The sequence below is a fragment of the Ictidomys tridecemlineatus genome, chromosome 2 (assembly GCF_052094955.1).
Source record: "Ictidomys tridecemlineatus isolate mIctTri1 chromosome 2, mIctTri1.hap1, whole genome shotgun sequence".
In the NCBI taxonomy this organism is placed as follows: domain Eukaryota; kingdom Metazoa; phylum Chordata; class Mammalia; order Rodentia; family Sciuridae; genus Ictidomys; species Ictidomys tridecemlineatus.
In genome coordinates this window covers 219,649,615-219,721,703 of record NC_135478.1, presented here as the reverse complement: position 1 = coordinate 219,721,703, position 72,089 = coordinate 219,649,615, and the positions used below count along the sequence as shown (strand labels likewise).

Below are 72,089 nucleotides of genomic sequence, written 5' to 3'. Positions count from 1 at the left end.
ATGAAATCCCGACTAAGACACCATCCTTTATCTCATCCCCTGCCCCCATCTTCTAATTGCCTAGAAAGAGCTCTTCTAATAAGAGGGTAAATTACTAATTTTACATGGGCAAGGAGGGCTTCGCTGTAGTAAGAGAGACTTTCCCTCATGGCAACTTTGTTCCATATTATTTATGAGAATTAACTGTTGGCCTTGGGAATTATGCTTTTCTGATTGACTGTGACCTATTGAATAGTAGAAGAAAAAAGAGACATGTTTATGACACCTTGGTTGCATGACAAAGAAGGAGAATGGATTTAGTGACATCCTGTATTACTCTTTGGGAGACCCCTGAGGAAGGTAAATAACTCAGAATCTCCCCCAAAGGAGATTTAAATGCCAGATTAATTTAACACATTATGTGTAGGGGAATGGAAAAATGAGATAGCATCAAGATTGCATTCTTAGTCATCCATAAAGGAATTCAATACTGACTGTTGTTCAAATCAGTCTTTCTCCTCAGAGAGTTTTTTTTCCTTGTCTTTTGTCAATTACTTAGTTCTTGTTCATCCTTAAAATATCAGCTTACAGCCCAGAAATAAACCCTTACATCTATGGTCATTGATTTTTAACCAGAGTGCCAAAGCTATTTCACGGGGAAAGAACAATCTTTTCAACAAAGAGTATGCCACAGATTGAAGTTGAGCCCTTACCCTACACCATATGCAAATTCAACTTAAAAGGGATCAAAGATCTAAACTTAGGAGCTAAAATTGTAAACTCTTAGAAGAGCACACTTGGGGAAATCTTCATGACATTGCATTTAACAACAATTTCATAGAAATGCAGTAAAACTATAGGCAACAAAAGAAAAAAATAGATGATGTTGGACTTCATCAAAATTAAAAAATTTTTGCACCAAATGATACTATCAAGAAAGCAAAAAATACAATCTATACAATGAGATAAAATATTTGGAAATTATATATTTGCTAAGGGATTGATTTCCAGAGGCATAAAGGACTAATAAAAGTCAACAACGAGAGAGAGAGAGAGAGAGAGAGAGAGAGAGAGAGAGAGAGAGAGAGAGAGAGATGAGCAACCCAAGTCAAGTCAAAAGTGGATGAAAGATTTAAATAACCATTTTTCTAAAACAGATCTACAAATGTCCAATAAACATGTGAAAAGAGGCTCAGCATCATTAGGAATTAGGAAAATGCAAATTAAAACCATGGGGAGATTCTACCTCACATTTACTAGGATAGTTATTTAAAAACAGAAAGTAGCAAGCATTGGTGAAGAAGTGGAGAAATTGGAACTTTTATGCACAGTTGGAGGGAATGTAAGATTGTGAAGCCCACTGTGAAAACATTGTAACTCTGCCTCAAAAAGCTACACATAGAATTGCCAGATTATCCAGCAATTCCACGCGTTAGTAATCTCCCCAAAATTCAAGTCAAGGATGAGAACGATTTTTGTATACCAATATTCATAACGCATTATTCACAATAATATCTCACAGGTGGAAAAATAAAAATGTTCATCAACATATGAATGGATTAACAAAACCTGGAATAAACAGGCAATAGAATATTATTCACAGAAAGGAATGAAATTGTGATCTATGTTACAACATGATGGACCTCAAACACATTATGCTTAACAAAACAAACCAGAGACAGAAGGACAAACATGACATGATTCCAGTTATATGAGCATCTTAGTCTATATGGGACTGTTTCACAAAATACTGTAAACTGGTGACTTATGAACAACAGTAGTATGTTTCCCACAGTCCCAGAGGCTGGAAGTTCGAGATCAAGTCAGCAGTGGATTGGGGTCTAGTAGAGTTGTGCTTCCTCTTTCACACATGGTCATCTCTTCCCTGGGTTCTGACATGGCAGAAAGGGTTAGGGTCTCACAAAAGCCTCTCTCCTTTATATCATCAACTTGGGTAAGGATTTCAGCATATGAAATATGGGGGAACCCAAACATTCAGATATGAGGTGCCAAAAATAAGCAAATTGGTAGATTCAGAAAACAGAGTAGAGGCTTCCAGGGGATGGAGACAGGAGGAGGAATTATTGTTTAATAAGTAAGGATTTTTTTTTCTTAGTGGTGATGGTTACATAACATTGTGGATGTATTTAATGTCACTGTATTACAGTTAAAATGATATATATTGTTATGACTATTTTACCATACAATACAACTAAAAAATTCTCAGTTCATATGTTTCTCTTTCAAAGAAAACTTCTGAATCATATATTCACAGGAGATTGCGCCTTGTCTTTTATTGTATTTATCCTAGATTGTGAAGATGTATTTATTTGTGTGGCTTTTAAGGAATATTTTTCTCCTCCCACGACTTATATTCCATTATGATTTCCTTGTCATATTTGCTTACTTGTCTCTAAACAGTGTCTGCTCACTGAAATAATTTGATATAAATTTTTATTGAATTTACTTTTCCATTATTAAGGAAGGAAAATCAGATGCAATCTCTAGTACCACATACATTGCAATTATCTAAATCTCTTCTATCCAGGACATTTATGGAGTTGACCAATTTTAATAGGTCATTTGAAAATATAATTTAGCAAATGTGACATGAGGAGGCCACACAAACACAGACAGAGAAACAAGTCTAATTACTCCATTGTTACATCACATAATTATCCGTGATCAAATTACAGATTGTAGAAGGGATAATTATTCCTAATGGTCTCCAAGAGCTATCATTTTCTTTCATTTGAATTTGGTAGGAACAGAGTAAGGTAGCCGATTACAAAGGGACATAGCAATGCGTCTGATTTTAGGTAATTCATTCTAAAGACTATTAACGATGGCAAGGTAACTATGTTTCCTGTGATAATCTACATATCCTGAAATGGGGTTCAAATAAATTAGCAAAGTAGGAAGTATTAAGAACTTCTCTTAGAATTTGGAGTAACATATCAATCAACCACTCTCAGCTTAAGACCTGAACAAAAAAAAAAGAAAAGAAAAAGTGAGATTTGTTCTTATATTTTTAAAAATTTTCTCATTTTAGATGAGAAAATTTAAGATATTAGAATAGCTTCTTCCATCAATACTTTTTAAATTCCAAACACTCAGAAGAATATTGACAGTACTTTATTCTATAAACATTTTATAGAACAATTCTCTTTCAGTTAAATGCTTTCCTTTTCTCAGGGATGGTGGTGGTAATAGAGATGAAGGGATTCAGAGCTTCTGATAATAGGAAATTTCTGTAATTTAAATTAATTATATCAAAGTTATTTTATTATGTGTCAAGTGTCTATTCCTGCTTAATCTGCTTTTCTAGAGATAAGTACATCTCCAGTTATGTCATTTAGTCTCTTTTTCCAGATGGAAACAATTTTGTCTTTGTAAATAAGTGATTAGGGCCTTTGAGACTGTTTTTGTTGGGACTCAAATAAGTTTGTGTGTCATCGTGCTGTTTGCCTTTTTCTATGATCCAGGGATTTTTCCTCTGCTAAGTGCCACTGAATAATTAAAAAAAAAAAAAAAGCGCTGCTAAAAAGTTGGTTGGCAGAGACACAAGCCAATTTGTGAAATATTCAAGCAGAAGTTAGTATAATGTGATAGAGAATGATTTTTTTTTTTTCCTTAGCAGCTGGTTTGAAGCTCTCCTTGGGGATAGTTGTTGTGATGTTTTGTTTCGTTTCCTGGTTTGAAGCTGTCCTTTGGAGGCGATGTGTTGGTAAGATATTTGGGGCAAGTGAGGCTGTAATGTGGTTGTGTAAGTCCTACAAGGTTCTCTCAAGATCCCCTGTAAAAGTCCAGTGGTTAAGTCAGGTTGGCTGTCACCTTTTGAATTTTTTATTTTTTGGCTAAATATAGTGTGAATGTGTAAATCGGGCTACAGGATTTTAGGCAGAGCTGAACTGTTCTACATAATAAAGGGGTGAATGTTTAAGGCTTTGTTTATTTTTAAAATAGTAATTAGATGGAAACTTCAGCATACAAACAAAAAACAAAAGAAGAGCAAAGACAGACCATCAAAAAGGCTCCTACTTTCTTTTCAATCACATACAGTGATCAAAAGAGACCCAGCAGCCAGCCACTCTGCCTCACATCTCCAGGACTCATTAGTGACTCTGGAGCAGGTGGGATGAGGACCACACAGGAGTCTGTGCTGGTCTGAGAACGGGATCACCATAAACTCTTATTTCACCAATGAAGAGATGGGGTGTGCCATGGTCATCCTGGGGCAGAACCTAGTGCCTCCCAGGACTCTTGTGGGAAAATGTATTAACAATTATTTTTGCCTTATTTGCGGTGTTAGAGGACAACTTCCTTTGTAGTCTGTGAATGAAGCAAAAATGTAAGTTTAGTAAACAAGAGTCCTGAACTGGTTGATTTTGAATACTGGTGGACCTGACTCATTTCCCCCCAAGGTGGATGAGCATGTATCTTTAAGCCAGTGATCCTGGCTGGCTGTCTTTAGGTTAGGGTCATCATTAGTCATAATTCTTCACAATTACACACCTCTGTTCTTTTTTTCCTAAGAAGGAGACCAGGAGACTGAACATGTGATTGATTGAATCTACCTTGAACCTAAAGTATTCATCATTATCCAAGTGTCTTCCCATAACAGGTATATTGCAAATTATAAGGCCGGGTAGAAAAAGAAAGCATTAAAAAAAAATGGCTGTCTCAGTCCTTGCTCTTTTTGCTGGTCATGAGATCATAAGAGTCATAGCCGCCTTCTTCCACCTCCCTCTTTCCTGCCAGCATCTTAGATGGACAGAGTGGCTTTTTTTTTCTTGGTAGAATGAATCACACCTTCATTTTCAGAGGATCTAAGTCTTTGGTCCTTGGGGTCCTGACTTCTCTGGGTTGCTGTCATTTTCATTATGTAGGGATATTGGACAAGCTAACGCGGGAGGCACCCCAGGGAATGCTCTGCTTGTCACCGTTATGTAACTGCCACACAATTTCCCCTGAACAGCCATGGGGATCATTCATTCAAGCCAGTGACCACCTTTGCTGCCTGTTATTTCAGTAGCACGGAAAACTGCAGATGCAATGGGCGGTGTGTTTTCCCTGTATTCTCAAAAGGGTAACAGAATGGTTTTACAAATGTCCAGAGTGGTATTTGCCCTCAGCTTTTCAAACATCGAATGCCTGATGATACTCAGTTGTCCAACATGTTTATGCATGAAAGGTAAGTTGGTTTCTGATGACCATTCCCTGACTGAGCGTGGGTGCGGTGTGGTGTGTGCACTGGCAGGCTGGCCTCCTCGACAAGCACTCTGGACCCTGGGAGCCGCTGCCCCTCTCCCGCTGCCAGTCTAATTCACCCTTGCTATGCAGCCCTTTGCTTCAGCAGCTCACACGTGGTGCGTAGAGGACCTGGTCAGCAGCTGTCAAGAACATACTGGGAGCACAGTGCGGTCCTGCCCTGCCCCTGCCTGGCTCTGAGGGCAGGGGGCTCCTCTCCTAGACATGCTCTTGAAGGGAAACCAGTCGTAGTACTGGCCACTGTTAGCATCCACCGCCATCACCAACCGCCATTGGATTGCAGAGGCTATCAAAGGGAGCCCCCCACCCTAGACTCGTTTTCTAGGAGAGACATGGGAGGAAGGGAGTTTATTTGGGGATGCTTTAAGTCATCTCGTGCCCTAGCTTTAAAGAAGTCTTGTACCCCAGGGGCTTCTTCCCATCAGCAGGGCAGACAGGATGTACGATGAGTTCTTCAAATTTGTGTGGGACAGTCTAGGGCATGAGGGAGGTTTAAAGCCAGGCACAAAGTTAGTTTTTAATACTAGATAATAAATCTATTTTTCTTTATTTTCTTTTTTTGCACAGAAGCCGGTAATCTAGGACCTACGTGTGAACAACTTTATATGAATATTTTTTGTACTTGGTTTACTTGGGTTGGTATGAAACATTATATTTTTAAAGTTCCTTAAACACTGTGGACACCCTAATGACTGAGGCTTTGTAAATTAAGGAATTTTTGTGTGAATAAAGTTATTTGATGCGGTCAAAAAAAAGAACATAATGTTCCTCAATCTAGTGGTGCTCTGAGACCTTTCTCATGCTCTGACAACATCTCAAAGGACACAGGGAACACAAAGGGTCCTGCTTCACCTGCTGTTTCCTCCCCTGCCTGTGTTATTTGTGGCTCTTTCCTCGATGATTTATATAACACTTTGGCCATAGTCATTCTAATTGCTTAGCCAATATCCTCCTTCTAACATTTGCAATTGTATTTTTTTTAAATTTCATAACCAGATTTCAATAGTTTATAGTTTTTGTGGAGTGAGTAGACATAAATTATTTTTTCTACCATCTTGAACTAAAAATTATTTTTTTCACTTATTCATGTATCAGTTGCCAACCAATACAACTCTTTTCTACATCATTAAATAGTATCATAAAACAAGTTTGAAATTTGAAAAATATTCTATTTTATAATATATCATAAATTACCTGTTAATTTTCTGTTAATCTACCTGTTAATATGTAGTAAATCTTATTTAAAAATTATAAGTTACTTTTAAAAAATGAACCAGTGACTATTCTCAGTGAGAAATAGTCACTGGTTCATTGATGTGAAGATTAAGTGAGACAATATATGGAAAAATACAGAGAAGCGTTATCTTAGCCATACATGGGTGTGAAATTTTATCATTCTCTCTCCTTCAAATCCGGGTCTCTTGAGTGCATGAGTAACTTAAATCCCAAGGCCCTAGCAAGAACACAGGGACAGCAAACTGATAAGGTGCCAGCATCCAGCTTCAGGCAGGTAACTATTATGGGGAGGATCCAAGAGACCAACAGAAAGTTGACCTTGAGACTGACTTCCCTAGGGCCACGCATTAGTTCTTTTGCCTTCAGATGCTTTCTGAGCATCTCCATGTGAGCATCGATCCCTTCAGCAGTCTTCTTCCTGTCCGTACCCTGTGTCTGGGCGATCTCTGTCCCTAGAGCACCTTTCCCACTCTCTCTGTAAGTGAATGTGACCAAGGACCATAGAAGACACCTTCTGGTTTTCAAGAGTTATGGGAGTTTTGATAAAGCTGATGAAAAGCAAGGTACAGAGTTTTGAAAAGAATAAATTGAAAAGAACAAGGATAGTGAATCTTGTGAGTAGCTAAAGGAATAATTTAGGATGTGGCAAAGTTAATATAACTGTTGGGGACTAGAAGGACATTCTCCTTCAAAGATTAGCCTGACAGCCCCCTGGGAGACATCCTGCCCGGAAGGCATCCTGCAGCTACCTATCTCCCTGGAACATCCTGCGGTTATCAGGATCATCAGACATCTTGCAGCTGGCAGTTTTACCAACCACATCCAGCAATTGCTGATTGGAGACCTTCCCCATCCCTAGCATATGAATACCCACCCACATCCAGCAATTGCGGTGAGCTTCCCCATCCCCAGCATGTAAATACCCCTGTGTGAACAATAAAAGTTTGCAGCTTGATCAGAACTTTTGTCTTGCTGTCACCTTTTGTGTCTCTTGTCCCTTCATTCCTCCCCATCTAGGTTTATTGCCCACGTTGATGTGTCCTGCCGGACGGGACATATAACATGATTGAAAAGTTAGGTCCTGACATTGTAGCGCAAAGGAGAGTTGAGTTAAATGGGTAGACTGATTTTCCAGATGAAACTCTGCCTTGGCATTTCTGTGACCTTAGGACCTCTGTGATGATACAGTGGCTACATGGACATCAAAGCCTATGTTCTTCCTTTTCTTTTCCTTTTTGCTCTGATTTTCACATCCTGTAGTATACCCCTGTCAGTTAAACACAGTCATTGTTTTACTTTAATCTTTGATTCTAAAATACATTTGATTAGAAATAAGTGTCACTAGCCCACTCAAGTGGTCCTTGTGTCCTACTTTTTTATTCTTACATCTGTGCCCTGAAATTAACTCTGAGCATCCTCCATGTTTCCCTTTTTGAAGTAAATGAGCCTCTAAAGTGTTCCAAACAATCATATCCTTTCTGGGTTTGTATCAGTTAGGTAGTGCATTTTTCTATTGGTAAGAGATGTCAAATCATCACTGCTTAAACAACCAAAGGACAAAAAGGGTTTGGGGTTTTTTTTGTTTGTTTGTTTGTTTAATTGGTGGGAAAAAAAATCCAGAGTGAGGCAGTCTTGAGCTAGTAAGAAGGATATGGATGAAAGTTTCTCTTTCACACAGAAGCCTGAAAGTAAGTAGTTCAGAGCAATTGTATCAGCTAAACAATGTCCTAGGACCTGGGACAATTTTCTGCTTTGCTCTTCCTACAATGGGAGGATTGAGAACAAACCATCCCATGTGGGTACCAAGAAGTAGACCAGAGGATGGGGGGAAAAAAGGAACATGCAGACTTCTTTTTAGTCAAAGAGTCAAAGTTGCACACAACACTGGACCTCACATCCCACGAGCAGAACTAAGTCATACAGCTATTATCTGACTGTAATCAAAATCTGGAGAAAGTGTTTTTATTTTTGCTGGAAATGTCCAGGTGCCCACATAAATTTAAGTTTGGCTTGTTCTAGTAGAAAAAGGGAGAGAACAAATATTGGGGAATAGCTCACAATTTCTGCTACAAGAGCATATTTTACTTTGAAAAGAGCATGAAAAATTGAGAATACAGTCAACCAAAATAAGGAAAACAAAATATTTTTATGTTAATTCATCTGTATTCATTTTTAACTTAATTTTGATTATGCATGACAATGGGATTCATTGTGAGTTGTTTGAGGATGGTTTTATTTTTACCCTCAATGAAGCTGGAATTGGTTGAAGTTGCCTTCTTTCAATGCAACTAACCTTCTTTCTGTGCTCTTTGGACATTTTGTGACAAACCCCCACCCTGAGGATGATTCTTTGTGCCCAAAGTTTTCTTTCAAAAATGAATGTATTTCTTCCCCATCATCTGCTCTTGCTCAAACTCCTCCTTACCCCAGGCTCTCCGATCTCATTCTCTTATTCTATGAATACTGGGGTTCAAATCCTGGTTCTACCACTACCAGGCTAGTTTAATACCCATTATTTTCATCCATATACGCAATGGATGAACTGTGAGGACCTTCCATTGTGGAAGACCATGATTCCTTGAGCTCACAGTGAAGTGGGAGGATTTACCTAGATCAATAGTTTCCAACATAATCAGCTAAAGAGCTGATTTTATTTTTAACATAAATATAATTCAAAAGCTCCAAAATGATAACATGGCTTTGTTTATTTAGTCTGGAAACAATTCTTACTGCTTTGCAGTGATTTCTTTTGTTGACAGCCAAATGCCCTCCCTCCTTTGGCATTATTGAACAATGCCACACCTTTACCAAATCCTCCTGGACGCCACCCCTCCTGTGTCTGCTGCTGCTTGCAGTGGGAACCTGTTCCTGAGGTCTGCCTTTCTGCCCTCGCCTGATGTAGTCAGTCGGATTTGCAAAGGTGCTTCTAATTTTTTCCACCCCTTTCTGTCTTTGTTTGGCACGGTCTGCATTTTGTGCAATCGTATGTGTTCCAGAGGTTACCAACTGATTCATCTGTACTTTGCATATCTTATGAATTCTGTTCATGTCTTAAAATCTTGCCTCCGCACTGAATTTCTCCACCCTCTTTATTTGCTTCCTTGTCTCTATAATTGATCTAACAGTCTCAAATAATATATCTGTAACCTTAGTTAACGATAAGTATCTTTGGATCCTCTCTCCCCAGTTTTTCATGACATTGATTGTTTCAAGAGTCTAGATCAGTTATGGACCAGCTCCTATCCACCAGTCTGTATCTCTGATCCTGTGCTTTCCTCAGACCTGGGTCTTGTTAGGAAGAAAAATGAGACTTCATCTGATATGAAAGAGTTTGTAATTCTTTCAGCCAAGCCTCTGCTATAAGGGAAAATACTTCCTCTTTATGTCTTTTACTTTCCTAATTATGGTTTCATTAAGTCTAGAAATAATGGCCCCTCCCAGGACTTTTATGAAATGTGCCGGATCACAGGCTCTGCCTCTCTCCTGCCCTGCAGGACACTTCCTTCTGCTGCACAGCCTGCTTTAGCTGGTGCACCACCCACTGGAGGGGAGGTTGGTTTAGAGGAGAATCCCAAGGGGACCTGATCACATCGATTGATTACTTCATTCACCCAGAGCGTCTTTCCCCTCCTCCGCCTTGCCTATCTGACAAACTCCATGAGAAACGGTGGTGGTTCCTCCTCTCAAGCCCATGCCCAGCTGTGCAGAAGCGGCTGGGTTACTTCCCGTTTTCTTCATTTTGCTTCCATCAAGCCTCAGATCATATAAAGGAAATATTTAGGCTTTTTATGAGTAGAGAGATATTGCACTTAAATATACTTCAGATGTAAGTAGATATTTAAAATTAAGGCCTGATATACTTGGACACTACAATTTTTTTTATTACTACTATGATCAAATGAAGGAATGGGATCTTTGGGAAATATCTAGCTTAAAAAATAGAGACAGATTTTTTTTTCAGTTTCTTTATTAAAAGTACTTTTTCCTGCACTTTATTTGGACTGAGTATGTCTTTTATTGATTTTAGTTTCATCTTTTTTTTTTTTTCAATACTGGGGATTGAACCAGAGGCTTGCATATGCTAGGCAAGTGCTCTACCACGGAGCTACCTCTCCCAGGCTCTAGTTGGATCTTATTTTTCACTAAATCTGATGTTATTCCTTGAACAATGTTCCTAAAAATTCTGTTTTCCCTCCTTTATATATTCCTGATAGTCTCCTTTTTCCTGGCTCCTAAATTCCTTTTGAACACATCATGGATACTATTTACCTTCATCTAGATCCTGCTCACCGCCCCCATTTCTTTGCTTGTTATATGATTAGAATCAGATATTTAAGCAATTTGTTTCTTTGTCTATAACCTTAGAAAGCCAGGCTTATTTCTAGAATCATAGACTCCCATAGTTCAACGAATAGATCCTTCTTTACTTAATAACATTTTAAAATAAAGTGCATCTGATGAGATTCTATTTGCCAACCAATCCAATCTTCTGTTTGCTGTTGCTAGGGAAAGGCTCTGAGTGTCTAACACAGAGGGGAAAGTCACTGAGTGACCTGACACAGGACAGAATCTTCTGTCTATAATAGTGTCTGATGAATATTAAGTGTTCAATAAATGCTTATTATTATCATTATTATTCATTTGTACCTTGATTGTACTTACTTTCTGTGTTCTCTTGTTCTCTTATTCCCTGATGTCTTCACAAATTTTCCTTTAGCATTATTTGGTGTAGCATAGAGGCCCTTAGTTCTAGGAATCATTAAATGAGAGTCCTGAAATTCTCAATTCTGTGGCATGCCCATTGCCTTCCAGATATTTGGAATTGTTAAGACTGCAAAAACAAAATCCACCTTTGTTTTTCTTTTGTCTGCTTAACATTTTTGTGAGAGGAAAATTAAAAGAAATATTTTATCTCCTCTCTCGGATCCCAGTCTTTTCTGCTTCTCCCTCTATGGCGGAGCAAAGATAAATAACTACTCTGGTACAGTGCAGCCCAACAGTGAGCACTTTGGAGTAGGACCCCATGTTTGGTATCTTGGCTCAACTGCTTGCCGATCTTGTGACCGTGGGCAGAATCCTCTAGCCTATCTGTGCCTCAGCTTTCTTATCCTTGGAGTGGGGGTGACAAGCAAAGCACTTTCAGCACAGGGCCCCTGTAGGGATCAAGTTATTAAGAACCAGGCCTGGGGAACAATAAGCTCTAATGGAGGTGGGGGAAACTGCACTGCTTCTGCACAGAAGCAACATGAATCCCTGCCGTTCTCTCCGTGAGGAGAAATAATACAGCGTGCAGATGAAACACTTGAGCTTTGTGCTCAGTCAGCAGCAGATTGGACCCAGATGCTGCCTGCATGGTGGGACACGGGGTGCAAATAATTCAGTCTCTCCAAGCTTCAGTGCCCTCGTTCATTAAAGGGGGCGAATAACACCTACTTCTCAGGATGATGGAGCTTAACTTTAAGGGGAATAATGTTCCAAAACAACTGGATTGTACCTTGACACACCAAGTATTCACGTTCCCTGTTAGAAAAAAAAAAAAAAAAGAAAGAATCTCTTTAGGCCATAACTTTTAAAACTTCCTTTGGGAATTTGTCACTTTATTTTCAATTTGCATATGAAGTTTATTGTTTGTTCCTGGACACTTCCTTTGGTAACTGTTTCCTGAAGTTTTTCCACTTGGCTTCTGACTCCACTTCTTTATTGAGAGACAATTCAATTAAAATCTGACGCGTAACTTTGAACAGAGCACAGCAGAATTTTAAATGGCGACAGAAAAGTGGGGCTTTCTCACATCTTCACTTGTCCTTAATGAAGAATAAACATACCTGTCAGGTCAAGTAATTGTCGCTGTTGGTGTGACTCATTCTGTGCCTTACGTTTGGAATCTTAGGGCGTGTGTCTGAGAGAAAGTGTGCGTGTGGACTTGGACATGGCCGCTTGTCTCTGGAACTTGATTTTCCTGCTTTGACTTACCAGGCCTAACAGCAACTAGACACCTCAGTTCTCACTCTGACTTTCCTTTGAATGGCTCCCCATTTTCCTGCCTGCCTAAATGTTTCCATTATCCCAATTAGCCACACCCCGAGTTCATGGACCAGTCCTCCACTTGGGCTGTTTCGACATGGCTCTTATTAGCCATTCTGTTGGTAGCACCTGCTCATCCTCACGGTCGATTGCACTATGCAGCTAGTGTCAGTTCTATTGTTCTCTTTTCCTCAACTTTTCTCTAGATTCACAAACTTACCCTATTTCAAATACGCTCCTCCTCTTTCGATACTATACCTCCTTCTTTTCTCTTTCATGGAGAGGTCTCCCAAACCCACCGTGGTTGGTGGTGGGACTGAACACACCTTTGGCCATCTCTGTTCCCTTCTATATGCTCGCCATTCTTTTAAGTCTTTGCCTTTTATGCTCACAGCCCTCTGGAGATCCATGGCTTAGCAGCCTCTGCTGACCCATTTTCACACTCAAAGGTGATTCAGGAGCTGATTCATGTTCTTTTCTCTATTTTTCCCCTCTGGACTTCATTTATGAGGACAGTCTATCTATCAAGTAACTCTTCACGATCTCAGACCTTATATCACTCAAAAATAAACACTGCAAATCAAATAAAGCTTTCTTGACCATTCCCTTTCCTGCTGTTTTCCAGAAATTACCATCGTTATCAATCCAATGTGCATTCTCCTAACCCTTTTCCTTTATGTGTTTTTGTATTCTATACTAAAATAAGCTTCATGGAAATGTACAGCTGACACCCAATTACTATTGCTTGAATGAAAGTGTATGTGTGTGTATGTGTGTGTATACGTACCTACACACACACACACACACACACACACACACACACATATACTGTTTTGTGTATGTATTTGGGAATGTCATTTAATAGAAATCATATTGCTTTACACAAATTATCTGACAATTTGCCTTTTCATGTGAACATATCTTGGAAATTTTTTCATGTTACCACATATGGTTCTATTCCATTCACTTTAATTGCTTCGTAGTATTGTGTATGTCATGGATATTTATTTTTATATTGATTTACTGATAGACATTTACATATTTCATGTCTTTTGTCATTTGTAAATAATGCTATGCCATAAATCCAGGCATAATTAATTGCACAGGTATACATGGATTTTCATGGAATTGTTTCCTTGAATCATGGAGTAAAATATTATGTGCATTTTTGGTCAACATTACTGAGCTGCCCTCCACAAGGGCTGCTGTAGTTGACTTTCCTGCTGTGTATGAGAGTATCCTCCTACGGGCTCACCAACATCAGATGTTATTGATTCTTTTAATTTTGCCGACTTTGGTATCTGTTGTTTTAAATTCACATTTTGCTGGTCGTTAGATTTCTATGTGCTTCTTGGTTTCTTCACTGCAGCTCTATCCTTCACAGTTTTTTCTTCTTTACCTATTTCAGAGGGGGAAATTCCCCCTGGGAATTAAAGAATATCCTCATGCTTCTTTTGTTTCCCAATTACCTTTTTTCATTAGCATCTTCTTTTACACTTACCAGTTTCTTTCTCTTGACCTTCATCTATAACCCGTTGGCAATTATCTTAGCATAAATGGCAGCATTCAGCTCTACCTTTGCTTCCTTGCTCTCTGCATCCCTAGCTTGTCAAGAGTGCTCCTGGACTACTGAGCCCACCTCTTCTGATCAATGAGATTGGTGATTAGACTCAGTCCAAATTTGGCTGATCTTGGCCTGTCTCTTTAAAACTTGCTCCCAACTCTTTTTCCTCTTAACTTCCAAGGCAACAGCTGTTTCTCTTCTTGCCTCTAGGAGTACCTTCTTCATTTCTCAAACTTTTTCCCCATCTTTTGACTACAAGCATGGATATTCAGCAACTCCTATTTTGGATCTTTGTTCTTTTGCCTTCACTTATTCCTTTGGAATCTCATCCATTGCAAACATTTCAACTATTATCTCTATGTAAATGACTACAAAATATTTGTCACTAGTCTTGAAGTTGCATTAAAAATATAAAATATAGTGTTGTTGTTTTTTTTCTAGAACCACCATTTGTACCAGTCATCCCACTCCTAGGTTTATACCCAAAGGACTTAAAATCACACCACAGTGACACAGCCATGTCAATGTTTATAGCAGCTCAATTCACAATAGCTAAACTATGGAACCAATCTAGGTTTCCTTCAACAGATGAATGGATAAAGAGAATATGGTATATATACACATGTAATAGTCTCAGCCTTAAAGAAGAATGAAATTATGGCATTTGCTGGTAAATGGATGGATGTGGAGAATATTATGCTAAGTGGCATAATCCAATCCCAAAGAACCAAAGGCTGAATGCTTTCTCTGATATGCAGATGCTAATTCACAATAGGGGGTTGGGGTACTAAGGAAGAATAGAGGTACTTTGGACTAGGCAGAGGGGAATGAAGGGAGGGGAAGGGGTATGGGGGTAGGAATAATAGTAGAATGAATTAGACATTATTACCCTATTTGCATATATGACTACACAACCAGTGTAATTCTACATCATGTATAACCAGATAAATGAGAAGTTGTACTCCATTTATGTCTGATGTATCAAAATGCATTCTACTGTCATGTATAACTAATTATAACAAAAAAATCTAGTTTTTAACTGTTTTTCCCATTAGAAAAAACTTATAACTTCAAGTTCAGAACACTGAATGACACTTAACTATTCTCTTCTCTTCCAAACCAACACTATGATTTTATCAATTGTGTGTGTGTGTGTGTGTGTGTGTGTGTGTGTGTGTGTGTGGAGAGAGAGAGAGAGAGAGAGAGAGAGAGAGAGAGAGAGAGAGAGAGAGAGAGAGAGAGAGAGAGAGAGAGAGAGAAATAAAACATTGTGTTGTCTAAGTCATAATTTTTCCCCTGGATAGAGACTAACTTTGTCTACTAAGTTCTTGGAGGATTCACTTATGGTAAATGGGGATGGGGGAGAGGTCACATCAGTAAGGACGAAACTTGCATTAAAAAAAAAAAAAGCTGGTCATGCAACTGTTTCCCATGTGTGACTGATACACTATCAACTCTTGTTGGATATATATTTAAGAGCTGAAATTTGAGTGACTATAATGAGAATGGGAATATTCATGGAAAAAGAGAGGAAGAAAAAGGTATCTGGCATCCAGAGTGGAAATTTGCAAAAGATAGGCATGTTTCAGAGGGAATCTATGAAGCTCCTCCAAGTGATATGTGCTACAAATGCTCTTACTTGACATTCTAGAAAAGGAACCCTCTTTCTTGCTAATTGATTGTGATTGACTGTGATTAATTAATTAAATGCTTTATTAATCATGGCACTCTCCTGCCAAATGTTCCCAGTGATTTTCTATTGTTCAGATCCTGAATTAAAAACCATTATTTCCATTATGGCTTTATTAAAGGTGTGTTTGACAAACAGCAAACATATTTAAAATGTAAAATTGGATAAGTTTTGACCATTAAATATCTGGGAAGTCATCAACAAAATAAAGAGAATGAACTTACATATCACTTCCAAAGTCTCCTGTGTTTCTTGATAATGTCATCCACTCCTCTGCACTGTCCTCAAGCAAACACTGATATGTTGTTTTCGTTTGCTATAGATTCCTGTGTACTTGCTAGGATTTTATGTAATGAAATCATAAAATATGAACTCTTTTTTGTCTATTTTTTATTAATCATAATTGTTTTTAATCTATTTTTATTAATCATAATTGTTTGAGGATGCATTCATGTTGTTACAAATATTAATGATCCATTCTTTTGTGTTGAATAACATTCTGCAGTATGGATATATTGAAATTATTTCATCCATTTATCCATCGATAGATGATTCAATTGTTTCCAATTTTTGGCAATTACAAATACAATTTTTATGATTATTTGTGACTTTGTGGGGGAATGGTGCTTTTATTCATTTGGTTTATATGCATAAGAGTTGAATTGTGTGGTTATGTGTGTGTATACATTAAATACTCTTTTAATAAAAACAACTTGTTTTATAAATGGGTTATACAGTTTACATTTCCACAAATAGTGTATAAGAATTTCAGTTGTTCTACCTTTCAAAAAAAAAAAAAAAGAAAGAAAGAAAAACTCAAAACACAAGGTGGTTAGTGTTTTGTACCTCATTGTGACTTTAATCTGAATATCCCCAGTGACTTCTGATATATTTCACATGCTTATTTGCTGTCTATAAATCTTCTAGGTGAAGTATTTGTTCCAATTTCTCCTGTGTGTGAAATTTTCATTAAGTTGTTTGTCTCCCTATTGTTGAATTTAAGAATATTGTTTATGTTCTGGATACAAGTATTTTTATTGGATATTTTGCTTACAAATATATATATATTTTTAACTGTTGCCTGTTGTTTTCATTTCCTTAATGGTGCCTTTCAACAAGATTCAAATACTGATGAAATTTACTTTAGTAATTTTTGTCTTCTTCTTCATGCTTTTGAGTTCTGTTCAAGAATCATAAAGACCGTGGTCACTTTGATTTTCTCTCATGTTTTCTTCTAGGAGATTTTTAGTTTTAGTATATCCATTTGGACGTGTGATCTATTTTGAGTGAATCTGTGTAGGTGGTGGGAGAAGAGGTTGAGATGTATTATTGTCATTATTTTGCATACGGCTAAGCATTTGCTCCAAAATCACTTAATAAAAAAATTATCCTTCCTCCAGTGAACTGTCTTTCCAGCATTATTGAAAACTGGTTGCCAAATATGTGGGGGTCTATTTTTGGATTTACAATTCTATTTCAATTGACTATAAACTTGTTCATAATATTCCTTCAATACCCTTTTTGTACACCTGTAGAATTTATAGAAATTCTAAAAATTGTTTCTCATTCTTTTTGTTGTTGTTGTTTAATTATTTGGTGGTGCTGGGGATCAAACCCAGGGCCTTGTGTATGCAAGGCAAGCCCTCTACCAACTGAGCTATATCTACAGCCCTTGTCTCTCATTGTTGGTATGGATAATCTGTGCTTTCTTGTATTTTACCTTAATAAACTGCCATATCAATTTCACATAGCTTTTTGGTTTCTTCATTTTTTCTGATTTCTATCTTTCTGGTTTCTGTTGTGTTTTTGTTTTTTTTTATTTCTTCCTATTAATTAATTTATGTTTAGTTTGCTCTTTTTTCTTGATTTGCAAGGTAACATCTAAATTCACTGAACTCAAAACGACTCTCTAGTTGCAAGTTCAGGATGTTCCCAGGACCAATCTCAAGCACAATGATTCACTAGAAAGACTCACAGGTTTCTTTAAAAATTATTATACCCATAATCACAGTTTATGACAATGAAATAATTCACAGTAAGTAATCAAAGGGAAGAGGCAAATAGACTCAGGTACTGGAGAGAGCAGGCATGCAGCTTCCAGTGGCTCTCTCCCAGGACACCTTTGCAGACATCCTATATTTTCCCAGCAAGGATGTGTGGTGGTATGCATGACATCTTGGCACCCAGAAAAGCTCACCTGAGCCTGGGGTCCAGAGTTTTTACTGACATACTGTATGATCCAAGGCCCTTACCATAATGGGTGTTAACATAGACTATCTGGCACAGTACAGTTCTTCCAGCTAAACAAAATTATTCTCATGAGGCAGGACAGTCTTAGAGTGTTAGAAGTTACTTCCCAGAAGCTTGGGAGACACGGATGACCAAAACATTATTTGGGAAATGTTACATACTTAGTGTACAATAATAAGCAGATTTTAGTGCTATAAATTTCGCTCTAGGCCTGAATTATCTGCATCTGACAATTTTTTTTGTTCCTTAATTCTCATTTAAATCAAAATACTTTGTACTTTATAGATGGTTTATAAGTGTGTATATAGTTTCCAAATATTTGAAGCTTTTGCAGATTTTTAAACTATTATTTATAATCAAATTCTATTATGTAATAGACTATAACTTGTACTACTTGAATCTTTTAAAATAAAATCAGAAATGAAAGGGAATGTATAATAACTGGTACCATAGAAAAACAAAGAATTGTTAAGAGACTACCATGAACAATCATATTCCAACAAATTGGATACACTTGAGGAAATAGATAAATTTTTAGAAACATACAATCTATCAAGATTGAATCATGAAGTAATTGAAAATTTGAACAGACTAATACTAAGAAAGGAGATTGAATTAATAATAAAAAATATTCCTTTGAAGAAAAGATAATGCCCTCTCTATTGAATTGTATCAAATACTTAAAGATTTTATATTAGTCCTTCTTAAATTCTTCCAAGGAACTGAAGAAGAAGGAGTACTTCCAAACTTCTTTTATGAGGACTGCATTACCCTGATACTAAAACCAGGCAAAATACTACAAGAAACTGAAATTAGTAGTCATTATTCCTATTGCACATAGATGTGCAATCCTCAAAAAAATTACTAGCAAACCGAATTTAACAGCATATTAAAAGGATCATTGACCATGATCCTTTTAATTCATTCCTGAGATGCAAGATCAGATCCTTTTAATTTATTCCTGAGATGCAAGATCAATAAACGATATACCTCATTAGCAAAACAAAGGACAGAGACACGATCATCTCTGTTAGATGCAGAAAACATTTAACAAATTCAACATCCTTTCATGATAAAAACTCTCTAAGATTTCAGAATAGAAGAAATGTACCTCAACACAATACATATGAAATAAGTGCACAGTCAACCTTCTACCTACCGTGAAAACCTGAGAGCTCTTCCTCTATGTTCAGGACCATGACAAGGACGGTCACTCTTGCTACTACCATTACACAACAATATCGGAAGTCCAAGCCAGAGCAATTAGGCAAGAAAAACAAATAAGAGGCCTTCTGGTCAGAAAGGAAGAAGTTACACTGTCTCTGTTTGCAAGTGACCTAATCTTAGATGCAGAAAACCATGAAGACTCCACTAAAAAACTAAAACCAATAAACAAATTCAGAAAAGTTGCAGGACACAAAAATCAATATGTAAAAACCAATTGCACTTTTAAACACTAATGAACTATCAAAAAAAATCCAATAAAACAATCCCCTTTACAATAGTTACAAAAAATAAAATACCTAGGTTAAATTTAATCAAGGAAGTGAATATGAACTAAATATTTCTTGTACATCAAAGGTAACATCAACAAAATAAATAAAGGACCAACAGAATAGGAGAATATATTTGAAAACCATATATCCAATCAGGGGTTAATATCCAAAAGTTTATAAAGAATTCATCCAACTTCATAGCAAAAACAAAAACAAAAATAAATAACCCAATTAAAAAATGGTAAAAGACCTTTTCCCCCAAAATAGACAGTTTTCCATTTTTTTCCTAGGAAAATGACCAACAGATGAGTGTTCAACATTCCTAATCATCTTTTTTGATGATCAGCAATTTTTCCAAAGACAAATTATTAAAACTGTATGAAAAAATGTTCAACATCACTAATCATTAGGGGAATGCAAATCATGATGCTAATAAGATGTCACCCCAAACATGCCAGAATGGCTGTTAGAACAAATAGTATTTTTCTTTCGTACCTTAAAGATGATACTCGACTTGTTCTCATTGGCCTTGTTTTCAACAATAAATCTGCCTTCCTTGTCTTGTTGCACTATATATAAAACAACAACAACAACAACAACAACAACAAAAACTTCATTATCTGGCCACTTTTAATATTTTCTTTTTAATATAAGTTTTGAGAGATTTTTGACATTTTTGTGTGTGCTTGCTTGGGTTTCTTGGTTCGACATGTTTAGAGGTTTGTTTGTTTTTTTCCATTTAGAAACTTTTAGTCATGATTGTTCTAATCTATTTTTCTTTCTTGCCATCTCTTTCCTTGTGTCTGGGGACTGCCATTACAAGTATTATACTAAACCACACAGTTTTCCTATAACATACTGATTATCTGTTTGCTCTAAAAAACCATTTTCTCCCTGCATTCCATTTTGGTTTGTTATGGATATTTGTCATTGGTATTTTCTTCTACTTTTCTAATCTACTATTAATTTTATCCAATAAATTTTTCATCTCTGACATTTTAGTTCCTATCTCCAGAAGTTTGGTTTTTTTAAATGCTCCTGTGTCTATAATCCAGGCATTCAATCCTTCTTTGTCCTCCTGGAACATATGGTATGCGGTTACAATAACTGTCATAATGTCTTTGTCTTCTAATTCTAACATCTGTGTCAGTTCTGGGTCAGTTTGATTAATTCGTTTTTCTCCTCATTATTAATTTTATTTTCCTACTTCCTGGCATGCCTGATAATATTTTATTGCATGCAACACTTTGACTTTTTCTTTTGTGTTGAAATATTTATTTCTCTGTACATATTTTTTTTTCCTATAAATATTCTGAAGTTCTGTTTCACAACACAGTTAACTTTCTTGGTAACAATCTGATTCTTTTGTGTCTGGCTTTAAAGATTCGTTAGGTGGGGGCAGAGCAGCATTTAGGCTCGGGGTAATTATTCTCTTCATTTAAAATACTTCCACGTTCTCTAGCCAAAGCCCATAAACTTTAATGTTTTCCAGTTTGGCTGGTAAACATATTCACTATTCCTAGCCAGACATGAAATCCCATTCCTGTTCTTTTTAATCCTTTCATGTGGCTGTTTTCCCAGTCCCAGGCATTTTCTCATATCTGTGCCCTGACCAATGTCTGAAAATTGTTGGTTTGTATATTTTGTCCCTTACTTCACTTTAGCTGAAAGTAGAAGACCGGTTATTTTTTTTCAGAGATTTAAAAATTAATATTAAATGTTGTTTTTACATATTACATCTTTGTGATTTATTATTTATTTTACCAGTAATACTCTGTAACTAGTTTGTACTAGTTCATGAGACCCAATTGTTAAGGGATTTTGTGAGCTACTTTTTAAATTGTTGAGAGCATGAATTTGGCTGTAATTTCAGTATTTCTCCTCATGAAATTTGCCAAAGTTATGAATCTAGGCATTCCCCCTGCCTCCCAGAGCTGGTTTACCACCTCCATCTGGATTTTTTCTTTTTGTCTGAAAGATCTTTTTACATTTCTTATGGGATAGGTTTCCTGTATAATTTTTGCATGTCTGAGAAAGTTTGCTGTTTCAGTGTTTTCAAAAGACATTTTCATTGGCTATAGAATTCTAGGTCGGTAGTTTTATTTTTTTTTTCCTTCTTACCTTAAAGTTGTTGCTCCACTGTCTTTTGCCTGAGTTACTTCTGATGAGAAGACTGCAGTCACACTTTCTTCATTTGTACATGGTGTGTCTTTTATTCTCTGGCTGCTTTAAATATTTTTTAAATTTACCATTTGTTTTAAGCAAACTATATAATGTACCTTATGAAAGTGTTTTTCATATATTTGTCACTGGTGTTCATTGAGGGTCTTAGATCTGTGGCTTTTTATTTTCATCAAATTTGGAACTCCTGCTAGGCGTGGTAGTACAAGTTTGTAATCCCAGAGGCTTGGTAGGTTGAGGCAGGAGGGTTGTGAGTTCAAAGCCAGCTTCAGCAACTTAGTGAAGTGATAGCGACTCAATGAGATCCTGTATCTAAGTAAAATACAAAATATGGCTGGGGATGTGGCTCAATGTTGAGTGCCCCCGAGTTCAATCCAGGGTACCTAAAAAATAAAAAATGGAACTGCTTCAGTATTTGCTCATCCCCCTTCCCAACTTATTTTTTTTTTCCTGTTCTAGTTTTGGGGACTCTCAATATCAGGCTGCCTCAGGATGTCTGACAATTCACTGGTGTCCTGTTTGCTGTTTCTTTTTTTAAAACTTTTTTTTTTTTAAACTTTCTGGCTCATTCTGGATGATATTAACTACTTTGTCTTTAGATTCAGTCTAAGAAGTCTAATCTGCTGTTAGTCTCATTCAGTGTATTTTAAAACATTGTATTTTTCATCTGTAGACATTTTATTTCAGGCTTTTCTTAACATATGTATATTTCTTCTACCCCACTGAACATACGGAAACATATAAGGGATCTTTTAGTGCCCTGGTTTACTGATTCTGTCGTGGGTATCCTTTCTAGTTGGCTTTTTCTGGTGAGTGATCCCCGCCCCCTCGTTTCTAGAAAATGTTTTCCAGTTTCTTTGTGTATTTTATCAAGGTGTTGGCAGGGCTGCACTCCTTTCTGGGGGCTGTAGGAGAGAATCCCCTTCCCTGCCTTTTCTAGATTCCAGAGCCACCTGCATGCCTTGGCGCATGTCCTGCTTCCGTCTTCAGAGCCAGCAGCACAGCATTTCTCCCGCCTGCTTCCAAGGCCACATCTCTTTCTCTGACTCTCCTTTGCTCCCCTCTCCCTCACTGAAGGACCCTTGTGATTATATAGGGCATACCTAGATAATTCTCTCAATTTTAAGGTCATCCAATTAGAGACCTCAGTTCCATCTTCCACTTTAATCCCCCTTTTCCTGGTCCCCTAGCATATGCACAGGCTCTGGTGATTAGGCGGGGGACACCTGGTGAGTGGGCACATTATTCTGTTCACTGCCTGACATCTCTGCTTACCAAGCGGTGACCAGTGTATCATGCAGGGACCTAGAAACGTGTTCACCTCGAGCTGAAAATAAACACGATTCTCCTCTGCCCTCAGAACTTCGTTCAGTGTCTGCCTTCTCCACCTCTCCCGCCTGGCCCTGGCTGGGATGTAGGTGAGCAGAAGGGAGGGTGCTGTATGAGTCCGCGCTCTGCCGCTGTGATAGAATACCACAGACTGGGCAATCTGTAATGAACAGACATTGATTGGCTCTGGAGGTTGGAAAGTCTAGACAGAGGGGCTGGCATCTGGCAAGGGCCTCCCTGATGCATTTTCCAGGGCAGAAGGATGAAGAGAGGGAAGACAGGAAAGGGGACCCAGCTTGTCTTTTAATAAGGAACTCACTCCCATGAAAATAGCATTAATCCATAGTTAAGGGCAGAGTCCTCAGGGCCTAATCCCCTCTGAAGGTCCCACCTTTTAACTGTTAACAAGAGCAATTAGGTTTCCAACACACACATTCAAACCACAGCAGGCTCAGGAGATTGAGGAACTTCTCTGCCTGACTCGCCCCACATTCCGTGTCAGCTCTAGTACCTCGTCATTTTTAGGTCGAGAAACAAAGAGATGTTCCAAGTATCTTCCAGATCTATGATATAGGGCCAGATTTTAGTTTTAAAATCAGAGTCAACTCACATTGCTGATCTTATAGAAAGCTTTATCCTGTCGGTGGTAAGTCTACAGCGTTGTTGGAGAAAGAAGTAAAGGAAGGACTTGAATACAGGCTTGCTGGAGAGGTGGGTTCCCACCTTCCAACGCCAAGGGCAAATGTAGAAGGGGCCAGGGCACAGGTCCCAGCCAAGCCAGGCCTCCAGCTGGCTGGTCTGATTGACACCTCTGCATCTGTCCTGTTTCCTGCGCAGACCCCTCCATCCTGGAGATCTGTAGGCACAGAGAGGTCACATCGCTACCCACATTTCAACACATGAATGACTGAAATGACTGAATGAATAAGCAGTACTGCAGACGGGGATGGAGAACGGGGAGGGAGAGTGAGGAGATTATTTTTTGAGGCATCAGCCATATGGAAGGAGCTCTAAGCTAGAGCTGTGATAATGATCAAGGAGTCAGGAGCCAGCTGGTTACTGTCATCTGACTGATAGGTCTCTTCACCCTCCAATCTGCTGTGCCATCCCAAAGAGAGCCTTGCTCTCTACACTTGCTAGTCACACTGAGCCAATGCAGCTGATGAGTGTCATCTGGTCTTAGGGACTATGCTGTTGTGAAAACCTGCCAGCCAATTGAAAGCTTGACGTGGTCCAGAAAGACCGAGTCTGTCCTTCCTACATCTGCTGTCACTCTCTGCCATCCTCTCTGTACTCTTCACCCCCACTCAGGGATGATGATGATAATAATAATAATAATAATAATAATAATAATAATAATAATAATAAATAAATTCCAGGAACAAAGAGAAATAAGATAGAAATGGGGGGGAAAGGAGAAATATGGTGTGTGTGTGTGTGTGTGTGTGAGACTTTATCTTGGGCTCACTCTCTGCAATCCTGCCATGCATAAATATGGTATCAAGTTCTCTTAATAGATTCATATAAACTGAGATTGAACAACTATAAAACACAACTGGCATCTTTAATTGCCTATAGCTATTTTTCATCCTATAGTCTAAATGTTCGTTGAATGCCCACTACATTTGCCACTTGATTTCTCATTTAAATAAATGTTGTAAGAAAATTAATTACATTTAGGAAAGATTAAAACCAACACACACCCTTCCCAAATACATTGTACTCAAATGCAAACAAGGGAAACCTGCTACAGCTGAGACTGTCAGAAGGAAGAACTCCAACACAAACTTGGCCTTGAGTTCTTGCAACATCAGCAACAATAACAAACAGACGACTTCCCTCCACCCGGATGAAGGGGGAAAGCGTTAAAATGCCCAACTGGCTTCTGTTCCTTTCCCCTTGAAGGTCTTCACTAGAGCACTCCACCACATGCAACCTGGACGACTGTTTTCAAAATGAATGATTCAGAAATGAGTGTCAGAGACAAAGGGTCCCAAGGGACAAGTTGACAGACCTGCAGGCCTCTTTGGGTTCCGTTCTGGGTCTCATTTTGGTAAAATGAAGTTGTACCAGCCTTGCAGACCTTCCCCCCTTAGCCTGGCAGTGCTTCTCTGCTGGCCCCTCACCTCCCACCCACCCACCACCCTGCCCATTGTATATTTTCCAGTTCGTGTTGCAGTGTTTCAGGCTCAGACTTTTCTCGGAGTCCCAAAACAAATAAATTACAATTGTGATGGAAAACAGATCATTCGACCATTGTAAGCATTTTAATCCTTCTTTTCATTTTATAAATGAAAAAATAAAAATACGAAGAGGGGCTCAGAGTTTCCAGAGGGTTCTCAAGCCAGCAAGGATCAGAGCTCAGACCCATTTGATTCCCCCAGGATGTTTCTTCTGCCTCGTGTTTCATCCAGAGGAAAAATTAGACCTAGTCATGTCACTGGCGACACATGGAAGATAGAGGCCAAGTTTCATCAAGCCACTAGTTAATTCTACCAGTCCAGGTCTGAAATCCTGTCTGCTAGGGAGGAAGAGATATAGGCGACACCTTGGTTGGCTGTCACAGAAGCTTCCTTTCCTCAGAGCTAAACTTCTTTGCTTTGAAACTCTGAAGACCTAAATCTCTTGAACCCTGATCTGCTTTTATCTCCTTTCCAGCCTCCCAGGTGACATGTCCTAGTACCGTTTTCCAACTTCAGATAGACTAACATCCCTTTTCATCAGTGTCAGTTTCTCTGATGGTCTCTGGGACTTTTGATGTCTCCCGGGGGAGCTAGAGAATTGTCTCTTGTTTACAGGTGACTGATGAGTCACAGATATTTACATAGCAGTATATCAGCAGGATTTTAATGTTAGTGACAATGCAGGGCACAGCTGGTTCCCAGGTAGAGGGTGATTCACCACACCCTCAAGAAAGACCAGGCTGTTTCCTCCCCTGCTCAAGGGGAAGTGATCCCTCTCCTCTGGCACCGGATCTCCTAGGGGAGGGGCCAGATGACATCTCTGGCCCAGAAGAAGAGGTCTCAATAGGACGAGCTGAACCCAAATTGGTCTTGAGCCATGTTCTGCTCTCTCCTTGCTCTTCTCCTCGGCACATTCTTAGGTGGGTGCTCTTCTTTTTGAAAGGCATCCCTTTAAATCCTCACCCTCACCCTGGACCCAGAGTCTCAGCTGTTTTGTTTCTCTCGAGGACAATCTTCCAATTGCCTGGACTGGATCTGGGGCTTTTGTCCTAGTGAGCTAGTGTGCTGAGTCTCTGCTACCTCTGTCCCCAGGGGAGGAGGTTGATCTTTTGGTCTCCCCTGCCTTGGTGACATTTGGAGCCTTTGGTTCTGCCCATACATCCCCCATGATTGAAGTCCGTGTGCTTGAGCCTTGGAAAGGCTTGAGCTGTGTGCTCTGCTGGGGTGGAAGACTGGCTGGGCTGGGGCGCTTCCTCACTAAAGGGCGCTTTACCCTTCTCACAGGTGCCAGAGCTCAGACTATCCATCAAAGGCCAACTAGCAAGGTACAGCTTGTGGGCAGTCCCCTGTCTCTGGAGTGCACCGTGAAAGGGGCATCAAATCCCAACTTATACTGGTACCGACAGACTGCAGGAGGGGCCCTCCATCAGCTTTTCTACTCTGTGAGTGTTGGCCAGGTAGAACCCGAGATGTTCCAGAGCCTCTCAGCCTCCAGGCCTCAGAGTGGCCAGTTCTTTCTGAGCTCCAAGAAACTGCTCCTGGAGGACTCTGGCTTCTACTTCTGTGCCTGGAGTCTCACACTGCGCCGGGTGGGGCAGACATCTGTGCAAAAACTCCACCTCTCCCCAGTCCTCCCCGCCCTCCCCAGAAGCCTTCACTTAGGAGGGTGGAGGAGGTTTGCGACTGGGTTTCTGGCTGCTAGCCAGGGCGACATCCAGAGATCAATGTGAATCAGGCTAGAATTTTCCAAGGAACTGTACTAAGCTCTGTATACAAAGACTTATTCAAGCAAAACCTGTGAATTGTCTACCCATCCTCAAGTTTCCAGCGTGTAGAGGTTTGGTCATGGGCCAGCCCTCAAAACATGTGGCACTTCGTCTAACACCCTACATTGTCCCAAATTCCAGTTTGTCTGTACTGGCTGTTCATATGGCACATGTGGCTAAGATAAGTCAGATACGCCCGTAGCCGTGAGGTGGACTGGTGAAGATAGGACGATGCCAACTGGGGTGACTTAATTGGTTAATTCCATCACTGGGATACTCCCCTGTCATTGATCTTTCTGCTGACACTAGGAAGTTTGTGGAGGCTTAACCCTGAGCTTTCGAGCCAGGGAAGGGTGAGATGTTCAGTAAGGTAGAAGTTAATGTAAGAGACATGCACTTAGGAATTTTGATTACAGTTTTTGGTTTTAGTTCTGTTTTTTTTTTTTTTTTTAAATTCCAGTTCTACTGTCCCTCATGCCTTCCCTTGCAGCAAAAGAGGGAACAAACACAGATGGTGATCTAAGATACAAGAGACTGAGGATAATGAGGAGGACTATTGTATAATGGAAAAGTCCTAAAAAGGAGAAATGACTTGAAGAGGAAAAGGCTGGGAAGAGATGTCACGGTTACCTTGACAACCACCCATCCTTCTTCTTTCATCCTTCTCTAGTCCTTATTCTTGAAAAGGTTTTCTTTCCTAATGTCCCTTCACCTCCACAAGGGGGCACAAGAATTCTTAAAATACTCTTTCTGGCCTTGGCCTACAACAATTGAGGAGTGTGTTTATTTTCAGTGTCATTTAATCTGAGACAGGGACAGAATGGTCCAAGGGTCACTACTGAACTTGAAGGATCCACTATATATTAAGCAGCAATTATGTGCTGGACACAGTGAGCTGTCCCAGGGACTAGAAAGAAAATGAAGGATACTCAGGATAGTGGTGAGCAAAGTCACAGCCTGATCAAAGCACTTGATCTTTTTGCCTAAATTTTAGTTGTTATGATCTTGAATTACTTATTTATTCTCTGTAAAATTTGCCTTAATTGATTGTTATGTGTATTAAATGAGATGGTCTTTATAAAACCCAATTATAAGGCCTACTTTTCAGCAGATAACTGTTTTCCTCTTTTTAAGCTTACGAGATATTTTAACTACAACTTTCCCCAAAGAAGGATTTATTTTTAAACCTTTAAATTTAATATTATGTAGTAAATTTTTAAAATGCTCCACATACTTGAATGACAAATCCATGAAACTTGTATCCTACATTGTGCCTCCTTGGTCTTTCCTGTTAGGGCTTTGTGCAGCCTCAGAATTCTTAACAGAGAAACATCCCAGGCAATCACCATTAGTCAGATGGAGTAGGTAAGAGATTTGAAAGAGATTATTATTTATCCCTGTAAAATATTCAGAAAAGTTCTGGACAACTTCACAATGGAGATAAAATTTTAACTAGGTTTAGCAAAATGTCAATCCAAGAAGGAGAGTTGGCATGGGTGGAAATTATTATGTTGTGTGCATGTATGAATACATAACAACGAATCCCACCATTGTGTGTAATTATGATGCTCCAATTAAAAATATGGTGGGGGGGAGAAATGTGGAGATCTCAGTGGATGCTGTACATTCTGGGAAGTCAGTGAGGAGAAAGTCTCAATGGTGGCACAGGTAGGTATGCTTCAACAGGTAAAGTGAAGTTACTTAAGGTGAGGCTTAAAAGCCATCTAAGTTTATCAGGATGGGTAAAAATCCCCCATGCCTCTCTCTTGCACAAGGATGCTATTTCCATAACTGTTTCTACCACATTTGGAACTTTAGAAATCCCCAGTCAGCACAACTGCAGAGGGAAAAGGAAACCAGCTTAGAGTGGCAGACGCTGATCTGCCATTTCTCACCAGGAATTCATCAAACTCACTTTCCCTATTGGTCACAATAAGCTGTTTCTTTTCTAGGAAAGCATCCAGGCAGAACCCGGATCTTGGCTTTGACTTTGTAGGTGTGCCGGGATAATCATGTACAAGCATCCCATTCCCTGGTCTTTGGCACGTGAAAGATCCAGGGCCACCTGTTGGTAGCCAGAGAAATGCCCCTCAAGTCACCTCACGTGGATCCCATCCATCATGGAGTTGAGGGGAAACGTCCTAGGGCCTAGAGACGGTTTGGGGAAGACGCAGAAGGGCCAGTGTGGGAAGCTGCTGAGACTCAAAGAGGGCTACTTCACATTTTTGTCCAGGATCATATGCCTTGAGTGGAGTATGAGAGACCTTCTAATGGCTACAGAGTGGCGGTGGCCTGTCATGTGCCCTGTGATGTCTATCCCCATCTCAGGGGCGTGGTTTCTGCCTCTCTGGTTTTCCATTCTCTTCTCTATTATGTTCTTCCTCCTCCTCTTATCCAGGTGGAATAGAAAATCAAACACATGGACTTTGCAGGTTTTAGTCACCAGAGGATGGAGCTTAGAAAAACCCGGTCAGTGCTGCACACAGACAGCAGCTTGAATGTCCAGGGACTGTCCATTTTGTAGTCTGTTGATTATCTAGGCTCCCCTCCCTATGACTCACTGTCATCTCTTCTGACATGAGTGGAAGGAAGTGGGGGCAGGGTGCATGTGGAGGGAGGTGGCAGGGAGCTTGGGGAAAGGGGGTAGGAGGAAGTGCCTGAGTGATATGGGACCCCAGGAACCCCAATGAGGTCAGAGCAGTTACTGCAGTTGCTCTCATTCTCCACCGTCTCCACGGTGCCCCCTGCAGCCTCTGACTTGGTGTGTGACCTCCAGCAGGTGTGAAAGATAGGTCGGTGGGCTGGAGCTGCAGGTGGAGCTGAGACACCCGATTCCCCCCTAGAGACCCCCTTTCTCTGCTCTCTGAAGTTCTAGTTCACTGCCAGGGTACTAGTCAGAGGTTCTGGCAGAAAAGTTGGTATGGGAAGGAGTTGGGGGCAGGATGTGGAGAGTGTGGTTTTCATGATGCTCAGAAGGTGGGTGGGGGAGGGACTTTCACAGGCACCCCAGATGTGGGACCTGGCTAATGTCAAACCACATCCTGTTGTGACTCCCCGAGATGGAGCTTGGGCAGGTGGCTGTTGTTACTTGGTGCTGATGTTACTCAGAGATAAACAGTCCAGCCGCTCTAGCTGGGCTGAGACACTCCTATCCCTTCCCCAATTGTCTGCACCCACCTAAAAAGCCCCGACCTGTCTCTCTCCACTTCCTGACCTTTGAAGCAAGGCCAGGCTGCTGTTTCCTAATGTTTTCTTCTCTCATTCATGGCTCTAGACCTCTTTCCTGGAGTCGGGCCAGGGAACTGGTGCCAGGGCTCCAGGTGCCTCTCATTAACTGTGGGGCTCTGGTATTAGCACTGTCCCTTTGAGACTAATGTCACAGATGTACATGACTTGGGGCTGGGAAGAGCTTTGGTTCTTTGAGACTCTACCCTCTTTCTAGCTTGAAGACCGTAGCTTTGAATCAACAAATCTAAGATAGAGCTTGAAGACACTACAGATCACCTTACTCCATTTTCTTATTTCACAAAGAAGGACTTGGAAGTCTAGAGACTATGAATGGGTGGCTTAGGGCCAGGTATCTGGGGACAGAGGGGGACCAGAAGCTAATTCTCTGTTTTGGCAGCTCCTGGACTTCAGACAAAGCTTATCCCTAACACGGGTTTTCTATTGAGCTTATGCTCTTGCTACCAATTTTAGGAATCAGTTTTAAGGAAGAAATGAAGCAAAATGAACATGTGAGATGCTGTGAGGATGGAGGGGTAAATATCACGGCTATAGAGTCAGAGCTGCAGAAGCCAGGCAAGCTGGAGAGATGAGCTGAAGAAATGTGATGAAAGTAAGCAAGTAGCCTCTGCACCCTTCCCCCACCAAAGAAAGACACCAACAGCGTGCACCCAGGAAGGAGAATACGTGCCTCGCAGGCAGCACATGTGAACAAAACCCAGAATTCTGAGTCAAAAGTGAGCTCTGAGTCAATGGGGCCAGGAAGGTATGAAAAATTAAAAAATTTCCCAAATGAAAACCAATATGTTGGATCTTGAGAATGAGAGAGAAAGCTCCCTTTTGCCCTGTGGGTCAGAACCCACCTGGTGCTCAATACTTTTTTGAATACTTCCCTTCCAGAAAGATAGAAGGATAAAAGAAAAGTTAAATGTTTTCAGAAGACAGTGACAGGGCTATAGAGAGTATGAAGAGCTCAGAACTGTATCTGAGAACAAAGTGGAGGAAACGAGAACTGTCTAGGTTGAAAAACACCTTCAGGATAATGGTAATCATAACAACAGCTAATATTGGTGATGCTCTGCTAAGAGCTTTGCATGTCATGTGCGTTAAATAAGATAAAACCATCATGTGAAGTTAAGGTTGGGATTGAGCTCATTTTACACAAAGGAAAGCTGAGTCACTTACCCAAGGTCACAAAGTTGGGAAGAGATGGAGCTAAGGCTTGAACCCAGGTCTCTTTGGCTTCAATGTCCATATTCTTCATAGTCAGACTTTTTAAAGCTCTGACAATTTTGTTCCTCATATATTTCTGGAGTTTTGACTAAATCTGGGCACCCAAACTATCTTATGAAGGGCTTTCATAGGGGTATAATTATGACCAGAGAGAAGGACAAGGTGAGATTTATGAATACTTAAAGAGGAAGAAATTCTTCATACAGCTGTGCTACTCAGACAAGAGTTCTCTGTCGGTGGATAGTTCGAGCCTAACTGGGGAGGAGGAGGAGAGAGTCAGGATTCCATTATTATGTTTCTTTACTACCCAGAGTGTCTGCGATTCCAAGATCCAGGAAAATGCAGTCCCATCAGGGAGTTTCGGGGGCAGAGGATCAAGTTGTAACTGCCACTATGGCCCAGAGCCCTGCGGGGACAGCCAGGGGTCGCTAGTGTGAAACCCACTTATTTCCATTAGACTTGGGTCTCGTGAGGGTGTCGTGGGGACTAGGCCCACAAGAAGCTCTGGCCCAGTTTCCCCTCCAAGACCCCTCCTCAGGCTCTCATAGACCTCTGCCAAGAGCAGTTGCAGAACAAACTGATGGGACTTGGAAGAGTCACAGTTGTGGGCCCATTTCAGCTTGTGTTTGCTAATTTACAGATGCCACTTGCTGATCTTTGGGACCCTGTCTCCCCGGAGCCTTCTTAGCAGCCCAGGTGCAACAGAGGTAAAGATTATGGATGGAGATGATAGAGAAATACATGTGGCTGGGACTTAGGGGAAGGGTGGGGTGCACCAAATGTACCTTGCTTGTTTCAGGACAGGACCAAGAATTGTCAGAATAAATCTTACGAAGAGACAGAAAGGTGGGGTGTGTTGAGGACGTCAGGGGCTTCAGATCCATCAATAAACAGAGCAAAACAAGAAAGGCTCTCAGATGTGAGCAGAGGTGGGAGACATAGATAGGGACAGGAACAGGGAATGTTTTGCATTTGGGTCCCAGATGAGATGGGTAAAATCTCAGATTATGGGATACCAAGGATTAGCAATCGCCTTTCTGGAAAGCACAGAAGTCTGCCACAGCAATGAGTGAACTCGAACCCAAACTGCTGTTCAGGCTGTGCTGCATTCTGCAGTGTGGGGCTTCCTACAGGCTGCTTTTTCCAGCTGCATGGTAACAGTGACCCTGTGATTAAAGTTTGAGGACTCATCCGCAGGTCAGTGGCAAACTAAGAATTGGCTCGTGGGTTTTAGCCAATCCCCATTGGCCTTCCTGACACTCTAATGTGTCTAGGGATACACACATTTCATTTTTATTTTCACACATGGTTTCAAGAAGACTCTAAGTGTAACCCTGCACTGCAGCTTCTGTCCCTAACCAGAGTGCCCTCAAGAAGCTCCTCCTACCTGACATTTGGGGCTGTGCATCACACAGACTATCAGGGGCTCAGGTCCCACTGGCTTCTCCTTTCTGAGTCATTATAAAAGAGAGGCATGGGGGGACTGGGCAAAAGATGGAGACGCTGGTATCCAGGGCTTGTTGTCCTTAGCTCATCTTTTCTTATTCTAAAATCCTCTTTCTTTCTTCTTTGCCTCTTTTCCCCCAATCACTTCCTTAAAAGAAAACAAAGTCTTTGTCCCTTGGATGTTCCCAAGACACCAAGAACGTCCCTAACTCCACAATGAACAGTGTAGTAGGAAGATCTGATAGGAAGGTTCTTGAGAGGACAGCATCTCATGCAGCCCCGCACCACAAGACTTCCCTTCCAACTCCAGGAAGTTCCTATGATTACCTGACCATTTGGATTATTGCATCCCATTATTAGATGACCCATTTCTTTCCTCACTGCCACTTAAATTCGTAAAGGTCACAAGTCAGTTCCTCTCTTTTTTTTTTTTTTAAAGAGAGAGTGAGAGAGGAGAGAGAGAGAGAGAGAGAGAGAATTTTTAATATTTATTTTTTAGTTCTTGGCAGACACAACATCTTTGTTTGTATGTGGTGCTGAGGATCGAACCTGGCCAGCACCATAAAAAAAAAAAAAAAAAGATCAGTTCCTCTCTTGAAGGGCTAGCCACGGGGAGTTCAGCTGTGCCCCACGGGATAGTGGAGTGCTCCACCACCACCCCAGGGCACTTTTCTAGAGGTGCTTTGTTCTGATTCTTTCTATAAGTAAACATGCTTTTCCCCCAACACTGGTGTCACCTGTGGAGTTTGCTGCTGCTCCTGTCCTACATTCTACCCATACTTCCCTAATGACATGGGACTGTCATTAGCCCTGAGGTTAGAACCAGTGCACAGGCCTGGGTTGATGAATCTCTTTAGTGTCTCCACGGCAGGAATAACTCTGGACCCAAGAACTGTCTCAGAGCTTCTTGTGTCCTGGTTTTCTGAGGAAAGTGCTGGTTCCCTTCTGTTCCTACATCCCATCTGGTCAGTGACATCCTCACTCTCAGTAGGATCCCAATTGGTAAAATAAATGATATGACTGTTCTACACATAACCCATTGGTGTTACGTTTAACCTGAAGAAGAATGGAGAGGAGGCCTGTTCCAGAAGAATATACTTAAATTCTAGATAAAGAGGTAGAGGCAGAAGAGACAGCTTCCCAGGGCTGTGAGTTGAGTGCTGGGAGCCGTGATGTTTGGGAGAGACAAGGAAAGGGCAGTAAAGACTCGGGGACTTTCCTGGGTCACTTGGGGTGTTGAGCAGGGACTAGATGGGGTTTTGACTCTCCCCATCTCTGTTACCCTGGACTGAGAGGGTGAAATGCAACTGGACTTTATCCTCTGGAGAAGATTCCTTCATTTGTTCTTCACTTTGACCTGCTGGCAAACTCTGGGTTACCCGAGCAGAAACTCTGCCACACACTCCCACCTGCTAAGGCCTCTCCTTTCAGCATCCACAAGAGAACAACCACCAAACCCTCAGACCCCATTCTCTTCTGTGAGGGGCTACCCTCCCCACCTCTGCCCTAGTCTAGCACTACAGCTGCTCAGCCCCTCACAGCTCTGCTTGGGCAAACCCCTGTCCTTCTACACCCCAGACCCCACAACACTCCATTTTCTCCAAAGCATTTGCTCGTCCCCTCTTCTGCTTAACTTTGCATCTAATCCCTGGAAGGGATCTCCATAATATGCTTGCAGCTTCCCCATATCCCCCCAAGGGAGGATGCAGGAGGCATCCTTTTGTGGATGCTGGTACAGGGCTAGAACCTGTTCCCTTTGCTGTTAAGCTGTTTTAGCTCCCATAGAAACAAATCAACACATAAACAGCAAAAGCAACAACCAGTTTAAAAAAGTACTACAATTTGTGACATTAAAAGATAGTTTTGACTGATGGAAGTTACTAGAATGTAATTAGCTCCTTAGGCCAACCCTGGTGAAGGATCATCCTTTCGTGGCTTATGCAAGTTGCCTCCATGACACCCCTCACCTCCACTTCTTAGAAACTGTCACAGATGTGTAGTGTCCCTGCAGAACCATGCCCGCCCAGAACCTTAGAATGTGACCTTAGTTGGAAATCTGTCTCTGCAGAAGTCATTGATTAAGCTCTCTAGATGAAGCCACTTGGGATTTAAGATGAGCTTTAAATACGATGACTCATGTCTTCATAAGAGAAAGGAGAGGGGGATTTAGAAGCAGAGATACAGGAGAGAGCCCTGTAAGACAGAGGGAGAGTGATGCTGACCGAAGCCTTGGAGAGGCCGGAGTCACCAGAAGAGAAAGAAGCAAGAAATGATCCTCCTGGGAGCTGTCAGGGAGCCCAGCCCTGCTGATAACTTAATTTTGGATTTCCAGCTTCCAAATTGCAAAGAGAATAAATATATATTGTTCTAAACCAGCTTGTGACAGTCTGTTATGGTACTTTGTCATGTACTTTCTTTCTGCAGTCCTAGGAAACTAAACATTGAGGAATTAAGGCAAACTCCAGTGTGTATCTGTGGGTGCTGCCTTCCCTGGAGTTTGGGGGCAGCTGCTCCAGAATCACCATGACACCAGGAACAAGTACACCACCCTGGTTGCTATTTGGGAAAAGCTTCCAGAACAGCTGTCTTCAGAAGAACATGCCACAATGTCACCCCTTACCAGTTACTGATCTGTGAGCTACAGTTTCTATACCTGTAAAATGGGGAAATCCACACTTGCTTCCAATACTTACATGGGGCCATTTACTATTCTCTGCCTTCTCTATCTGATCACATGCATACACTCCATAGTACAGTTCCATCTTCATGCAAAGTTCACCCCTATAAGGTAACTGTCTCCACCCTATAGGTGTCCCTAACACCATGTGCTTGGGGAAATGAGATCTCCATCCATCAAGTGCAGGAGCAGATAGAAGGGCTACTGTATTCATATGGCCTCAGCCTCCTTGGTCCTTGCTTCTGGGCGATTACTCATCCCAGATTTCATAGAACAGTTTTATCAACTCCATCTTCTCTAGGATTCCAGCCTAGATCTGCAGAGCAACACAAATCTTAAGTCCAAATCCTGAAACAAGATAAACTGGAGGTGTTAAGGACATACAGACAAAACCTAAAGGGGTAACGAAGGACATTTGATCTGGTCCACTTGACCTCTGTCTTGTGTTGGGCAGGGTTATACTTCACCATGATCTTCCCTCTCTGTCCTTGACTTGCTGGTTTTCCAGAGTCCAGCCACTGCCTTTCAGACTAATCTCACACTGGGAACTAGGAAAGTCTGATACAGTCCACAACTTTTGGGGACCCTCATCATAATGTACAGGACGAAAGAGTCTTAGTCAGAGGAGGCAAGATAGTCACTCTGCATGCCTTTGGACATGCTGTCTTTTGCAGGTCAGAATGGAGGTCAATGAAGGGCAGAATGCCAAAGAAATCCATGAGACACAACCAGGCCCCAAATACCCATTTTTATTGGTAAAAATTGTTTCAGATTCAGGGCTATAAGCTCAATCTTCCCAGAAGCAGAGAGAAGGATGAATATCCCAGTAGGAAGGTGATGAGAGGTGAACAGAGTAACTCTTTAGGTCCATAGGTTGGATTAGGAACAGGAGAATCAAGGTGAGGCTGGAGAACAGCTCAAGACACGGGATCAGACCTGGCCTCAGCAATTCTTCTTCTTCACCTGAGGAAGAGAGGACATTGTCAGGGTCCAGGGGCCACAAAGCAGTGGGAGTGGAGCAGAGCGGGCAGAAGCTGGGCCTGACTAGAGGAGGCCCTTGTTTCTCCCATCCCCCAGTGACCTACTCTTAGTGAGTCTGCCTTTCCTCCTTGGCCTGCAGTCCCCTGCAGTCTCATTGGGATGACAGTGGATCAGGGCTGGAGCTGGCTCAGAGATCCCCTTACATCCTATGCATAATAATACTTCACCCCCTCCCTCCACCCATCTGCTCCCTCACCCCTCTCCTTACCATGGCCATCAGCACCAGGGTGCTGACCAGCACAGCATACACAGTGGCCTTCCCTAGCAGGATCTCATAGAGGATGGTGGCAGACAGCACCCCTTGCTGATAGGTCACTGTTGGGACAAAGAGAGAGCAGGTAAGTCCCTGAGAGCACGTGGTCTGGCCTGCCCCACACCCCACTGTCCAAGAGTTCTCTGTGTCCTGGGTCCAGACACAAGACCAGGGAGATGAACAGAAAGGAAGCAGCTCACTCACCTGAGGTGACACCACAGTCTGAAAGAAAAGAGGGGAGAAAGATGGGTGAGAGACCTCATCTCCTTAAGCAGGTTGGAACCAAGTCAGCCTCAAGCCTGGTCCTGGCCCGTCCTCTCTGAGCCCTGGGACCATCTTTCTTCTCCTGGGACAAGGTCACCCATCATTCTGGAGTCCTATAATGACTGGCAGCACCAAGGGGACAGAGGGGGTACCCAGGTGCTGAGCTCTATGGAGAAAGGGGCCCCTAGCTCTTAGGCTGTTGGGCAGAGGATGGGGAAGGAGTCAGCCCTAGGTGCCCAGCTCCCCTTCCTGATGGCCTTTAGTCCTCTTCTCCACCCCCAGCTCTGCACCTAGACTTTCTGACTGTACCTCATCTTTGTGCTCCCCTGGTGCGGCCCCATCTCCTCTCCGCCTCCCCAGGCCCTGCTCACCTGCTCGGCCCCAGACCTCAGCACTGACTTTCTGGGTGATGGGTTTGGGCCCCTCCTCGGTCCACTCGTCTTCCTCTGAGAGCCCGTGGAACTGCACTTGGCAGCGGAAGTGGTTGCGAGGGTTGAGCCAGAAGGTGGCAGAGACCCTCAGGCGACTGCTCAGGAAGTATCTGGAGGCATTGGCGGCACTGGAGGGCTGAGGGTCCGTGCTGACCCCATTTTGCACCTCCTTTCCATTCACCCACCAGCTCAGCTCCACGTGGTCTGGGTAGAAGTCTGTGGCCAGGCACACGAGGGTGGCCTTTTTTTTCCTGTCGATCTCTACTTCTGATGGCTCAAACACAGTGACCTTGGGTGGGGTCACCTTCTTCAGGTCCTCTGGAAAGTGAAGTGGGGTTGGGAACAGGGCTGCTGTGAGATCATTGTGGGTCAGGCGGAGACTCTGTGTGTGTGTGTTTGACCCTCAAGATAATACAAAGTTATGTTGTGGAGGGTACTGTTTGCTTTGGGGGTGCAGGGGGTCAGTGTTCCATTCCCCTTTGGTGTTTTCTCTCTTCCTTGCCTTTCCTTTGAATTCACCTGAAGAACCGGCACTGTTCACTGACTGTCTCCCTTACATGGCTTATGAAAGGGCACTCTCTAACATGTGGGGTTGTGTCCCTTCATTGACAATTATTTATTTCTCCTCCACAAATACAAGTTTACTTGCTACTTCTCATCATTTTATATAGTAGCTATTAAAATGGAATCTTGGGATAGAAATCAGAAATAACTGTAGCTGAATCCTAGAACTGATTTTTCCCATCCATGCAAACTCAGGACAGTCTCTTTCATGTCCCTGTGTCATTTTTTTTTTTTTTTGGCTGCAGTTTCCTCTGCCTCCAAGTGACACCCAAGTTTCTATGACATTCTTTGCTTTTCCTCGATTCCTTTTTGTTTCTGAGCAGTTCTATTAAACTGAAGCAATATACTTCTTATGAGAACCCATAGTATTCTGGGCTCTGGAGAAAATTTATTTTGACCCTTCCTCACAGTTCTGTGGATATCACCTCCTTCCAGTGCCACCTCAGCTCTGCCTGCATATTTGCAATATAGAATTACGTGCTTAGAAAGACCCAGCGCCTGATGCCACCATTTCCAAATTCTAAATATCTTTTTAATAGTAGCTCTGGCATTTTTAGTTTAAGCTGGGCCTGCAAAATTTGTAGCTGGTCCTATCTTCATATGGTCAACCTCCCTTCACCCGACCTCCTTCCTTGCTAGTTAGTTATGCTTTTAGGCCTAAAGTGGCAGAGACTGGGGTAAAATGTTAATATCCTCACTTCTATCTTTCACTCTGTTTCAAAGACTCTGAGGTCGCTAGTACTCACACTAAATATTGTAGGTTAAACTGCCTAGAATGGGATCCTGCCAATTTCCAAGGGCAATATGGAGTGTACTTCTCTGACCTCACTCAGTCCCTATAATAAAATTAAAGTGCCTTAAGCCATGTGAGCTATTCCCTAGGATATTTACCAATACCACTGGCAGAACAAACATAAGCAGACCCCCACTACTCCTCAAAGGTTGTCTCTATGACTCTAGTGGCCTGGGTGAATGTAACAATGTGCCCTAGTGAGCTGCTGTTTGTATTCATTCTGCTATGGACTAGCCTCAGGCCATACTGTGAGCTTCCTTTTTGCTCTTCCCAGTCTACCTCTCCCACATACACAGCCCTCCACCCTGTTTCTATATTACGCAGAAACTGAAGCTCACATTTACCTTTTTCTTTTTACCTTTTTTACCTTTCTTTTTCTTTTTTACCTTTTTCTTCTCTTTTCAACTGACCCTAGTCTAAATAATTTCTAAATGACTAAAATACCAGGGATTTGGACCCAGCTTCATCTGGCTCAAAGTCTACCTTTCTCTACCCCAGCTGGTCACAGGAATCTAGAATTTCCTCAGGGCACACTTTAGTGAAGCTGAACCAGCCCTCATTGGATCCAGCTTCATGGCAGTTGGTGCCTGGAGTTGTGCTTATCATACAATCTGGGTTAGTACACCAAGACTGTGATTATTTCTCTGGCTTCAGGCTTCTCAGAAGGTGGTGTTGAAGGTCCCTTTCACCCCCAGAGCCTAAGATCTTTCAGGGAATTTTTCTCACCTCTCAGGCAAAATAACTGCATTTAAACCTGTGTTTGTGATAAATGAACAGAAAGTCTGAGCTGTTTTAACAACGGATACCTAGAGTGAGTGACAGAGATTTCAGGCTAGTAGGGGTGGGATTTTCATCTAGGGAGTAAATACATCCCAGAAGTTGAGGTGCCCCCATTCCTCCCTGCACCTGTTTAATGACCAGCTATGAGCAGGAGTGGACACTGGGCCTCCACTGCTGCTTCAGGGGTCCCACACTTAGGAGGAAAGAGATGGAGGGGTTTTAATATAATTTTGAATCTATACTGCCGAGCCTCGGCTTGTTTTCTTGTTTTGATTCTTCTTTACCGACTCATGCTTATCTGGCTACGGTGTTGGCTTCCCTGTTCCACTCTTGTCTGGCAGCCTTTTTCTTCTCTTTTCAACTGACCCTAGTCTAAATAATTTCTGCCCCAACACCTGCCCGGAGCCCTGCTTTGGCGGGCACTACCCTCTTGGTTCATTCCTGCTGTTTCTGCGCATTCAATTCTTTTTGCTTCTTAGCAGACATATCTCCCTCTACCTAGTCTCCAACCAGGCTTGCCCTTCTATTTTTCTCTAGTCTAGCGGTTCTCGGGAGGGGAGTCCTACTAAATCGTCTCTGTCGCCCAGCCTGTCCCCAAACATCTCAGAAAAAGACAGAAACTGGCCATGTCCTGTGTCCAGGTTCCTAGACCCTGAGCACCTCCCTACCCAACCTGTTCTTCACCAAGCTGCGGAGAAGCCGGGAGGTGAAGTTGCAAAGCTGACCCCGGATCGCTAACTCTCTGCGGGCCCACAGCTCCCGTCCACCCCGCACCCATCGGGGGACCACGGAGCTCAGACAGGAAGGTGGGGGACACGCGCGAATCTCACCTATGACCGTGAGCCTGGTGCCGGGACCGAAGTACTGTTCGTAGGAACACGGAGGCACAGCCCCGCGCGCAAACCCCAGCAGCGCCCTGAGCCACTTCCCACCCCAGGGTCCTAGCCCCGTGCTCCCAGCTCCGGGACCGGTTGGCTGGAGCGCGGTTCCGGGAAAAAGGTGCAGCGGAGCGGGAGCAGCCCCCGGACCACGCCCTCATCCATCCCGATCGGCTCCGTAGCTGCAGGTCCCCGACACTCACCCAGTACGGTCAGCCGGCTGCCAGCCCCGAAAGTCAGGGTACCGGCTCCAGAGCACAGCCCGGGGGCTCCCCACAAAAACTGGACCCGAGCGACCAGCTCCCGCCGCAGTCCCCGCCCGCCGCCGCTCACCTAGCACCAGCAGCCGCGTGCCTGGCCCGAAGTACTGGGTCCCTTGGTTCACGGCCCCCGAGCCCGGCACAAAAACCCGTGCCACAGTCCCACCCTGTGCCCGGCTGTGGCTCCAGCTCACCTAGCACCGACAGCCGGGTCCCGGCACCGAAGTACAGAGTGTTTTGGCTCACAGCCCCCCAGAGCGGCACAAAAACTGGCGGCACTCCGGCATCCCCCGGGGGCCCCCCACTCCCGCACCCCGGTTCCCCGTGTGCCCCCGCTTACCTAGCACCGTCAGCCGAGTTCCTGGGCCAAAATACTGAGTATCTGAGCTCACAGCCTCCAGGCCCAGGACAAAAACCCGCCCGGCCCGCTCCTGCTGTCCCAGCCCCAGCCCAGGTCCCTACCCACCCTGAGCGCTCCAGCGCTCCCCCAGAACCCGGACCAGGGGTCTTTGAGGAGCGGATCTCAGCGCAGCCTCACAGGGAGCCCACCAGCTACCCATCTCTCTCCATCCCACCCCACCATATCGTCCAGCTTCCTCCTTACCCAGTAGGGTGAGCTTGGAGCTTTCCCCAAAGAACCACTGTGAGCGAACTGTGTCCCCACAGCCCTGGGATCCCGGCACAAACCCCCGCTTTCCCCGCTGAAGGGCACTCGGTGGTCCGGAGCCCACTCCCCTAAGTTGGCCAGGGTTCAGGGGCATCCAGGCTGATCAGCCACTTCTCCTGGAAGCTGCCTGCCTTACCTAGCACGGTGAGCCGGGTCCCTGATCCGAAGAACTGCTCGTTATAGGAGCACAGTGGCAAGGAGCTGTCAAGAATTCCTGCTCCTTGCCTTCCTCACTAAGGCCAGGAGAAGGGGAAAGGCTCGCCCTCCCTCTCCTCGGTTTTCCACTTCCCACCTCTAGACTTAATTGGACAAAGTAAAGGATATTGCAGAGGTCACCCGGGATTTGTAGATGAGAATTCACTTGGTTTGGGGATGATACAGTGAAGGTGAAATCTGATGGGGTGTTGGTAGTGTTGGGTAGCCTGGAGGGTTTTAGACTAAACCCTGCCTCTTAATATATATATTCTTCATCTGAAAGATGGGATAGTATCTTTTCTACAAGGTTTTTACGAGTTTTAATTATATTTGATGCAGTCACAAGTACTTTGCCAAGGGCAAGTTTTATGAAAAATGCTGAATAGCAACCCTGCTTAGTTGCCTTGCCCTTCTCATTTAAGGGAAGCTGTGAGCAGGGAGATACACAGGTATTCACTCAGTCTTGGACCCTGCTAGATAACAGCAGGGTCCAGCAGCACAGACTTCTGCCCATCTGGTAGCTGCTTTCCCCTGGCTAGAGAGTATATTTTCTGGGTCAGGGCTTTTTGTAAAAGCATCTCCTCTACTTGAATCATTGTGCTCCCCCCACTCCCCACAATGTTATATTATGATACAAAAATGTTTCTTCCCCATTGGTGCCCCTCCCCCAGCCACTGGGCAGAGGCAGAAGGTGCAGGTGGCAGAGGTTAGTCTGAGTGGGGCTAGGCAAACACAAACCCAAGGTAAATCTAAATGGGGGAGGGGCTTGTGGCTGGTTATTGTGCTAGTGGTGGTGTGGTAATGAGGGCAAAGAGCCCCTCCCTGGAACATGTGCCATTCTGAGGAGACCATCTATGTCATTGGGTCTCCCTTCTGGGACTCACTGTGCCCACCTGCTCAAACTGGCATTTATAGTGAAGTAGATAAGAGTGGGGGAGGGGAGGACAACTTTAACAGAGCAATCCATGATGCAGGTGATGGCAACTTGAGGCACAAGGACAAACAACTCAGACACTACAATAATTCCTATTGCTTCCTGGACAAAGTCCACACTCCTTATTTATTTTTTCCATAGGTATTTAGTGAGCATCTATTCTGCGTCAGCCCGCATGCTATTTGCAACAGTAAGAGTAATTTTGATTACTCCTATCTCTGAGCCTTCCAGCTAAATTGATAGACCTAATATGTTTGGGCTTCTGTTCATACCTCTAACTTGGTATTACCACTCTCTAGTGGACGGTGGAGACCGATTCTTCCTTTGAAGAGTTTACCACCTCTTCAGACTCTTCCCTGATTATCCCAGCCCAAGTTAATTGCCAGTCTCTGCATGTTAGTGGACAGCTCAATCGCTGTTTCAATGCATGTTCTTGTATTCCAGGTCTTTGTAGTCATGACTTAGCTCCTTTATGAACTAGGGGACTATAATTGGGATACCTTTATTTTCTTGGAGGTCAAAAGCAAATCACTGCAATGACATGTGTTCAATGAGTAGGTGTGTAAATATATTAATATGTATACATATGTGTATATATATGCACAGATACCTTTTGAAAACATGCACATGTTGCATTAGAGAGAAACAGCTGTGTGGTGTAGGGAGATGGCTATGTCAGAAAGGACTGGTGATGATACTCCTGAATTGGGTCACTTTGGGTTCACTGTTTATTCACTGACTTATTCAGATTCCTATCTGGGGTCTACACTGAACCAAGGCATCATGCCATATTCCAGGGATACTATCATAAAACAAAAGAACCTCCCAGTCAAATGGGGGTATCAGACAAGAGGTCGTTTCCATTAAGTGTGTTGAGTCAGGAAGGGGTGGGCATCCTCTGCATCAGGCACTGGGATGGTGTAGTTCATCCAGTCTCAGGGGAGCAAAGGGGAAAGACAGGGCCATGAAGGGCCCGAGAGGCTTTTGGGAAGGAAAGAGATCGAAGTCAGATCCTGAAGGCCAAGTAGAAGTCATGAGAGAGAAAGAGTGCTGTCATTCCAGCCAGGATGGATAGGAGTATCCTGTACCAAGTGACCTGAGCACGAGGCTTAGGGGTCCCGACATAGGAAGATGGGTGGGTAAGCACGGAATAATGAGATAGAGTTTATACTCTCATCTGTATGCCACCTAAAAGACTGGGACTACATCATCACAGTGACCAGGAGACAACAGAGAGCTTCCCAGAGGTCTCTAGACCTAGAAATAGGGCTGATTCTTGGTTTTAGAGAACTTTATTTTCTATCCTTATAGGCGATCATTTTCACACCAATATAATCAACTAAAGGGAAATTCATCAACAGATTGTAACTTAAACTGTAAGACACATCTTCCACTGAAAATAAGTGTCCAAGTCAGTGCATTCTCTTATTTTCAGCTGGGAAACCTACGTGGTGAACTAATGGAGAACCAGTGTAATCTAGGAAGTGACTGGAAGGATATTGGGTGACATATAGGGAACCAAGCCTTGTCAACAAGGATTATATGACCAGTTGACAGATGGACACATTTGTATGGGTCTGCTGTTCCTTGGAGCACATTTGTCCAGGGAAGGAGAGAAAATTGCTGTACTCAGCCTCTCCATAGACTATTCTGGGTATAACGTCTTCAACTCCCATTACCACCTTTTCACATTTAATTAATCTCTCCTGTCAATCACAGGTGGGTCCCTGACTTTTCTGACTGGAGGGTTCTGCCTTTTCTTGAATGCCGGCTGTTTCTATCCTGACTAAACAGGGAAGAACCATGGGGAATTCTGAGACAGAAAAGAAGCAGAAATATCACGTTAGGCCAGAATAGGACATTTTATTTGTTTAATCATCTAAGCATTCTAGGATTTCTTTGGGTTAGGGAAATTTAAGCAAAAATGATCAAGTGAGCATGCCTATAAGGGATAGATATTGGGGTCAGGAGAGGGATAACATCCCTTCAGAAGCATTGGCAAAAGGAGAATCCATGCAGCGCCATATTGGGTTGAAAGTTCCTGGCTGCACCTCCAGAGATAGCTTCAGGAATCCTTTCTCTTGACCTGCAGCAGGGGAAGTGGGGATTAAGAAGAAGTGGAAGGGCCATTGACCAAACAAACAGTAAGTCTCCTCACAAACCCACTGGTTGTTTGGGGGATCACAGATTTTTCTTCCTATTAGGACTCTGGAGTTTCAGGTTGTCTTTCGATGTATATGAGTAAAGCTCCTTCCTTCCTACCACCCGTAAATGATCCTGAGGGTCTCTATATCTGTGCTGTGAGATTTCCTGTAACATGCCTGCCCCATCCCACCCTCCTCCTTACCATGGCCATCAGCACCAGGGTGCTGACCAGCACAGCATACACAGTGGCCTTCCCCAGCAGGATCTCATAGAGGATGGTGGCAGACAGCACCCCTTGCTGATAGGTCACTGTTGGGACAAAGACAGGGCAGGTAAGTCCCTGAGAGCACGTGGTCTGGCCTGCCCCACACCCCACTGTCCAAGAGTTCTCTGTGTCCTGGGTCCAGAGACAAGACCAGGGAGATGAACAGAAAGGAAGCAGCTCACTCACCTGAGGTGACACCACAGTCTGAAAGAAAAGAGGGGAGAAAGATGGGTGAGAGACCTCATCTCCTTAAGCAGGTTGGAACCAAGTCAGCCTCAAGCCTGGTCCTGGCCTGTCCTCTCTGAGCCCTGGGACATCTTTCTTCTCCTGGGACAAGGTCACCCATCATTCTGGAGTCCTATAATGACTGGCAGCACCAAGGGGGACAGAGGGGGTACCCAGGTGCCGAGCTCCATGGAGAAAGGGGCCCCCAGCTCTTAGGCTGTTGGGCAGAGGATGGGGAAGGAGTCAGCCCTAGGTGCCCAGCTCCCCTTCCTGATGGCCTTTAGTCCTCTTCTCCACCCCCAGCCCTGCACCCAGACTTTCTGACTGTACCTCATCTTTGTGCTCCCCTGGTGCGGCCCCATCTCCTCACCGCCTCCCCAGGCCCTGCTCACCTGCTCGGCCCCAGACCTCAGCACTGACTTTCTGGGTGATGGGTTTGGGCCCCTCCTCGGTCCACTCGTCTTCCTCTGAGAGCCCGTGGAACTGCACTTGGCAGCGGAAGTGGTTGCGAGGGTTGAGCCAGAAGGTGGCAGAGACCCTCAGGCGACTGCTCAGGAAGTATCTGGAGGCATTGGCGGCACTGGAGGGCTGAGGGTCCGTGCTGACCCCATTTTGCACCTCCTTTCCATTCACCCACCAGCTCAGCTCCACGTGGTCTGGGTAGAAGTCTGTGGCCAGGCACACGAGGGTGGCCTTTTTTTTCCTGTCGATCTCTACTTCTGATGGCTCAAACACAGTGACCTTGGGTGGGGTCACCTTCTTCAGGTCCTCTGGAAAGTGAAGTGGGGTTGGGAACAGGGCTGCTGTGAGATCATTGTGGGTCAGGTGGAGACTCTGTGTGTGTGTGTTTGACCCTCAAGATAATACAAAAATTATGTTGTGGTCGATACTCTTTGCTTGGGGTCACTGTCCCTGCCTCTGTCGCTCTCCTTCTATCCTTATCTCATGTATAGGTACTGCTTACTGCACACCCCCGTCTCCCTAAGGACGTGATTTTTTTTTTTTTTTGCTTTTGTTATTTCTCTTACTCTGGAACTTTTTTGCTGATCTTTCAAAAAAAACTTATCAGTCTGTTTTTTTCCTAGTTCAGCATCATGCTCAGAACATGGATAATGATTTTCAGACTCAGAAGCAGTCAGTGTACCATTTAGTGAGCCTGGATTTTGAGGAAGAAAATTCCCAACAGCAGCATGATGGTAGGAATCAAATTAATTTTTTTTCTAATTATCATTTTTCTTTTTTTTTTAAGTGTGGTATTAATTTGTTTCAACAATACCATAGATTGGAATCAGCCTTTCTTGCCCAGAAGACACACTTTCCTCATTGTGTTTATTTTTCAAGCAGGTGTGGTAGCTTGCCCAGAATGGCTATACTTCTATGAAAGACCTTGTGCATTATGAAAAATAGTCAAAGCCTGATTGCTGTTATAAACAAATCACCAGGTCCGTCGGCCATTTCAGCAAAAGGCTCACACTGGAAATCTCTGGGCACTTTTACACACTTGGCAGATGAGAGGGAAGAATTTCTGGAATCATTGGAAGGCATTACCTCGTGTGATGCCTCATGAGGAACAGAAGGGACCATATCCACTGTGCATGCACCTGCTCTTTTGCCAGAGTTTGCTGCCCTGTTTGGCTCTGCTCTGACCATAGTGCATAAATGTGCCATGCCAAGGTGACTCTGCTCTGTCTAAATTTGAGAAATGTTTGGGAAATTTGAGGCACAGGTTTGGAAAAAAGACAAACACTATGATGATGCAGGGATGAAAATTAACACAAATGCAAGTTGTCAAATCAGTTGAATCCTTTATAAAGGATTTTTACCCATTTTACATCTCTTGGGGAGCTAGAGATGATTTAAGTCATCTTTCAAATGGAATGAACCATCATACCCTACGCTGGGACCCATTCCATTGAACCCAGGACTTGGAATTCAGTAATTAGCACTTTCAATTAAACTTTTTGGCTTGAGCCCCTACCCGCAGGGCACTGTCTTCCCAGGGACCCATCCTGGCATGACCTGGTATCCCATTATTTCAGTACTGTTTCCAGCCCATTCCCCTCACCCATCTGCTTCTTCCAAAGCATGGCAATGGCTCTGTTAGGGTTTCAGGATGGCCCTTTACCCCAACGTCCCAGTGAAAATGTTGAGATCTGAGAAAATAGGGTCTCCAAACTAATTTTTTTTTTTTTGCCTTTATACTTAACCTGTTGCTGAGATGGGGTAAGTTTCCTGTTGTAACCGTCTATTGAGACTTCTCTCCCTGATATCCACCAAGCCCAGCACACCCCAGAGACTCCCTGCTGCTCCTGCAGTGCCATGACATGGACTATGTCCCCAGGCCTCAGGAGCAGCCCTTAAACCACGCTTGCCTCACCAGCCTGGGCCCTACTGCCTCCAGGGCAATTCAACCACCCCAGAGAGATGAACGTGGCTCTTCTGAGACTGGCAGTGGCAGACAGGAGGAGAGCCAAGCAAGCCCACAGGTCTGTGCTGGAGGTTTATGTTGGGAAGGAGTGTAACGTAGGCGACAGAGCTAAGTAACCAAAATGGGGTCAACAATGCAGAAATGGAGAAAGGAGAGGAAGGAAAGAATGGAGATGAGCAGATAGAAAAGAGAAAACAAAGCAACACACCTAGTAGGGAGGTAGAGGTAAGGGAAGTCCCAGAGAGCAAACAGAAAGAGAGCAAACATAAAGCCCGAAGGTGAAGGAAGAGGCTCTCAGGCTGGAAGCTGTGGCAGACACAGAACAGCAAGCGACTGGGTCCTGGGAAGGTAGGAGAGGGCACCTGCCTGCAGAGCTCTGATATCTAAACTTATGCCCAACACCCTTCCCACATCACTGTGGTCAAAACAAGCACCCCTAGACAGAAATGGAGCCCCCATACCTGTCACGGTGAGCCTGGTACCAGTCCCAAAGAAGAGAGGCGAAGTATTGGCGCACAGCTACAGGTGGCTGGGTAAAACCCTGTTGGGGGTTCCAGCCAGAGGCAAGCCTTTGCTCCCCAGAGCAGAGGGCCGGCCGCCTTTCTCTGCCTGCACTCAGGGCAGCAGTCCATTAGGAAGAATACCTAAGCATACTATGCAGTGAGAGGAGAGGGAAGGACAGGAGGGACGGGTTGAAGAGGTTTAGGGGGAGCAGACCCACGCACAAGAAGGAAAGATGAGCAAAGAAAGTAGGGGCGGATCACAGACTGAAGACTCAGAGGACAGAAACACAGGTGCCGACCCAGCCCCACCAACCCTGGCTAGTCAAGGAGTAAAGGAATCACCAAGTCCCCGTCTACCAGTGCCGGGAGAAGCGGAGACTGACTCTGAAGAACAGTGGCCCTACCACCCCAGACCTGCAGCTTACCTAGGACAGAGAGTCGAGTCCCTTCTCCAAAATGCTGTGCCTGGTTGTTACACAGTAAAACACAAGGGTGGAAAACCCCAGGGAGCTGCTGGAGTGGACTCCACCCTCCTACTCTCTCTTAGCCCAAACCCCGGCTGTGTCCTCAGTGCCTGTCCCCTCCAGAGTCCTCCTAGAACTCCGACGTAACAAGGCACTACTCCAAAATAAACCTTTTACGTACCTAAGACAGACAGCTTGGTTCCATTGCCGAAATAGAGTTTTTCGTTGGTGGCACAACAGGACAGCCTGGCAGAAAAACTGCCCCCTCCTCCTGCCGGCCATTCCCTCCCCCCAAGCCGACCACCTGCTCACCTCTCTCAGTGGAGAATTTTACGTCTGAAGTGGAGAGCAGGGCAGACAACCTTAAATGCCAGGATTAGGGGACAAATGTGCCCTATGGGGTCCCCATCCTTCTCTCTGTGTCTGTCTCCTTTCTGTGTGAAGGAGACAAAGAGCAGGACCATGAAGATGGTAAGGGCAGTGCCCCTGCCACCTATCTTGGTCAGAACAGGCACCTTGAAGGAACAGGAGATGGACAAGGTGACTCCTTCCCAGCTAGTTCATCTGCCTCCCTAGGACCGTACCCACGAAATGTTGGATACGGATTCCCTGCATGTCTACATCCAGACAAGAATTCAGATCTTCCCAATAAAAATACATGGTAACCCAGGCCCATGGAATAGAGGCTCCATCTGGTCCCCAGCCCTCCAACCCTGATTTACTTACCTACAACAGTGAGCCGGCTTCCCTCCCCAAAATAGACCGTGTTTCCAGAACACAGCCTCCTGGGTCCACTTCAAAACCTCCCACTGTCTGCTGAGCTCAGCTGGGATTCAGGGAGAGGCTGGGTGTTCCTGGTCTCTTTCCTCACACAGAACACCCTGCTTCACACACTCCCATGCCCTTCCAGAGCCTGCCCAGGACCCTCGCAGGCGAGGAACAGAGACACAGCATGGCCTGCTCCAAGTCTAGGGCGAGGAAAAACAGAAGCCCCTCCAGACCCACTCGCCAACGAGGGAGATGGACAAGTTGGCAGCTCCTTCATCACTGCCCGGTTCTCAGTCCCCTACCTCGGGAGGGACAGCACCATTTCCTTTTTCTTTGCCTACCGCCTTCCATCCCAGACTTAGCTCTGACTCCACCAAAAATCTACAGACCACCTGGGTGGATCTGCCCTCCCGGGGAGCCTCCTCTGAACTCAGTCCCCGGCACGAGAGGGCCTCTCCTTCATATTTTGACATCTCCCAGAACAGAGTCTACCCTCATCGAACAAGCCCAGAGAGCCTTACCTATGACCGTGAGCCTAGTTCCCGAGCCGAAGGTATAGTCATAGTTGGCACATCCAAGTATAGGCGCTCAAAAATGGACACCTGAGACCCACTTTTCCCAATAAGGGAGCTGAAAATTTACCCGAGAGATACCTTACCTACAACCGTGAGCCTCGTGCCTTCTCCAAAGAAGACTTCTGTGTTTGCACGGTGACGTGGAGCAAGGAGGAAAATACAGTCCAGGTGCAGAGAGAGGAAGCCCTGGGTAGGATCTGAAGGACCTGGATGCCCTCTTCTGCTTTGTAGATTTTGTGTAGAAAGACTTTTTCAATGCTTTACTCTTGGGACATGACAGGGAACTTCTGCCCCTTTCTGGAAGGATACCCATCCAAAAGCTCCCTCTCGGAGGGCCCATTCAAGGGACTCAGGTGTGCAGAGCAGGCCAGGGGCCCAGAACCTATGACGACTGCATCTGTCAAGGGCTGGGTATCCCTGGCGTCCTCTTGAATCCTCTATAGAACCTCTGACGCACCTTCCCATGACCTGGGCTTGGCAAGAAGGCATCTCCCGGCATCCTTCACCTGTGGCGCCATGAGGAATTCTTGTCTCTGGGTTCTTTCTGCATGGGAAGCTCCAGTTCTGATCTGGGCCTGTCTTTGTCCATGACCTTGGCCTGGCATGGGGTCCGGTGTCAGGCAGAAGCCTTCTGAACCCAACCACACCTGGGCCTGGGCCCCAGGAGCTGAGCAGAAGGGCTGTGGATGTCGGGACAGGCGGGAAGGTTTTTGTAAAGGCTTCCCATAGAACTGAATCACTGTGGCCCCCCCTGTCCCCACAATGTTACAGCTTTATACAAAAACGGCTCCTCCCATGACCCCACCCCTCAGAGGCTGAAGAAACCACCAGAGCAGCTGCTTCTTTGAGGGGGTAGAGACAGGAGAAGCAGGGGACATCACCCCCATTGTGGGGAGATGGTGGGGCACAGGCCAGGCTGGGGGCTCCCTTCGTACCCCACTTGGGGGCTGTGTGACTTATAGAAATGTTTGCTGAGGGGGCCGGTTTCCCTGGTATCCACCCCTTACCAAGCTGTCGTCACAGCAGGGAGCTACCTCCCATGAAGTCCCAGAACCACCCCTCACCTCAGCCCCGCCCCAAGAACAGACCCCTCTGGACTCAGACTGTCTCTTTAGCTGATCCCGAGCCTCTCAGGTGGTCAGCTGGGTCCCGGAGTTCTGTGGAAAACTGACCACAAGCTACAGGGAGCAAGGACTGTCCTAGATACAGAAAACAATAGCTGTATCTCCAGGGACCAGTTTGGAATGAGAGGAGATCACGGCCAGCGTCAGCCATCCTGACCTTCACTGTTGGCCTCAGAAGCCCAGTTAGGTAAAGGGAGCAGGGGAAATCCTGTGGGGCTGGATGGAGAGCACCTACAAGGCCACTCCACGGTCACAGCCTTTGTGCTGTCTTCCCTGAAGGACGGAGACATTTTAAGTTCCGGCAGGTATCTTTTCCCCTCAGGTACAAGATGACTTTGAAATTTAACCTGCATTTGGGTGGCCTGGATACCTCTCCCCAGATGATACTTCCTTTCTTTTTGCTATGACTTAAAATCCAGATGAAGGAAAAAGGCAAACGTGACTAAATAATAACGACACATTTGCAGAGAAAAATAGTAAAAAAAAAAAATCAAAAGAACGTGGGGGAGAGATTTGCAATTCACACCCTCTGTGCTGTTTCCCCCAACATGTGATAAACTCCTAAAAATCAAGAAAATAATCCAACAGCCCTATAAAAAAGGGCAAACAGCAGATGGTTCAGAGGAAAAGAAATTGAAGTGGTACTTAACTATAGGGAAAAACTATCACAGCAATAACGTAAAGTAAAAATCCATTGAAATAATACTTTTCACCAATTAGACTGACAAAAAGAAATCCTGAAGGCCGTCCTTCCCAGGTAGCATTTGGTGAAATAAACACATTAACATGCTGTTTTGCTGGTAGGGATGCAAATGACACACCTCATGTGAAGCAATTTGGAAGCAAAAGCATTTGCCTTTTCATCCAAAAGTCCCACTAGGGGAATTTATATTGTAAACACTGCTGCATACAATTGAAGGCGGGAGAGATATTTGCGCCGTTTAGAAAAGTAAAATATTGGGGAAAACTCAGAACAGGATGGGATCAATACACTGTGTGATGTTCCCACAATGGAATAGTATTAAGTGCTAAAAAACTAATAAGATGCTTGGAAAGGTCTTGAAGATAAATCTTTAACTGGAAAAGAGCAAGCTGCAGAACTGCGTAGACGTATTCTACCATTCTGTCCAACAAAGGTGGGAAACGAGAAATATACATTTGTTTAGTTGAGTTTTTACAAAGAAACATGGGAAGGATACAAAAGAAACTGGTAAGAGTGAATACCTATGAAGGATGAATGGGCAAGGGCAGGGACAGTGAAAATACAGGTTACATCTCTCGGTATTAACTTCATTATTTCCATTTTGAGACTAGATGACTATACTATTTAAAATTAAACTTAAATTAATAAAATTTAAACAAGAAAGAGAAACAAAATATTACTTTGAAAAGTGTACGAAAATATCCTACTTAAAAAAGCAATGCTTACTTAATTTACAAAGCCATTGTTTTTTTCCAAAGAGGATCACTCTATATAAGGAGCAAATTCATGGTCATGAATTCAGGGATCAGTGGAATTCCTAGTCCTGTAGGAAGCTTGGGACAAATGCAAACTTCTAATGAATCCTTATGAGCTTGAGTTAAAATCTCTATGATTAGGATTACCAACATATTTAAATTAAAAAACAGGGAGAAAATTCTCCTAGGTATTTCTGTCACAGTGCCAAGCATGGGACCCATAGTTGGTTCCCTGAAGGAAACTGGACAGTTGTAAGCCCTGGAGAATATCAGAGTGCTAGCCAGGGGTGCCCTAAACTGGGTACAGGGCCTGGGTCTTAGAATTTAGTAAAGAAAGCGGGAGACATCTGTTTATTTGCCTTATTAATACTGGCAGATCTCACACCACCAACAGCCCGAATAAAAGGTCGATTGCTTCCATTGATTGCAAAGTAGTTAAGTTCTCTTATTTTCTTTCTTCATTGAGGCATAGACTTTACTTTGATCTATTTTCAAGTAGATCTGTTTTCCTGTCTTACTCACCCCTTTTGCCTATCAATAATTTACCCGCTAAGTTAGTTTCCCTTTAATCATCTGAGGATCTTAATCCCAACTAGTCTTATGATATCATAGTATCTGATGGAGCTTTTCTTAGTTTTGCTTCTTTGGACATTGGGCTCTAATGCACACACAGCTCGCTCGCTCGCTCCTTCCTTCCTTCCTTCCTTCCTTCCTTCCTTCCTTCCTTCCTTCCTTCCTTCCTTCCTTCCTTCCTTCCTTCCTTTCTTTCTTCTTTTTCTTTTTTTTTTGGCCAGGTAAAAGCAGCATACACTGGTTGATTTGAGGCCATGCATCTATTTGGGCAGCAGGAGGCAATCTTTCCTTATTTTTTAGAGCTCAGTACATGCAATCTGGGCTTGGCCACTTGAGGGGGTCAGAAGAATGTGCAGAGCATTGGTGGGGACGGGAGAGGGACGCAGGATCTTTCTGAAGTTGTATATTGTGGGGCAAGGGGGAGAGACTGGGACACATACAATTAACATTTTACACATCTGTAATTCTTGAGAATGCTCAAACATGTTCATAGGTTTGTTTCAAACTCTTTCCCCCCACCCACTCAATTTTTTGAGTTGAAGAGATGAAAATTAAAGAGGCTAAAATGAGCTGCCCAGTGATGGGAAAGAGATGACACCCCTACTCCAGACTTGAGTTCCCTGCTAGAGTTCCCTGCCCTCAGGAAGCCTACCCCCTGCATCCCAATCTGACTGCGCTCCCGCTGGCCCCACTTAAGACCAGGAGAACTTGGTCAAGTTACCACACTGCTATAAACTCCAGTCTCCTTATTAAAATGAGAATAACAACAACAACAATAATAACCACCTCACGGGACTGCTGTGAGCACTAAATGATATAATACATCTGAAGATTTATGCTGGTGCCTGAATAGAGTCAGTAAAACCACGAGCTACTAATATTCTTTTCATAGAAAGTATTGGCTTAGGGATTTCTCTACCACGCTGGATCTCAAACTTTCATGTGATCAGAATGACCCAGAAGACGTGTTCAAATGCAAGTTCTTGGGCTCTATTCCAGAACTTCTGACTCAGTGGGTCTGGCAAGGGTCCCAGCATTTGCATTTCTCCCAAGGTTCCTGGTGATTCTGGTGCTGTGTCCCAGGGACCGCTCTTGCTCTTTGAGAACCATTCTTCTGAAAGTTTCCTTCTTTTCTCAGGACCTGTTTTTCCTTTTACTCTTTCTTCATCAATCACTAGGTGCTTTTATTCTATCCTGGGATTTGTCTGATCACTGGAGATATCTGCATGAGTAGGGCCTGATCTCTTGTCAAAGTCCATGCCAGGATCAGCTCAGCCACTGTCTGGGCACCATGGCAGAGGCATGGCAGAAGTGGGCAGAGAAGGAGGATGCCTGACTCAGGTCTGAGGCCACTGGGACCAGCATCAGGATGGAAAGAGCAGGAGGCACCAGGGAAGAGTTTTCTGAAGAGGCTGGAGAGAATGAGGCAGGGCATCCTTGCTGGTGGAGTCATGGTGTCCAGAGATAGAAGCTAGAGGTGCATGGCTTGTTGGAAGAGCCACCAGGACTTCTGAGTGTTGGAGGAGAGCTGCAGAGCAGCAGGCAGAACAAGGACCCTGCATTTCCATTATAAGGAGGTTCATTCTGAATGCTGTGGGAAGCCAAGTACAGTGTGAACCAAGTACAATGAGCAGGAGCAGCTGAGCTGCGTGGAAGGGAGCAACAGGGGGAGCCCCTGAGGAGGTTCAGGGAGTTAGGAAATGGGCTGGAGAGACTGGTCTCATCACTTCAGATGGACATTGCAGCAGGAGAGAATGGGAGGCAGGACTGTGTGCACATAGGCAGATGCGGTGTTCCCCGGGTCGACCATCTGCTGGGTGTTGGGCATGGGCAAGCTAATAACCTTCTCTTAGCCTCTGCTTTCCATCTGCACCACTGGAATAAAAGTCACTCTGGAAGGGAGAGAACCAAGTGTGCAAACACCTCTATAGCCCTCAGGACTGTGTGTACATAATGGTGTACACACATTACGTGGATGAACCAAAGGCAGACCTCTCAGGCTGTGACTGACGGACACCTAGCGAGCTCTGCTCTCCTTCCAGACCCTGGGCAGGTGGTTGGGAAATGGCTGATGGGCTCTTCTTTAAGTTGGACATCTGCAGGTCGGAGGGAATGCAGCACTTTGTCCACCAGAATATGGGTGAGGGGATTGGAAGCTGAGGCGATCGGGGCTGAGGTTTGCCTAGCTGTCTTTGCTCTGAGTTCAAAGAGGTTCCTGCTGAGTAGAGAAGACAGGATCTTACCTACCAACCAACCGCACACGCATCAGCACAATCAAGACCCACCCGAGCACCAAGGTCAAGGAAGCTCTTTTCACACACCTCTGGGAAACGCATTTTTTCTTGAGAAAATAGATCATCCTGCCTGTTGTGTCTTATTATTATTATTTGGGTTTCATGTCTTCATATGCTGTTGATCTAGTATTCCCTGGAGATTATTTTGAGAACTGGGGCCTCTGCTCATCATCTCTCAGGAGAGAGCTCTGTCTGACCTCAGACTGGAGGATGCTTTTGAGACCAAAGGTTCTGGAGGAGCAGGCACAGACACAGGCAGTGAGGATAGAGCAATTTTATTGGCAAGGTGACTTCAGAGGGACAGGCATAGGGACTTTAATTGGCAGCGATGGTCTTCTGGATCCAGTCCACATAGTTGCACACCCTGGTATAGACTCCAGGATTATCCTTCAGGGCACAGCCATAGCCCCAGGAGACAATTCCCTGAAGCTGACCATTGCAGACCACAGGGCCACCGGAGTCACCCTGGAGAGGAGGGTTGAGTAAAGAGGACGTGAAGAGGAATATAGCTACACTTATTCTGAACCTTAAAGACCCACCCAGCTGTGTGGCTCCATATCTTTCTCACAGGGACCCATTCTCTGTCCTTTCTAAGGAGCCGGCATGCAGCCGCCCAACTGAGCCTTCCCACCCAGCCTCACCACACTTGGGTATTCAGATTCTACTCCCAGGTGGGACCTGGGTGCTGGCAAGGATCTTGACATGTGGAAGGGCCAAATCACCTGGCAAGAATCCTTGCCTCCCTCCAGGAAGCCGGCGCACACCATGTTGTTGGTGATCTGTCCAGGGTAGGCAGCTTCACACTGAGCCTGGCTCAGCAGCGGGGCATGCAGGCATTGCAGCAGGTCTGGGTAGTTGACTATAAGGGGCGGAAAATGAAGGAAAGAAAAAACATGAGCCGGGCCAGGTTGGAGAAGAACGATCCAGTGGGCCACTCCTGGAGAGGAGCTCAAGAATGCGAGACCCAGAAAGGAACAACGGCTTTTGGTTCCCATCACTTCGGATCCCCTTCTTAGAAGTAATAATGGCATGTTCTCTACTTGTGTTCTTTTGGTTCTAGGATCAACTCTTTGGGACTTTGCCTCTCTTGGTACCCACTACAGAGCCTTGGGTGTAGTGGGCACTTATGGGGGATTTGTCAGCTGGAAGCAAAGGGGCTCACACTCAGGAACATGATTGGAAAGTGTGGAAATGTGGGGTTGGAGGGAAGTAGGAGGTGAAGGGTCCCACTCACCACCAGAGCTCAGGGTGTTGCCCCAGCCAGAGATGAGGCACTGGGTGCCCGCAGGTGCACAGGAGGTGGGCAGAGACACGGTGGACACCCGGGCGTTGATGGCCGCAGGAGAGGCGAGCTTGATCAGCATGATGTCATTGTCCAGGGTCCGGCTGCTGTAGTTAGGGTGGCGGATGACCTTGGCCGAGTTGATGAACTGCTCATTCCCCTCGATGACTTCGATGTTGTGCTCTCCCAGTCTCACCTGGATGCGACTGTTGGGAAGAAGCCTGGTGAGGGTTTCTCCCCAGAGGCCAGGACACCCCAGGGGGCTCAAGCTCCCTGTTCATGGGCAACTCTGGAGGCGTGGCCTGGAGTATGTGACAATGTCAGAGGAGCAGTCCTGCTGTGAGACCTGGGCCCTTTCTGCTTCCGAGGTGGTGGTGTGGAGGGGGATGAGGTGAAGGACTGTGGTTGGTGACTCCTCCTCACACTACTGTCCCATAGCCCCTTCACTCAACCAGAGTTGTAGACCCAAAAGAGGGACCTGAAGTTCCCTTTGTGAACTACCCGCAGGGACCAGTGCTCTCCCTCTCCCTCTGGCAAGCACTGTCATTCTGCAGGAGCTCATCAGTGTTCGGCCCTGGGACCCGCAGCAGCAGTGTCACCTGAGAACCTGTCGGAAATACTCAGTGCCCACCCCAGACCACGGAACCAGAACCTCAGGGATGGCCCCGGTGATCTGGGTTTTCACAAGCCCTCTAGGAGATTCCAATCCCACTCAGGTTGGAGAAAACCTGGCGGAGACATTAGTTCTCAGTTCTGGGTACAGAAAAAAAGTGTTAAAAACTCACCAGTCGTTACCACCCTCTTCTTGAAAAGGCTGAGTTGGCTGCTCTGTTATAGGACCCAGGCATTCAAGTTTTATTTATTTATTTTTTAACTGTTTCTTAGGTGGTTTTAATGTGCAGCCCAACTGGCAGGAAAGTGCTTGTACAAGGTCCCTGCCTGCCCTCCTCACGGGTTCTTTTTTGTTGTTTGTTTGGAGGTACCGGGGATTAAACCCCGGGGCACTCAACCACCCAGCCACATCCTCAGCCCTTTTTGTATTTGATTTAGAGACAGGTTCTCACTGAGTTGCTTAACACTGCCTGGCTTTTTGCTTTGAACTCACAATCCTCCTATCTGTGCCTCCCAAGCCGCCGAGATTACAGGCGTGTGCCACCGTGCCTGACCTCACTGGTTCTCACCACCACAAAATATCCCTCCCTGCTGTTACCACGCCTAGCCCTTCAGTTTTAGGAATGTCTTTGGGGTAGAAGGCTCTCTATCTTGGGCCACTCTTCATGCTCAGCTCCAGAAGTCAGTGGCTCCCCGCGACTTCTCCCTCACCTTCCCCACCCACATTACGACCTCAGCACTTCCCTGGACTGACCCAGGCCCTCCAAGGAGGCCCGGGCTTGGAGGCTGCCACCAAGAGCCCATCACTTACGACTTGTAGCAGTGAGCGGCAGACACCACCCACTGTTGGTTGATGAGGGAGCCTCCACAGAAGTGGTAGCCTGAGTTCAGAGACACCTGGTAGGGGACGGAATTCTCCTGACAGGTGTAGCCCCCGACAATCTTGTCATCGTCATCAATGGGGAGAGCAACTAGATTGGAGACAGGAAGAGAGAAATCAACTTAGCAGGTGGTGGAGGGCAGAGCCCACAGCCTTGGCCATCTCCTGCTAATGAAGATTCCTTAATGAGCGCAGCAACTACAACCAAGCAGGGAGCTGCCACCCCTGTAGGCATCACAGGTTACAGTGTCCTGAGTGCCTGCATCTGCAAGACACAGAGCAGATACCCTACAGGGGCTCAGAGTTCTTTGGGGAGAACTGAGGTGAGGACACAAGAAATGTACTTAGTGGGATACACGTCAGAATTGCATTGTCTCACCCACAGAGGGCTTCTCTGCCATCGTCCTAACTGGTCCACCTCCCATGGCTCTGTGAGCTCGGGGTTCTCAGGATGGTGTGGCCTGGCTGGCTAAGTAGCCCTGGTTATACCCAGCTCCTACCATAGCTCATATCTGTACACTGAGGAGAGATTAGAAAGCGGCCTTTGGTCTCACATAGGCAGGAGACACTGTTATTGACCAATGATTCTTAACTTTGGCTGCATACCTGGGAATCTTAAAGCACCTGAGAAATTAAAAAATCCAACATAGAGGCCCCAATGGAGACACATGAAGTCAGAATTTCTAGGAGAGACGCCCTCAAGCAGCTATGCCAGAACTACCTAGTCACACCATACGGCTGTTGGTTCATTTCATGGACCGCCTGCACCTGGCCTCCCTCACCAGCCTCCCTGACACAGACGGAGGAGGATGGTGGGAGTGGAATCAGGGAGAACATGAGAGAGGTAAGGCTTACAGAGAGCCCAAGAAACGGGTAAGGAGACTTGCAGGCCAGGGGAGAGAACATCAAAGTGAGTGTGAAATAGGAGAGTCCGCCATGATGGCAGGGCAGGTGTCTTCCAGGAAAGAGGTGGGCAGGGCCCCAGGCAAAGCAAGACATGGAACTCACCAGCGGCTCCCACAAAGGCCAGGATCAGGAGGGCATTCATGGTGGCAGAAGTGTGTGTGAGCAGGTGGTGGAGAGGCGCCTTTATACCTCCCCAGTGAGGGAGAAGAGGGTGCTGGAGATGAAAGGTCACCGACGTCCCTGCACAAACACACCTGCAGTTTTCCCATTCCCAGTCTTGCATCAGCCTGGCTATTTTCTGGCCACTCTGTGGATAGGTGACCTGCAAGCGATAAGAAACTTACCTTCGAGGGAAGAGAGGGAGAGCAGCTGCTTCCTGGAGGGGTACTGAGATGGGGAAGCTGGGGAAGCCAGGCCTCATCTTCACAGCTGGACTTTCTGAGGCTGAGGAGCTGAGGGTTAGGGGGAGGCAAGATGGCCTGGGTACTGGATCCTCTGACCTCATGGGGATTTGTTTAACTTACTTGGAGAAAGGCCTGACCTCCTCTGCAGCAGGCTTGGCTGTTCAGGATCCCGGAGTCCCCCTGAGAGGAAAGGCTTAAGTATGAAGATGCGTCTCTAAAATTGAATCCACTTGGTGGGCAGGCCTAGCGTGAGGCCTTTGGGAACCAGAATTACACCATCAAGAGGTGATGACAGAGCTATTTAGGCATCTGTGCTTTCAGCTGGCTCTTCTTTCCAGCAAGTCTTATGGGTGGGGAGTGTTTCAAAGGAGGTGGGGCAAAGGTCAAGTAGGAGATACCCCAATCCATTAGAGGGATTGAAGGCCAATTCCACATCCTTCCCCTCCCTCAGTTCCAGGACCTTTCTCTCACTGCTTATACTATCCTGGGTTCTCTTTAAGAAGCCTCAAATTTGCCCTGCCAATCTGCACTAAGATGAGTAAAAGTGCCCACCGTCTCGGAGAAGACTGCGGGAGCTCGAGTTGTATGCCCAGATTAGCAAGGGTTTGGGGAGAGGTGGATCTAGGTTCTGATCAGAGAATCAGCAACAGGTAGAGACAGGTTAGCTCACTGTAAAGAGGTAAGGCACTGGATTCAATAACAAAGACACGGGGGGGGGGGGCAGATTCTGGAATTCTCCATCTTACATGCAGTGAGACTGTTATGCTAGGTTCAGTACAGAGTGCACCTTCCTAGATAGGATCCAGATTTGAGACCCACCATGACCATCGGGACCCGGCATTTCCATTCACGAAGGCATAACTTGGCATGGGTGGTAGAAGGAGATGGTGTGCGTGCTTGTGTCTAATATGTGAGCCAGTTGCAGGCGCAGTCTTCCAGGATGCTTTTGTCTCTCAGGTCCTCTCATCTCAGGGTTGGAGAGGGGGCCAGGAGCGAGCAGAGTTTATGTTCGACTTCTCTAAAAACTAGAAAAAAGTATGAATGTTTTGAAAATGCTGAACAAAGCAAGGGAAGCTCAGCTCCACATCTGGTGCTTGAGTTAGAGATGGTACAAAGGATGGAACATGGAGGAAATGGAAACTGAATTGGAGGAAATGCAGTGTGGGGCTCATGGGGTACCTTCAGGTCCCATCCCTGCATGGGAGGCCTGCATCTCAGCGCTCTCTCTCCACTCTGCACCCCTTCAAATGCCTCATGGACTCGTACTTAAGTGAGAATACTGACTTATTGGTACAGTGCCTGACGGCTTTTCAAGAACTTTTGCACCAACAACAGTGACATACTACTTTTTCTTTGTTTTAAACTTCACATTTAACTTCTTACAAAAGTTTTAATCATGAGGTATGCAGAATGAAATTATTTCTATTTACAGAGATGGTGGCAGAGACTCAGAAGGATTCTATCTTGGCCAGGAATACATCTAGAAGGGGCAGAGTTGGCCTCTAGGTTATAAAAAGAATGGAAAAGGATGTGAAGTGTGGGATTTGCTGCAGGTGGCATCTTAATGTTTTATTGGGGATCAAGCCAGAGGTCCCCAGAGGAGAAGTTATACACCAGGTTCCCTTCTAGCACTTTTCTTCCGGCGCAAATAGACCATTGAATTAATATTTCACCAGCCACCTTGTCTCAGAGCCTTACCTTGATGTGACCTCCAACCCATTTCCAGTGCATGGACACAGGTTTCTGTGCCCAGAAGCAGCTTGAGCCTGAGGAAGCCAGATTGTGCAGCCAGGATCATAGGTGATTTTTTTCTATGGTGTCACCTAGCATGCTGCTGTCTTGCCTGCTTGCCATAGGGGGTCCATAGGAGTACTACTTTAGAGGATAAGATAGACTTTTCTTCTAGTATCTGTAGGTATCAGGGTGACCTGGATGTGTAGCCCAAAGGGAAGTGATCCTTGGCAGAAGACAGGAAATTGATTTGGGAGAAGGGGAGTTTTGGAGAGGTTCTGCAGTCCTGATTCTGTCTAAAGTGGAACTTCCAAGGGCAAGAAGATTTTTATTTAAAAGCTTAAGATTAGCCTTCTGATATTTTGTACTCCTCCTTATGTAGCCTGAGATCAGCTTTCCTCGAGGTAGTAGGAATTGCCTCAGAGGCAGAGAAGCAGTCACAGACAAAGACTATGTTGTCTCATACTCTAAGTTCAGACGAATAGACTGGGTTCAGAATTCAGCAGCTTAAACTCAATTTGGATGTCTACACAGTTCTTGGTACTGTGTATTGTACCTTTGGATTCCTTTGTCTACACCAGGACATTCCCCTGGCTTGCGTTTGGTGCTTACCATATCAAACCACTGTCCTGCAGTGAAGACAGCAGTGAAGAGTGTCTGTGTGCTCATTATTTGCAAGTCTTATGGACCTTTTCCATTTTATCATCACAACCACCTATGGGGCTCCACGTTTGGCAGATAATCAAATGGGCTTCTTAGAGGTGAAGTAATTTGCTCAAGTTCACGCAGCCAATATGCTGGGAAGATGAGATATAGACACTGTAGCCCCAACCTGGGCCTGCACGCTCCACCTTCGAACATTGAATTTCCCTTCCTGTGACCTCATCCTCCATACTAAGGCAGTGGGGAACAGATACTGTTTTCGCCTGTTTACAGATAAAGAATCTAAATCTTGAAGGTTAAGTCACTTCTCTGGAATCACTTGAGTAAGGAATGTAGGAATAATACCAGAATCTCCCCTTCTTTAAACCATGTTTATTTCCATTGTGTTGTTGCATAGTGGAATCTTTCTGATCTCCCAGTGGTCTGAAAAGAAGACTGTTTCCTTTTTACTTATTTATTTATTTATTTCTTCATTAGTTTTAATTAGTTATACATGATAGTGGAAAGTTCTTTGATTCATTGTACACTAATGGAGCTGAATTCTTTACTTCTCTGGTTGTGCATAAAGTAGTGACACCATTTGTGCAATCATACATGTATCTAGGGTAGTGATGTCTGTCTCATTCCACCATCTTTTCTATCCATTTTCCCTCTCTCCTCAATCCTCTTTGCCCTATCCAAATTTCCTCCACTTATCCCAGGGCCCCCAACACCCATATGGATTAGCTCCCATTTATCAGAGAAAACATTCGGCCCCTGGGTTTTTTTTTTGAGATTGGCTTATTTCACTTAGCATGGTATTCTCTAACTGCAAATGCCATAATTTTATTGTCTTTTAATGTGGAGTAATATTCCATTGTGTATATGTACCACTGTTTCTTTATCCATTCATCTATTGAAGACTATCTAGGTTGTTTCCACAATTTAGTAATTGTGAATTGTGCTGCTATAAACATTGAAGTGGCTATGTCACTGTATTATTCTGTTTTTAAGTCTTTCGGGTATAGACCGAGGAGTGGGATGGCTGAGTCAAATAGTGGTTCCATTCCATGTTTTCTAAGGAATCTCTATACTGCTTTCCAGATTGGTTTACACCAATTTACAATGCCACCAGCAATGTATAGGTGTGCCTTTCCCCACACATCCTCTCCAACATTTATTGTTGCTTGTATAAAGACTGTTTTCTTTTTATAACACTTTTTTTATCCACATCTTTATATAATACCTTTTTATCAAATCCCCCCACATTAGGTTTTTCTTCTCCTGTCCACTACTGCTTGGTCCCAATATCCTGTATCACTCTAGAACCAGATGATTAAATTCCAGATGTCTTCCCCCTAACCTTTCATTTCTTTTACTCACATCCATTACTTTTCCCCCAAGCTATCTACCTCTCCCACAGCACTATTTCTCTTTATTCAATAAGAAATTGTTCTTTTAAATATCTCTTCTGTGAATAACTGAATCTGGATAGTGAAGGGGGTGCTCTGTATGATCCAGAAAATCTGAAGAGACAGAGGCATTAGAAGCTCAGACTGGTCATGGCTAATCAGCATATTAATAGCCCCCTTCTCCTCTTGCCCTGTCTCCTAATCCCCATCTTAGAGTCATGAAAACATGCAAAATTAATGCTCAAGGAACTTCCATTTGCATATCTTATTTATTCTTCAAGCCTTATTTACTGTGGAGAGATAAGTGAGGAAGTCTCTAGCAATGGAAGTTTTAAGGTTGTCTAAGGTCAGTTTCTCTAGTGTAGCAGTGTTTCTGTTCATACTGCAACCATTCCTTGTCCACTCTCTCCGGCCTCTTGGAGAATCTCAAGTGATCCCAGTTTATCAGAGAATAAGCAGCAGAGAGGCTGTGCAGGGTCTTGGAGGAATAACCATGCAGGCGTTGTTACTGTAAAACCTATGACATGTGTGACGACAGACTTTAATGCAGGATGTGTGTATCTAGTTTTGTAAATCATATTAGATCCAAATTGAACTCCATAAACTAAGTTTGGTGAGAAATCCAATTGGTCAGCCAGACTATGTCTGCTCATTCGGTTCATAAAAAGTCCAGATTGTTTCAACCACTTGGAAAGCAGCCAACTGGTGAACCCATCTCTTCTAGATCAACTTGGCCAGAAGGTTTTTCGAAAGGCTTCCAAGGTTAAGAACTGAGTGCTACGTCTACACGGGCACCAGCACATTTCCAGTCTGAGGCCCTTGCACCACAGGACCACGGTGCTGGAGCAGATTCTGGGCTGGGCCTCCATAGAACCTGTGACATCTGTTGCAGTTCCCAGGCTTGGGGAAGGCAGCACAGGGGGCTTGGCACACACAGTTATGTGCCTTTCTCTTCAAATAGAAATCTTTGCTCAAATAAAGAGTTGGAGGTTTCTGTTTCTTCCTTTTTAGATTAGATTGTCTAAGCCCCCAAGACTTTGTAGACTTTTCCTCCAAGGAAGGTACGCCATTGCTTAACAAGGTTTCCTTTTTTTTTGAGTCATGCTTAAATATTCAATAAATATTTGCTGAATTTCTGTGACATTCCAGAAGTTATGGACTCTAAGACGATAACAATCAAGAACATGGGAATGTGCTTCACTTTTGTGGCATGTAGGTGTGAATCCATACAAGTAAAAAGGTTGAAATGGAAGGCAGAAAATAAATAACTAGATATGCATTCACACACATTTTATTTCATGAAATAGTGATTTGATATTAAAACAGAGTAAAGTGGTCATGTGATATGCAGTGCAGTTCAGGTGGTCAGGAAAGTTCTCTTTGGGGAGATGATACTTGAGCTAACACCTGGATAAGAAAGAGTCATGCAAAGATGAGAACAGGAGGGCTTCCGTGGTTCCCTTGTGAGACTATAACAAGAATCAACACACACAACCTATTCCTTTGTAAAGTTAGAAAACCCAATCATTTTCCATATGGCTGTTGACCTTGTTGTTGGTTTTGATTGAGTAAAAACTGATAACATGAAGGGTGGTCATCAATACATTGACATATTTTTATAAAAGTTTATATCATTATGCATATTTTGATATTAAATGATATTTATAGAATTTTATCATGTTAAGAATAAATTCTGAAACGGTATGCATCATATGATATAATGTTATTAAAGCTGAGTATTTTACTATTCCTCACTTTAATAATCTGCATATATTGTGGTAACACATGCATTTTCAGGTAACTAAAATAGCACAAAGAATCAATTTTAATAATAAATAAAATTTCCTAATAGAGTAATGCCTAATGTCAAGAAAGCAATTCCCATCAGTAAGATGTCAAGTATGTCAATGAACAACGCATTTAGATACTAAGACATTTTTTGCTGTCTCTAGCAAGCTCAAGGTTTGTGCTTTCTGTGGACAATTTCTTATAATAAACCCTTATTTAAAAAAATATTATTATCTCAATTTTATTTATGAAAAACTAATGTGTAGAGAAATGGTGCACTTGTTCAGGGTTACTCCTATAACATGATGAAGTAGAACCAAGTTTTAAGCTGAGGTGTGTCAGTTGACAGAGTTTAAGTTCCTAAGTGCACTGCTACATTATGCCTTCTAAGGAGGTGACTTTGCTATAACACAGGAAGCTGCTCCACAATGCAGGCCTTATCTGCAGGGTACTGTTACTTCTTGAGGGCATGGGGTATGAGGAATTTAACTAGACCTAGTAAAACTGGATGTAGCATGGCTCCCTGTGATCTAGAGGATCAGCATGTGTAGAAGCTGAAGACTCCCTGGAGCAGGTCTAGGGAAGACCAGCACAGGACCAGCAGCTAGGACACAGGAAGGCTATGACTTAGGAAAAGCTACACACTCAGCAAAGGACAAATTAGAAAAGTAACTCAGAAGTAATGCATATTAATAAGCAAAATTATTTATTGTTCTTGGCTTGGGTAAAAGACTTTCTTCTGACTAATTCTTGTTACTGAGTAGTTAGTCCACGGGGGTTTTTGAACAGATGTTGTTCTATGGTAAAGATACAAATTATAAAATTATAAAATAACAAAGCACTAGGTTTTATAGCACCCTAATTGCTTGACAAAGGCAAATATAAGTACTTCCTGGAAAACCCACTGTTATCCGGGCTTTAAGGAATTCCCAGAGAAGAATTTACAACATCAAAACACATATTATGGTTGGAAATAAGTCACTCTGAGTGAGTTTTCGAGGATATTCCAAATAGGAAAACCAGATTCAAAAAGGCATCGGATGTTAGCATTATCAGATCAAAGGTCCAAATAGATGCTTGATATTCTTAAAGAAATAAAATAGTCTAGAAATGCACAAGAAGCAAATGATTTTTCAAACAATCATTCATATGCAAAAGAGACTCAAGGAGATTTCCTAGAAATTAAAATTAATTTAAATAAAGTCAGTTTAAAGTGTAAGTGGCTTATTGGCGCAGAGGTATGAATTAAGAAAGTGAACAATGGTGCTAAAGAAATTACCCAGAATGCAGCAGGAAGAAGCCCAAGGAGGAAAAGTAGGATTGAACTGGTAAAGATACTGGGGGATAATGAGAAAGAAGGTTGAACACAGGAGAGAGCTACACTGCACGGCATCTCCTCTTCTATAAAACGTGAAAGGCCAGGTTTATGGGCTGGTGTTCTGGCCCTGAGGATTTTACTTTCACCACTAACTTCTGAATCCTATGTGTGTGAGACTGTAATGTTCATTCGAGAATGACGTTCAAACCTATCCAGAAAACAGGCCCATGCTTTTCACTTGGAAATGGGTAATTTCCACATTCATAGAATGGGGTGTGGATTGAGGTTAAGTGGGGAGAAACTAGGAGTGAGTACTATGAAACTCTGCAACATGCTCTTGAAATTGAATTTCTCCTTCTGGCATTTTCTAATTAATAATAGGGTGATTTACGCATGTCTAACTTCATAGTTAGTTTTGCAGGTGAAATGACTCCTGGATTTGAATGCTATGTTGAGGCATTCAGTAAAGATCCAGGATCAGCTTTTAAGGAAGGACAGATGTTGGCAGGTAGAAGAGGGTATGACTTTATACCAGAATTCTGCATCTCCTTCAAGAACAGTTCTTCAGTTGGCCTTGGACCAACCCAGCCCCCACTTCCTGCCTTGTCTCTTGTAGTTCTCAAGAATAACTGTAGAATGTAATGAGAACCCTACCTCCTAAGATAAGGAGGAACTGGCTAAAGCAGCCTGAGCTCCCCTGGACTCCTCCTGGAAACAGGATGGGCCTCAACTTTAGCCCAAAATGTCATGTCAACCCTGGGGTATAAAATCCAGACCAGGATTCTTTCTGGGATTCCTCAGCTATGGTGCAGAAGAGATCCAATCTATGCTGGGCAGCATTCTTGAGCCATTTCTGTAATAAACTCTCTTTATGTCACTTATGTATATGAATGTTCTGTCTCACGTGATGTTCATAAGTAGTAAAACTTCAGCCCTAGAGGCAGAGTTTTTGTGGTAACCAGAGAAGAGTGAACTTGCTTCCACACAGCTGGGTGAGTCTCTTATTGAGAATAAAAGATAGGGACCTTCATAGAGCATCCCTATCAGACACAGGGCTCTTCGAGAACTATTGGGTCAACTTGGTCAATGCTGAAGCACCAGAAAGCTTTGATCACAGTCTGTTCTGCTATTGAATCTCTTTTGCCCTGGCCTCATATTTACAGACCGGAGGAGCACAATCAAATACATTATGTCCCAAGGCTGGTTTAATATCCCAAAAGACCAAGCATCATCCATGGCAGATGATATGAATTTCAGCAGTGTATTTCTGACTTTAAAGAAGATATTCCAACAAGCCCCTGACCTCTGAGCACTGTGGCAGGTCTCAACTTTTGCAGATTGTACTTTGATCTGGCACGAATACGTCATATGGAGGCCCCTACAATGTTTCCAGGTTGTATTCACTGTGAACAGTCAGCATGTCATCAGTGCTATAGACCACCATGATATCAAGATTAAGGTCCTTCCCAAACCTGTGTTGATAGAGAACAGGCCATCTTAGAGCCTTGAGATAAAATGATAGAAAATAAGCTAAATATTTCCTTGAGACAGAGCAGTTAAAACGTATATCTGATCCTGTCACTTTGAAAAAACTGTTATCTGATTGTCTTTACTGGCACCCTCTGGACGAAATTTTGCCCCTGGCCACCCAAGAGTTTCTCTTTCTGTCTGTGATGGATTCCTCTGGCTAGTCCAACAGTCTCTGTCCACCCCCAGTCTACTATTCATGTCCATATCCACTCACAAACACACAGACGGTCCCCACCCAGAGGTAGTGGTTTCCCCCACTCCATATTTTCAGGGTCCTCAGGATCATTTGTGGGCAGCTGGGTAGGAGGAAGCTGAGGTTCTTGCTCAGATCTTTGATCTGTGTCCAGCACTGTGCCTCCAGCACTGCAGAGATATAAGCTGCTGTCTTTGGGGCTCACGTTGTTCACAGCCAGAGTTGAGAATGTTAGGTTTGGGCGGCTGATGGGAAACTTATCTTTGTCAAATCCACTCTCATATGTGGCCTCAGAGCCTTGGTTTGCAGTGGCAATCAGCATCAAACCCTGTCCCGGGGGCTGACGGTACCAGAACATCAGGGAAACTTGGCTATCCACCTGACACTGGATCGTCACAGAGGTCCCATGTTGGCAGATGCTCCTGCTTGGCTTTTGATAGAGGAGAACACTGGACACAAAGCCTAATTACGGAGAGACAGAGACCTGTGAAGGCTAACTCGCTTAGGATGAGACCTTCCCCAGACAGGAAGGTCTCTGCTTCATTGACTCCAATATCACTTCAGCTCCCAAAGGACCCCCAGCACTGCCTCCTTTTTGTCTTTCCAATCGTCATCCTGTCAGGATCCTCTAATCTAACATCTTCCCCATCCAAACTGGTGGCTTTGGACCCTCTGGAGGGAAAATATTCCAAACCTCTTCTCAGCACTAACATGAACCCCAGACAAAGATCCTACCTCGTCCCAAGAGAAGTAGCAGGAGAGCCCACATCTTTAGTCAATGGCCTCTCCCCTGAGAAAAGGCACTAAAAGTCAGATGGAAATAATCTTTCCTTCTGACCCTGCAGTTGCTTCCCCACCTGCTCTGTTCCAGAATATGGAGAAATGGGTCTGCCCCCTAGTGGAAGTGTGTGGCTCTTCATTTAGAATGGGGGTTTAATAAGGCATCCCAGCATGCACCTGTCACAGACCACCATCTATCCGTGTTCTCATCCATCATTATTCAACAACTGCTTAATCCCTGGGTATTTGTAATAAAGATTACTTGTACTCAAATTCAGTTCAGTATGGGTTAAGCAAAAGTCCTGAAAAATGATCATAATCCCATGTTCCTTTGCATTATTCAGCCAGTTTCCTGTATTATGTAACCACCAAAATTGTTTATTTTTGCATAATAGAAGTATTAGTATTTTTGAGCACTTACTCTGCTTTGCATGTATTATTTCAGTCTATTTACATGCTATGTTATCTAGACTGCTATTGTCATTCTTTTTATGAATTAGGAAATCTTACCGGTAAGACCTAGAGACCTTAACCCACCCAAATTCACATAATCCAAAAATTAGTAACAAAATGAAGATTCCCGTCCACTCCTATTGATCCCATAGCTCAGACATTAACATCAATACTACAGAGGATTGCCTTGGCTTTGCAGTTTTCTGTGCCTTATTGACTGGTACATAACTAAGAGTGATAGGCCTAGTAATTTTTATGTTGTTACCTTGAATGTTGTCAAAGGTACATCTGGGATTCTGTTTCATCCCTCTGGGGATACTTGGCTTTTTTGTTTTAATAAAAATTTAACTTGTTTGAATTGAGACTTCAAATTCTGTTCCTCTAGAGTAGGCAATAGCTGAAACTGCTGTTTAATTCTCTCCGCCTCAGCGTGGCTGGCTGGACTGTGATTTTCATGTGCATCATTCAGGCCTCAACCAGATATTTGGACAGGGTTTGTGTGAGAACATCGGCTTGTACTTCTGTGGCCTTCCCCTTTCTTGAACATCCTCCCTGACTCCACAGCTGAGTTCTTCATGGTTTTCTATGTGACTAGAAATGCTTCCCAGCAGAAAAAGAGATTAAAACAGAAAACTGTCTTTTCACCCAAGTGTGCTCTTTCCTGTAGCTTCTGCCTGCTTCTGGTTGCTTTGCTGTGCCTTCAGCAAGGCCTTCAAAATTTGTGTCTAGAATTTATGGTGGTTATTTCCTGGAAGGTGTGTCTTCAGGAGTCGCCAGGCCATTATCACAATTGCCCCATTCTTTGTAAGGCTGCTTAATGATCAGAAGATTTTAGTTTTCTGGTTCCTCTGTGTATATGAAGCTCCTGAAAATTCTAGGTTCATTTTAATGGGATCACCTTCTCCATTATGGATCTGGGTTTTGGATAAGCCATGCAAACTGACAGTAGAATCCATGGATGGTTTACTGAAGCAGTATGGACAGATAGATCCACAGTCTGCATGTTGGCCATATTTGAAAATGTAATTCTAGAGTCCCCTGTTTCAGTTTGGACTGATTGCGAGTTAGTTCTACTGTCTAATGTTCTGTTATTCTGAATAAGACTTCCATGAGTTCCTTTTATTTTGTTTTTCTCTCACAGTTTCCTTTGGGCACATGTTCAGTAATTTCCCCAAAAAGGGTAAAATAGAAGTAAAAGTCTTAGATTCTAATACAAATGAAATTGTCTTTTTGTTTGTGTTTTATCGATATCTTGAGTTTGTGGAGAAATATATGTTGAAAATCATTTTCTATCAGAATTTTATAGATATTTCTTGCATCGTTGTTTTCTAGAATTCAATGCTGCCGAGAAATATAATGTCATTCGGCTTTCTAATTCTCTTATAGCTTTTTATATGTAGCTTTAGGCTATAAGTTTTCTTTGTCCTGGGTGGTATAGTATTAGGATCATTAAATCCCCCATGTGTTGAAATTTCATAAAGCTCTGCCTTAGTTTTAGTTGTAAATTCATCAAAAACACTGTTGCCTTTTCAGTGTGGAGGCTCATGTTTTCCATTCCTGGGGAATAAATTTTGTGTGATTATTTCTTTGGGAGAAGCTGCTCTTTCTTTTTTCTGGAATTCCTCTCGGGCAGCTGTTGGATCTCCTGTGTTGACCCCTTCAGCCCCCAATGTCCCCTTTCATGTTTTCTGTCGTCTCCTTTGCTCTATTTCTTTTGACTCTTATTTTAAACAATTTATTTTGCCTTTCTTAAAGTTTATAGGTGTCCTCCCTGAAATATATTTCTTCTGTACCATTTTAAGGATGGAATATTTCTTTTACCTGAGGATGGAAACAAGCATTTGCATGACTGCTATTTGAAAATTCCCTTTCTTTCCTTTCCGAGGTCTGCTTGCCTCAGTTTTCTTTGCTCCCATTATTTCTTTTTCTTTTCTCTTTCTTTTGTATCCCTCTCTATCTCTTGCTTTGGGAAGGGGAGGATGTGGGGACTGAACTCAGAGGCACTTGACCACTGAGCCACATTCCCAGTACTATTTTTGTATTTTATTTAGAAACAGGGTCTCACTGAGTTGCTTAATGCCTTGCTTTTGCTGAGGCTGACTTTGAACTTGTGATCCTCCTGCTCAGCCTCCTGAGCTGCTGGGATTACAGGCATGTGTCACTGTACCAAGTTGCTTTCTTTCTTAAATGTTAAAAATACCACTGGGCATGGTGGCACAAGCCTATAATCTCAGTGACTCAGGAAGCTGCAGCAGGAAGATCGTGGGTTCAAAGCCAGCTGCAGCAATTCAGTGATACACTGTCTCAAAAAATAAAAAGGGATAGGGATGTATATCAGTGGTAGAATGCCCGAGTTCAATTCACATACACACACACACTGATGATCTTTGATCGCTTATTCATGTTAAAGTGGGGCACGAAATCCCCAGTGTCTGGTAACATGGTGCACTTGCTTACTAGAGTTCACTTGAAGAGACCAGGCTGGAAACCAACCATTTTGTAAGGGTCACTCAGATGCTGGTGTGGGTCTCTTTCCCAGGAATGTGCAGTTTCTTCAAATATGAGTATTTCACTAGGCTTCTGTGGAGTGCTACCTAGTTGCGCTCTGCCGGGGCAGTGGAGAGGTGTTGGGGGACACCTCTTCATGGGTCTCTGGCATTTCTCCACACCCCCCAACAGCTTTCCTTCTGGACTATCTCATCAAGGATATTTGCACAGCAATCAGC

At 43.8% G+C, this 72,089-nt stretch overlaps 1 protein-coding gene and 1 gene segment (V, D, J or C); both read right to left on the bottom strand.

The window, feature by feature from the left end:
* Nucleotides 1–36,279: 36,279 nt before the first annotated feature.
* LOC110598275 (T-cell receptor beta-1 chain C region-like) lies at nucleotides 36,280–68,899 on the bottom strand. The segment is given in 8 exon segments: nucleotides 36,280–36,513; nucleotides 44,958–45,064; nucleotides 45,207–45,224; nucleotides 45,638–46,015; nucleotides 48,602–48,641; nucleotides 52,662–52,681; nucleotides 68,302–68,592; nucleotides 68,866–68,899. Coding segments are annotated over 8 exon segments (909 nt in total).
* Prss2 (serine protease 2) lies at nucleotides 55,692–59,403 on the bottom strand. Its single transcript, XM_005326600.4, has 5 exons — nucleotides 59,215–59,403; nucleotides 58,138–58,297; nucleotides 56,667–56,920; nucleotides 56,155–56,291; nucleotides 55,692–55,897 (listed from the first exon to the last, which is right to left on the bottom strand). The coding sequence occupies exons 1-5, from the start codon at nucleotides 59,393–59,395 to the stop codon at nucleotides 55,748–55,750; spliced, it is 882 nt and encodes a 293-aa protein (XP_005326657.2). The 5' UTR covers nucleotides 59,396–59,403; the 3' UTR covers nucleotides 55,692–55,747.
* Nucleotides 68,900–72,089: the final 3,190 nt, after the last annotated feature.

Bases quoted from the DNA above. Each gene is read 5' to 3' on its own strand.
- Prss2 (XM_005326600.4), bottom strand. From the start codon at position 59,395: ATGCAAGACTGGGAATGGGAAAACTGCAGGTGTGTTTGTGCAGGGACG. The intron at 56,921-58,137 runs GTAAGTGATGGG...TCTTCCCAACAG, and splicing joins GCCGCTCACTGCTACAAGTC to TCGCATCCAGGTGAGACTGG. The intron at 55,898-56,154 runs GTGATTTGGCCC...CCTCCTCTCCAG, and splicing joins GAGGCAAGGATTCTTGCCAG to GGTGACTCCGGTGGCCCTGT.